Here is a 72,089-nt window from a genome sequence, read left to right on the forward strand (position 1 = left end):
CTGCATGATATGCATTCTCAATTAGGGTAATGCTAATTAACAGACAGTAGCGGAGAGAAGCGCTTATGATCTGCTTCAGTTGTCGCCCATCGTGTCTAATCTTCTGGGTAAGCCAGGCTTAAATAATCAACTGTTGAAAAGAGAATCTTTACGTAGGACAATGATTTGATACGGTGAATCTAGGTTTATTAAACGATGAAACGGAAAATTGTTTATCAGAATATTTGTAACGATGTTTCCAAATAACAGAGAAAATGACCCGAAGGCAGGTAAATCACAATTACATTCTAGATACGCTTACGAGTGTGAACAATGCCACCAAAAGAGACAGAATAGAGATGCATAGCTTACAGAAATCAAGGATAAATAGAAATAAAAAATAAGCAAGGTGAAGGGACAAACACCCTATAAAAAGCGTAAAATATAATTGTTGCAGACATGCAAATCATTTGCCTGAGATAATTAGGAGTTATCTGACTAGATTCTGCATGTTACCTACCAAACGCAACCCAAAGTGTTTGCTAAAGTTTAGAAATGATTAAACTACATTCAAATGCCAACTGCATTCCTCTTGTTAATTTAAACATAGGTTACAGTAGAATTGGTTTGCTTGGTGATTTTAAGATCCTGTGTCAGAGTTTAAAACTATAACAAGACGAATTAGTGCGTCTTAAATGAATTTGCTCTGGGGGTTAATTGGATGTTGTATATTACAACCGTAAAAGAAGACATTTTGTTGTAAATATTTCAACAAGCCCATTTTTCTCTACTTCCACCCAAAATGCCAGGACGATAAATCCAAGTTGTTTCTTTTAAAGCCCATTCGCAACGCCCGTAAAGTGATAAGTTCATTTTTATGAATTAATTGCTACAATTAAAGTTTCCGTTAGATTTCGCTGGATTCAAAATTTACAACATCGGAAGGATAATATTGACACGTGCAAATGTTCTGACTATATACCTGAACAGACCCAAAGAGATAGTTGCTTTTTGAACATCGTAGCAGAACAGTTTTAACAGGCATTGAACAAGGCTTAAAGAAGAAATATTTCTCTTCTTCAGAAATGTAATAACATTTACCATCCCTCATAGCTCCCTGACATTTTAATTTACTTTGGGTGAAAGCAGCTGACATTTTCGCTCATTCTGTGTTCAAACTCGCGGTGTATGTATGTAAATATCATTTCACAAATGGAACAACATTTAGTTTTAACGATGCGAATCCATTGGAATGTTTTTCGCTTATGTAAAATGCAGGGTTAATCGGGCGTTTAGCTATTTGGTGTTTGGTCCCTGTCTTTGTAAATGAAGCGCTTGTATACTCTCTGATCACCTTAGAATAATAAAACACATGTATAAACAATCAAAAAAGGTTTATCGAAAGATCAAAAATTAAGGGGAAAAGTTAAGAGGAGTCTTAAAGAGGCTGGGCAGCCAACTTATTACCCAAAAGATCCATCTAGAAATTCGAAATATGATTTTTTTTTCCCCTAGCCATTAACTTCCAGCTATAATATTTAATGAAATATCCCATATTTTTGAGAGTTCTTTTTCCAGGAGATTTAGATATGCTAAAAATGGCCGTGACCACCCAGCCCTCTTAAAACACACTCTTTCCATGGCCCTATTTCTCTGCATGGACTCAATGTTCACATTGCAGATTCGATTTAAAATGTTGTTATGAATTGTTCACATCACTAGATTTCTCTGCATGAATCAGTCATCCCGATTAGATGTAAGACCACCCTACAAAAAATATCGGAAATTGTCCTTAGATTTTTTTTAAAAGGTCAATGAATGCCCGTTGGCTTTCTGTGAGAAAATCTTGAAAAATTACGTCAATAAAAAGAACGCACAAGAAACATGAACAACAAAGATATAATGAAGTTCCAATTATAATGCATCTTTCCAGATATAGGCTTGTTTATTTTATTTTATACTGGTTATGGACAAAATTGAAAACTTTCTGACAATATGAATTACATATAACATTAAAGACAAAAATAGGGAATAAGATAAGGAAATATATGCACCAAAATAAAGTAATGTTTTCTTTTTTAAAGCATAATGTTTGTTACAGTGATGTTTTACTATATGATATAATAAAATACCACAATTTTGCATTTTTTAGGTCATGGTTTATCACAGGGCTGAATATTGCTTGTTATATAGATGTACCCAATCGGAATTTTCTGGGTTGGGCAGTCGACTAACATAGTAAACTAACATCTTATCTTTTCTCTTTATTATATTTCGAAGTTTTCTCTTGACAGCATAATATCATTTACTACAAGTAAAGAATAAGAGGAGGTGATTACAATTATTAGTCGGAAGTCCTAATAAGTAAAAGCGTTCTGAATTGTCAAAATCAAGAGAGTATGAAATAAAATAGACAATAAACACAAACAAAGATGCAAATATGTAATGAGTACAATGTAACCAGTATCATAAATTTAATTATATCCTACACACTATTATTTTATTGTTTAATTTGTTTCAATGGCATTATAATGCATTCGTGTTAAATTCTTTTAAATATGAAATCTCTAATATGTTAGTCTTCATAAGGATGGTATCGCATGTAATTTTCTTAACATAATTTTAGATAGATTTTAAATTACAAAAAAATCTCTGTGTGGGAATTTTTACAGCTAAAGGGAGTAAAAATCATTGGGAGAAAGTAGATTAATTACCATAATCAAATATGTCTTAATATTGAAAGCTCTCATTTTAAAAGAAAAAAGTTTTGCTCGTTAGAAAAAAAAATCATAATCGAACATTTTAAAACCATAAAGCAATGCAACATAAATGAAAAAATAAAAATAAATAAATAAAAATATGCTTATGAGAAAAATACTGACTGAAGTTTAAAATATCTGTATATGACATCTGGCGAAAGATAACTCCTGAACAGTATTTCTCCATCGATAAAGGCGAAACTCCTGAACATTTTCGATATAAAAATTCTGTAAAGCGCAAATACACATTTATGAAATAAGAATTTTGATACCTGGATTGAGTTACCTTTTCCGACTCAAAAAACAGCACTTTTTATAGGTGGAAAACATCAACCACGATTTGTACAGCAGACTATACAATCTACTAAATGATAAGTTCTGTAAATTGCAATTTATTTATTTTTATCTAAAAATTCATGCTCAATATATATCTACTTTTATGTATGCATGTTATACAGAGTATAAGGAATTTTATGAAATAATTAAAAAAAAGTTTGACAGTAAATGTATAAATTATTTGCTCAACATTCAATTTGCTGATTGAATGTTTATTGAAAATCTATCAATTTTTTTAATTCACTTAATTAATCTTTATTAAATGTTAACTGATTCACTTTAAATATAGTTAAAATCCCGAAGTATTTTATTATATGTGAGAAATTACTTCGTTTAATTTATGGAAAATTGAAGAGAATTTCAATAACTTAATTAATCACCAATCTTTATATACATAATATATATTCTCCATACGCTACACATTTATTTCCCTTTTAATTATTTGATAATTTGTACAAGAGTATTCTAATGCATACCGAAGACTAAAACATAATTTGTTGAAAACTGGACAGTAATTGTTAAAAATTATTCAATTTTAAAGAATATCAAAAAAAGAATATTCTTTAAAAAATACACATTCAGGTTTGGAGTAATAGAAATAGCTTTCAAGTATATAAAAAATAAACAAAATTTAAATTTCAAAAGGAGTTCCCTTTTTAGGTCACCTGAGCCATTACTGTTTTCGTCCAGTCGTTCATTAACATTTAGACATTTTCAGCTTCTTCTCTGAAACCGCTCGGCCAATTTCAACTAATTTTGGTATATAGCATTTATAGATGAAAGGGAACAAAAATTGTGATGTTTTTGGTCCCTGGGGTGGGGGTGAGGGGGCTTAGCAATCAAAATCAATGTAATCTTCAAGTTAAAATATTCTTCTTTACCCCTGGACATAAAGCATCAAACTGTTGGCATGATTATAATAAACATTGAGTCCTTTACCAAAATTGTGAATTTCATGACCCGCTGGGTCAGGGTTTCTTAAGTAAAGGAAGGGTTGTATATCATGTAGTAAAAATACATAATTTAAAAAAACTCTTCTTCCCCCCTCCCATGTATGTTTAGCTGACAAACTAAGTAGATGGTTATGATGAGTAATTGTGCCCCTTTTACAGTTGTGAAATTCGTGACCCTTGGGTCAGAGCATTTGGTGTTAGGCTGGGGCTTTATTGATTGTAAAGTGAAAATTATAAATTCTTTGAAAATCTTCTTCTTTGTTTTTAGATTGTTTGATTGGTTGTATGTTGTTTTACGTCCCATTCGAGAATTTTTCACTCATATAGAGACGGCACCATATACCGGTGAAGGGCTTCAAATTTTGACCTCTACTCGGCACTCAGGGCCATTGAGCAGTGAAGGGTCTTTATCGTGCCAACGCCCGCCGTGACACGGGGCCTGGTTTTTAAGGCCTCATCCGAAGGACCCGCAACTTCCACTTCAAACTGCCGAGCGCATGGCGACGGAACAGTTGCTACCCATTTTTTATCGACTTCGGTCAGTCGCGGCCGCGATTCGAACACACGACATACCGAACACGGAGCGAGCGCTCTACCGACTGAGCTACCGTGACTGTCGGTGACAAAATGAAGATACGTGTATGTTTAAATAAAAACTTCAATGAAAATAATATGTGTATACATGCTCGTAGGAAGCAATTTCACTTTGAGGGGGCACAACCATACAATTTCAGTTGGGGGGGGGCACTATCAACTACCAAAATTCCTTGACAAGCAAACAAACAAAAAAAGGTCATCAGACGTTTTTATTGAAGGGGCACAAGCATATAGTAATTTGTTTTCTATAGTATTCTATATATCGGCAAAATTAATGCGGGGGCACACCCCCCCCCCCCCGGTTCCTACGGCCATAAATGTAGTTAATAAAGCTTTGCTACAAGAAATAATAAAAGGATGAGTATCAATTTGGCGAGTTGGTTACCCGTTGTCAGGAGGCTGACGTCACCTAACAAACGAGCAGATCCAGATGCTTTTGGCTCATATGGAGTGGGTTCATCAAACCAACATACCGCGGCTCATTCGCTAATTTAAACCTGAATTTACATATTTAAATGTGAACGTCTGGAGTGATGCAATATGCTGAAGTAAAACTGTTGCATCACTGCTTTCTATTAGTAAGTATTAAAAAAAATAATGATACTTCATTTGAATATGGTAGCCTAATTACACATGTAGCGTGTCACACTATTCTTTCTCAGGGCCTCAGAATGCACCAAGAGATGCTGAAGGTCTCTGTATATTTCATATATGCATGTACATGTACATTTTCAGTAAAGAGATTGAACTTGAAATAAAAATTTCACGTACATGTATGCAATTATTCTTTGTAAGGTCAATATGTTCAATAATCTCTCTTTGTACTATACTCAAGATTTTCTTTACTTAATTATGTAGTTTAACACTTTTAAACCTGAAATTTTTCTTCCAGAATTTTTCATAAAACGGTGTTTACAAAATATTTGAGTTAGGACTTTATATTCGAAATATGTAAAGACTCTTGAATCAACACTGTAATATTGAAAGTGAAGATGTCTGATGAAAAATATCAGACTACAAGGAGATAAAAGACGAAAAATACTATTTGACTATTTAATTTGAATTTTTCATTGAAAAAGGTGAGTATCGAGTTAGCCCGGTGGATACCCCACATCCATGAACAGAAGCTCAAAGACATGGAGTAGATCTAGCTGCTTTAGTCTCAGTAGAAGAATCAATCTTAACCCACCAAGCCACGGCTCACCCAAAGTCTAGTACAAGTATATTATCTATATAAATATTGCACAACTACCCGTGAAAGAGGATATAACTCTTATCTAGTTAAGGTGAAACAATTGTCTATTGATTTGTCCTTGAGAAGCAATAAAAGAAAAATATCAATCTTCTTTTTCCCATTAAAAATTTTAAAGCTTTATATTGTGAAATTGGGGCGATCGTTCAATTCTATGAAAAAGCATTTTTAGTGAGGATACAATTCTTCTATGTGAATTAAGAAGGATTTAGATATGAAAAATTTTGGTAATAAAATGAACTATGGGCAAAGTTAAAAAAAATCCAAACATTTATGAAAACAAATTTTACAATAAGACAAATATAAGTTAATTGAATTTTTCTACTAAAAAAGATTAAAGGATGAGTATCAATTTGGCGAGTTGGTTACCCGTTGTCAGGAGGCTGACGTCACCTAACAAACGAGCAGATCCAGATGCTTTTGGCTCATTTGGAGTGAGTTCATCAAACCAACACGCCGCGGCTCATGCGCTAATTTAAACTTGAATTTACATATTTGAATGTGAAAGTATAAAGTGGTGCAATATCCGGATGTATACAATTGTTGCCTCATAAATTCTGCTCCTGGAAGAATAAAAGAAGGCATATTCAAAATGAATGAATGCACCCATACATCCTTATGATTTTATATTTTCCCATAGTAGACTTTGCGATTTAGAAAATGATCGTAAAATAAATTGATCACGAATGTAACGTACTTTTTATTGTAAGTTCTATATATTGAATAATCGCCCAATCTTCTATTCAAGATTTTTTTCAGTCACTATAGTTTAACAATTTTAACCTGGATTTTTCTCTTCCAAGTATCATTTCCTTGTTTTCGCTGATTAAAACAATATTTAATTTAGTGTTTTAGACTTTTATATCGGAAATGTAATATTGAGATGGGAAATATCTGAAAAATTATAAGAAATACAATGAATGAGAAATCAATTTCTTTTGGTAAATCCGAACTAAACTATTACAAAGGAATTACTTGCAAGGAGAAAAAAGACGAAAATTCAAAGAAGAAAATACTATTGGACGATTTATTTTGAATTTTTCATTGAAAAAGGTGAGTATCGAGTTAGCACGGTGGATACCCCACATCCCTGAACAAAAGCTGAAAGACATAAAGTAGATCTAGCTGCTTTAGTCTCAGTAGAAGAATCAATCTTAACCCACCAAGCCACGGCTCACCCAACGTCTAGCATGTGTATAATATCTACAAAAACCTGTGAAAGCGGAGATAACTCTTGTGTAAATTTAACTAAAGTGAAATATTTCTATCTTCATTTGACCTTGAGAAGCAATCAAAGAGATTGAGCAATCTTCAGTTTTCTTTAAATATTTTAAAGCTACATTTTGTGAAATTAAAGCACAATAAAATACCAAAAGCAATTTTTATGAGCATGAATATCTATGAGAATTAACAAAACAGTTTGAGATATGAAATATTTTGATATATAATTACATGTTTTTGGTGGTATTAAAATAAATAAATAAAATTATGGTCAAAATAAGAAAAAACCCAAAGGTTTATGAAAACAGTTCTTACAATGAGATAAATTTTATTAGTTTAAAAGTTTTGCTACTAGAAAAAAATAAAAGGATGAGTATCAATTTGGTGAGTTGGATACCCGTTGTCAGATGACTGACGTCAGCTGACAGACGAGCTGATGCAGATGCTTTCGGCTCATTTGCAGTGAGTTGCTCAAACCAACACACCACGGCTCATCCACTTACTGAACTGTAATGAAGATATATAACTGTAAGCGTATGGAGTGGTGCAATATCCGGAAGTACAATTGTTGCATCATTGTTTTCTTCTATAGATGGAAGGAATATTTGTAATAAATAAATGCAAAGGAAAAATTGATTGCATATTTTATCTAAAATTTGTAGTAAAGGATTCTTCATGTTTAGTGCGATTTGAAAAGTTTTTTTAAATGTATGTTTTTAAAAAAAGCTCTATAACTAAAGAGAGTCATTTTAAAGCTGATGTTCCTTTTGTTGTATAATTTTTATTAGAATATTTGTTTAAAGAATATTTAAGCGAAACGCACTGTTTTGAAATTATTATAGGTGAGAAAAGGTTAATATATTTTAATTAAAATTGAAAAAAAGTTTAAATGAAAAAAGAGTTCACAATGGAGCAGATGCAATCAGCTGAAAACTCTTTGCTAGAAAAAATGAAAAAAGGATGAGTATCAATTTGGTGAGTTGGATACCCGTTGTCAGGAGACTGACGTCACCTAACAAACGAGCAGATCCAGATGCTTTTGGCTCATTTGGAGTGAGTTCATCAAACCAACACGCCGCGGCTCATGCGCTAATTTAAACTTGAATTTACATATTTGAATGTGAAAGTATGAAGTGGTGCAATATCCGGAAGTATACAATTGTTGCCTCATAAATTCTGCTCCTGGAAGAATAAAAGAAGGCATATTCAAAATGAATGAATGCACCCATACATCCTTATGATTTTATATTTTCCCATAGTAGACTTTGCGATTTAGAAAATGATCGTAAAATAAATTGATCACGAATGTAACGTACTTTTTATTGTAAGTTCTATATATTGAATAATCGCCCAATCTTTTATTCAAGATTTTCTAAGTCACTATAGTTTAACAATATAAACCTGGATTTTTTCTCTTCCAAGTAGTTAAACCTGGATTTTTCCTCTTCCAATTACCATTTGTTTGTCTTCGCTGATCAAAACAATATTTAATTTAGGACTTCTTTAAGAAATGTGTATAGACTTTTATGTCGGAAATGTAATATTGAGAGATGAGATATCTGATAAATGAAAATTATCAGAATGACAATGAATGAGAAATCAATTTCTTTTGGTAAATCCGAACTAAACTATTACAAAGGAATTACTTGCAAGGAGAAAAAAGACGAAAAATCCAAAATGAAAATACTATTTGACTATTAATTTTGAATTTTTCATTGAAAGAGGTGAGTATCAAGTTAGCCCGGTGGAAGAGAAGCTCGTGGACATAGAATAGATCTAGCTACTTTTAGGCTCAGTAGAAGAATCATTCTTAACCCACCAGGCCACGGCTCACCCAACGTCTAGTATGTGTATATTATCTATTAGGGATGTCAGATCGGTCAATTTTTGATAATCGGTTACTCGGACGTTTTTCCGATCGAGTACCCGGGTACTCGGTAAGAACGTAAAATTTATTAATACAAGTGTGTTAATTTTCTTGAGCCACGTTAAGCTCGGTCAAACCCCAAAGCTGTTTTTATCACGTTTATAAACGTATATAAATATAGATTCCAACGGAAATGATTTTGTGGTACTAAATTTATTTATCAAATGAACACAAAAGACACAGTTAATACATCAAAATTACAATTGGTTTACAGTTCTTGTTTGATCAACGCAAAAGGAGGACAACCTGTTACGCAGGTTTGTGATGATTAAACTAGGGAAAGAGAAGGAAGGACGTTGTTGGGATCGCTAGTCTAATTTTTTTTTTTTTTCATATGATGGTCGTTTCCACGGTATACACTAAACCTACTACGCATACTGATTTTCAACATTTTTTTTCAATCTTGCGTTATTTCTAAATATTTTTTCACTTTTAATGTGGGTAGCGGAATTTCTATGCATGTCCATTTTCGCTGCCGTATATAAACTAAATAATTTAAAAATGAAGATAATAGACCATACTTTAACGATGTACAATGAAAACAATCATTGAAGCCATTCAAAAATTAAGGACAACAATAGGTGAGAACAGCTGTGTACCAGGTGATTGGACACTAATAATTGTATAAACACAGCCACAGGCGATAACGGGTGTTTACAGGTGTAGATGACGACACATTATTTACCGTATGCATAATTAAGTTATTTTTTGATAAAAATATTAACTTTGAAATAAGAAATATATATACTTTGAAATAAGAAAAATATATATATAAATTTGGTGAGTTGGATACACGTTGTCAGGAGACTGACGTCACCTAACAAACGAGCAGATCCAGATGCTTTTGGCTCATTTGGAGTGAGTTCATCAAACCAACACACCGCGGCTGATCCGCTAATTTAAACTTGAATTTACATATTTGAATGTGAACGTATGGAGTGGTGCAATATCCGGAAGCACAACTGTTGCATCAATGTTTTCATTATTACTTTCTTGTTTTACATAGGAATATTGATACAAGTGTATTTGAAATAAATCAATGTTACAGTAGTATAGCAGAAAGAATTTATATGTAATTTTGCAGGAAAGAAATTGATCGTTCTATTAAAGTATCAGATAATTATGCAATTAAATCATTTGTGCTACTTCATCTACAATAATATCTAAATGTTTAATTCCACAGAAGTGTTATGATGATATGTACATTTATTTACAATGAGTAACTAGTGTGACATACATTATATAGTTTTTAAAAAGGTATAAAATCAAACAATGTCTGAAAGGAAGATCAAAATAATGAAATTTAAACAAGAGTGAATCTTTTCCCACTTAGCACGACTCGTGTGTTATATATATGTTCACATATACTCAGTTGTGCTGTTTTTATAATACAATGTTTACCTTCTAAGTTTATTTTAAAAATTACATCAGAGAGAAGATGAATGTGTCTTTCATTGTTATAACTACCTACTACAATACATGGTTACTTACAGACAATAATGCATAGCAGAAAATGAAAAGGTTTGAAAACATTCAACTCATCAATATAATGTTACAAAATATTGAAACAACAAAATGATTAGAATAATGAGCATGTCTCTTGTATTTCCAGTGCCTGAGTTTTCAATAACAAATTGCACAGGTTCAACCCTATCAGATTGCAACAGATTGACCCCTGACTGAGGTTCTTCTTTCCTTGTGTTCGTGCTGTTGTTTCGGTAATACTCTAAAGCTAAATTTCGGCATTCAGGGCACTCTGAGAAATTCTGCACATGCGCCAATAATCGTTCTCGTAATTCTCCTTTGAAAGGTAACGGAGGTGGAGGAGGCATATCGAACAGTAATTGATCAAAAGTGCCTCCATTTGTAGTCTCTTCAAAACTTTCTTTGCTTGACAGTGATCCCGATTTTCTTCCATCCTTTTCCTTTAAATCAAATCGTTCTCCAATTAAGCCGAATTCTGTTTTATTTATTTTTGGCGCAGGCGCATCAGCATCTTCACCTGTGTTTGTTACTTCCTCTCCAAAAATTTCAAACACCAATGTGTTTTCCGGAAAGATTTCTGGAAACGAGTACTTGTGTTTATTAAACATTTATTTCAGAAAAAATTAATGCTACCGATTGTGTTGATCCGTTTTTAAGTGATAATAAAAAAAGAGTATGCAATCATATTCATATTTTAAAATTGCATTCAAAATGTTCTTGCAGGTAATCGAAGAAAATGTATCTCTGTTATCTTAGGGGGCTGTCTTAATACATGTAATACGTCAGATGAACAAGAGATTCCGTTTAACTATATATATATATATATATATATATATATATATATATATATATATATATATATATATATATATATATATATATATATATATATATATAAAATTATAGATAGATAGATAGATAGATAGATAATGCTTTTGTCGATTTTATAGTGCAGTGTTTCCTTTGCATATATTTTTTTTCAATGTGCATATACTTTTTTTTAATTAACAAAACAATATCACACATTTACATGAAGATAGGTTTATTAGCATTTCATTACTATTAGTATCAAGTATAAATAATTACAGATGACAGTAGGCATAGATATTTTCGTGAATAAAGTAATCACATGGCATTCGGAATACTAGTAAATAAAAATATTACATGTTTTCTTTTTTGTTTTTTGTTTTTTGGTAACATGTAAAATTGTTACCTTTCGAAACCACTGTTGATCGAGGCGGAGCCGATGTCATCAACACTTTAAAAACACTTATATGTAAATTTTTTTTAAAGAATGCATTAATATAGAATGCATCTGTCTAACTGTTCGCGTAAACATTCTGCGCATTTAACAATTTTCATACCGTTACCCGTCGTCATGCATTTTATTATGTACTGTTACCTGGAGGGCGTGGTTTATGCACGTGGTAGGGTAATAGTACTTTTGAACAATTGCTTTTTTGCTTTTAAACCAATCAAATTTTCTTATTAAACATGAAAATATAACAATACTTTTTAGTAAATCATATACATGTACTATTCGATATATACATTCTTTTGCTAAACTGACAATTTGTAAATAATCCATAAAACACAACGTCGCGGTTAAAATAAATGGTGTGTTACACAAATAAACTTTTTATATTGCAGATTCGAAATTTATTTATTGTAAGACGTAGAGATACTTATTCTTCAAATATTTTTCAAATAATACTCCATTAATTTATACCCGTAGATTTTCTGGTCAAATGTCAAAATAAATGAAGGAAAAAATATATTGAAACATCTAAACACTGAAAATATTTCATTGAGAATATTTATGTTTTATTGTTCATTTAAATAAGACAAAGCATTATCATATTCACTATTTTGAAATGACCTACGGTACATATGTAGAGGCAGATTATAATATCTAAGAAAGGAAAATTAGAGCGAAATGAAACCAGATTCTTGAAAAATTATTTAGAAAATAATATTGCATTTAAATTGTAAATAGAAGATGCAAATGAAAATTCAATGTAAATGAACATTGCTTTCCTTTTTTTTTTCTTTTATCAAATAATATTTAAAGACAGTTGTACAGCTTCGTACAGTTCTTAAATTCGGACTTCTGGTGAATAGATTCGTGAAACAAAGCGCAAGATTTTGCAAAGGGCTAAGTGCTCACCTACATAAAAGTAATTACCTGAAAGATGTTTAGCTATAAATTATCTATTGTATAAAATTTTGTAAGCAACTAAATAGAGTTTTAATCTTTACATTAGTTCATATTGTTCGTTTTAATTTCTTGTATACATGAAAAATGTTTTCATAATAAACTGTTAGATACAAAAATCTGAGGAAAGTACCTATCAACAAAGTTCTAAAAGTTTAAGAACAAACATATCCGTCCATTCATGCAATCTTGATATGACTTACATTTTATTTCGATCAGAATAAATATTCGATTTGGTTATACTTTGCACAAATTTGAAAAAAAAAATTAATTCATGCATCCAGTGAAGTGAAATTACCAACTATGGAGCTACAACTATGGTGATCAAAAACTATGAAAGTTTAACATGATGGTCACATAATACATGTATAGTGCTTTTACAATGCTAAAGCTAGTCACTATTCTTCAGTATTTTTTTATATGCCCCTGGGATCGATAGGTTGACACATAAAATAATGTAAAAATATACTAGAACTATTACAATTTTATTGTGTTTAATTTATAAATATAATATTTTCTTAAAAATCGTTAAATTACACAAAGTAAAAAATAATCCTGTTAAAAATCCAATAATATGTTACATGTAAACTAGTCTTAACACATTGAAATAAATACGCATACATTGTATAATTTAATTAAGGTAATTTAAAAAAGTAAAATATCAACAAAAAGTGTCAGTTTATCTCCATAGTTGGCAGTGATGTGCAGAACTCTCACTGAGAAACAACAACCGTGGAGTGCGGCAAGGTGAAGTGATAAACCCTCGTGGATTATTATTATTTAGGTATGTCACCTCTGTTTACGTTATCCCCACTTATTTCAATGTCATCATCTGAAATAAAGAATAATGTAAAATTGATTGAGGATCTGACAAAAATGTTATTACAAATAAAAAAAATAATAAAGTGAATGAAAGTCATCAAGAATGAGTTGATGTATCAACGAGCTACGAATAGCCAAATGAATGCAACTTCGATATGTCAGTTTTATATTTAAAAAGAAACTGTAATGCCAACATTAAGATGACAAAATTATATTATACGAAATGGTATCCTGTGAAACTGAGGATAAGCTGCCTTGGTAAATAGAAGCAGCAAAGCTTAACGTTCGTGTATTTTGCACACATGTATAGGCATTTGAGTCCTCATTTCTTCCTTACCGCAGTCTGCCTCGTCACTAAGATCTGCACATTCCGGTGTCCCGTTGCATTTGGCGTCTGATCTCACACATTGACCGCTGTTACAAGCAAACAATCCTTCTGGGCAAGTTGGTCGAGTTTTACCTGAATTAAAATGCATGGACAAGTTGCAATTTGACTTAAAAAAATCATTATGTTTAGGTCTTCAAAGAGTTAGAGCAAGCACTACATTTCGAGCAGCACATTTATGAACGTTTAATTTAGTGCGTAAGGTGATGTGACGGTACAATGATGACTGCAAATACTATGCCACCTCACCGTCGGTAACCCAAGGGTGATTCACATCGATTCTATCTATCAAAACCGTGGTTTGCGACAATGATGCCATCTTTGTGCACCAAATTTTCTATTGTCCTTTCTGATATTTCATTTGTCACAATAAACATCCGAAACCTGAATTTTTATAAATCAAGTTACAAATTCTTTTTTTATGTAACAAATTAAAATTTAGGCTGATTTTTCTAGCAATTTTGATTATGTAATTAATTTATTCATACTTGCAATGTGATTTTCTCGTTAGCTCACCTGAGCCGAAGGCTCAAGTGGGCTTTTCTGATCACATTTTGTCTGTAGTCCGTCGGTCTGTCCGTCTGTAAACTTTTCACATTTTCGACTTCTTCTCCAGAACCACTGGGCCAATTTCAACCAAACTTGCCACAAAGTATCCTTGGGTAAAGGGGATTTAAGTTTGTTCAAATGAAGGGCCACACCTTCTTCCAAGGGGAGATATTTAAGAATTCGTGAAAAATTAATGGCATCATTAAAAAATCTTCTTCTCAAGAACCACTGTGCTTGAAAACATGAAACTTATGTGGAAGCATCCTCAGGTAGTGTAGATTAAAGTTTGTTCAAATCATGACCCCCGGGGGTCGGGTGGGGCCACAATGGGCGATCAAAGTTTTACATAGGAAATATATAGGAAAAATCTTTAAAAATCTTCTTCTCAAGAACAGCAAAGCCATGATTGGTCATATTTACTTAGAAGCATCCTCAGATAGTGTAGATTCAATTTAGTTCAAATCATGACCCCCGGGGGTCGGGTGGGGCCACAACGGGCGATCAAAGTTTTACATAGGAACACATAGTAAAAATCTTTTTAAAAAACTATTTCTTAAGAACAGCAAAGCCATGATTGGTCATATTTATATGGAAGCATTCTTAGATAGTGTAAATTCAAGTTTGTTCAAATCATGACCCCCAGGGGGTCGGGTGGGGCCACAATGGGCAATCAAAGTTTTACATAGGAATATATAGGAAAAATCTTTAAAAATCTTTTTCACAAGAACAGCAAAGCCATGATTGATCATATTTATATGGTAGCATCCTCAGATAGTGTACATTCAAATTTGTTCAAATCATGCATCCGGGGGTCGGGTGGGGCCACAACGGGCGATCAAAGTTTTACATAGGAACACATAGTAAAAATCTTTAAAAAAAACTATTTCTTAAGAACAGCAAAGCCATGATTGGTCATATTTATATGGAAGCATTCTTAGATAGTGTACATTCAAGTTTGTTCAAACATGACCCCTGGGGGTCGGGTGGGGCCACAATGGGTGATCAAAGTTTTAAATAGGAATACATAGGTTAAATCTTTAAAAATCTTCTACTCAAGAACAGCAAAGCCATGATTGGTCATATTTAAATGAAAGCATCCTCAGATAATGTAGATTCAAATTTGTTCAATTCATGACACCCCCCCCCCCCAAACCACTTTTATATTTAAACTTTTCAACCTTTCAAGATTGAAGTGATTTCTGCTTTTTCCTAGCCATAGTGCTCAGGTGAGCGATGTGGCCCCTGGGCCTCTTGTTTTTTTTTTTTTTACTCTCTGTACAGTCAACAGACTTAAGTATCTTTATAAGTAAGAACAAACATATATATGACGGCATATTTCTGCCACTACATTACTTGTCACAGTGGTTGGAGAAATGTATACCGAATTTCAAATTGTTATGTTACTGGTCGCTGTTTATTCATTATTTCCAGTTTATTTTAAAAGTCGCCCAGTCGTTGAGCGGCACAAGCAGGGAAGATGAAATATCATTTTTAAAAAGCGAGTAATTCTCTATCTCCAAGTATATAAAACAGAAAGATCCCATCAAAACAAAACATCCTTTTTGTACAAAAGGTTTAATTTTAGAGTAAGTCATTTGCTCTGTCACAGGATGGAGACAAGGCAAATGAATGTGCGCAAACACTTTTGCTCAAATAGCGCCATTTACCACATCATACGGTCGTTCAGTTTTTCTTTGCATACTCTCAAGAGAGTATTCGTACTTAGAGTGTGCTAAAGCTCTAAGCTTTATAAATTTAAAAAAAAAAAACGTACTTAATGCAACATTAACTTAATACATCGGCGGACACCATTGAAATTTTAATACAAAGCAGAAAATTATTTCATTCATACTGACACTATTGATGATACAAAAATGATGAACATGGTCATCACGTTTATGTATTGATATATATATTTCGAACTCCAAAAACATTTTTTCATCAGCAATCAAGGTAATTTTACAATATTTGAGGTGGAAAAACTGACCACAGAGATCTGACGATTCGTCTGACTGATCATCACAGTCTGCCAATCCGTCACAAACGAATTGCGAGGGTATACATCTAGGATTAGTGCCTCCGCATAAATGCTGGTCTGCTGCACACTCTGCAAGAAGTAAATTAACACTATTAAGGTAATAATTATTTTTTATTCTTAATATAATGGCAAGACCTTTTGTTCATATAACTCGAAATAGGCCTTCAAGAAAGGCTTTCAAAATGCTTTTCATAAAAACAATCTATTTCCTTATTGATCAAAATTCAGAAACATAGAACATGTAGAATGTACTTCTCTTTTAATATAGCCAGTGTCGAGTAAACCATCGATAAACGGATTTAATTTGTTTAATAATTAAATATAAGAGTTGACATTTACTTCAAAAGTTACACTGCAGGTAATGGTGCGGGATATGTACTTACGGAACTGTGTTGTAGTGATTAAAGGAGTGGTTGACGGAGCACAACATATGGCTACTGTTTTCTCTAGTTCCTGAAAATCGAGAGAAAAAAAAAAGAATTGTTCAATTATCTCCGTAAATGTTTTTCTTCATGTAAGTTATCTTTTATTTATGTACAAAACGTTAATTATCAATCCTTTCAATGAACCTTCTACTTTGCATGTATCTTGGGATTAAAGCGTCAACGATTATTTTTCTTTCCGTAGGAAAGATTTTCGGCATATATTGGGCAATTAATTTCGTTTATATGCATTTACAACATCTGTAGCAAAGAATACAGAAATTACGAATAGATCTACATGTATCTTTAGCTCTATATGGTCAGAGTAAACAGTTGTTTCAAATTAAAATTTTCAAAGGAATACTTAGTATCGCGATTACCTCGCAGTTATCTAACTTACTGCCGCTCTTTTGTGATATCAAGAAAGAGAATATCGCGTCATTTTCAGGGCATAACACATTGTTTACGCATGATTCGTACAATGAGTACAATGGTTGTGCTTCAGAAAGCAAGTCATATTATTCGGAATATTAGACTTCCAAAAGTGACGTTAATCCGAAAGAAAGGGTTGAGTTCATGGTTAGAAGAGAGAGCTCAGGCAGCGGAAAATATTGGGTAGACTTTACTTTACCGGTACCCAGATCCGCAAGATCCGCGCTCATTGCACTATGACGTAAGATTTACGTCACTCAACTGATAAATTATAAGGATTATTCTTGAACACTACTCGACTGGTTAGGGTTAACCTTACACCCACCTGAGAGATTAAGGCTAGACCTTGCACAAATATTCGACTGATTAGGGTTTAACTTAGTTTCGTATCCATCCGAGAGTTTATGGTTAGTCCTTGTAAAAGTATTCGACTGATTAGGGTTAGTCTAGCGTCCGGAAGATATGGGGTAGTCCTCGCATACCATCCGAGGGATAAGGGTTAGTGACTCGTTTTTTTTTTTTGATTAAGAAATTCAGTTGCATCTGTACTTTTTGCAAGATCTTAATTCAGCTTCAACGACATCTCGTTGGTTTGTTTACATGAAAAAAATGGCAAGTACGAAAGAAAGGCACTAAGCATGCGCCGCACACTCTTCGTTGACAATCATTTTTGTCGATTTTTCAATGAATAAACAATATCTATTAATTTTTTTTTTCAGAGAACGAAGTAAAACACTTCGTTTAAAAACAAAGTTTTAAAGTAAACCTTTAACCGGAGAATTCCATTTTTGGGTCAAAAAGGCCGAATCCCTTGCACTTTCTCTTTTTTTCGATCGCTCACGCGACCTCATATATACTGAAGTCGCCTATGGCGACACTATATTTTTGCGCGTTTTCTGGGGACCGGTAAAGTAAAGTCGTTCCAAAATATCTTCCAAAATGGAACACAAGAGAACTAACATCTCCTAAATCTTATCAGCGCGGTGCACCGAACGTTTAGCGAGATATTTCATCAGGACATCTTTCTTCTATGTCCTTTAAAAATCTACAGTGATCTATCTCATAGTATTCAACTGCACATTGCCCCCAGCTACATGTAATTGACGTTTCCTGCCTCCACCACGAAAGAGTTTCGCTAAGTTAAGTAACTGAGATATCAAGTATTTTACTCACTCATAAAATGGCTTACCTCTACACGGTTGACCAAAAGTTTATATTCAGCAACTGAAAAAAAATATCCATTGTATATCAATTAATGTCTATATGTTTGGAATTTATCCGATATCGATATAAAAAAAAAGAAGTCTGTGAGCCAGTGCTCACTAATAATACCCCCACTCTGATGTGAATACACAAGTTCAGTTATGGACAGACACAGTGATAATCAGGAAATTGACATCGGATTTGTACAAAAATGAATCCCAACATATAGCAAGCCTAAACAAAGAGTGTGTGAAAATTTCAAGCATCTGCGATGAGTAGTTGCTGAGAAAACTGCCACCCAAATTTGTTAAGGATAGTAAGGACAGATGCACGGATAAACAGGAAGTTGACATCGGATTCATACAAAAATGATTCCCACCATATGACATGCCTAAACAAAGGTTGTGCTAAAATTTCAAGCAACTGCGATGAGTAGTTGCTGAGAAAACTGCGACCAAAATTTGTTATGTTTGGTACGGACAGACGCACGAATGAACAGGAAGTTGACATCAGATTTGTACAAAAATGAATCCCACCATATGACATGCCTAAACAAAGAGTGTGCTAAAATTTCAAGCATCTGCGATGAGTAGTTGCTGAGAAAACTGCGACCAAAATTTGTTACGGACAGACAGACAAATAGACACACAGGACAGACAGGGTAAAATAGTATACCCCCTCTCCTTCGGAGCGATGGTATAAAAATCACTGAGGTGAAATAAATTACAATTAAATTCATTTAGGTGATACCCTTGGCTCTTTCACAATGTTCAATAGAGTTTTCAGTCTTGCTTCGAAAGTTTTAAAATGATTGCCGTTTTGAAACATGGTTTTGGCAAGAGGCAAGAAATCACCGAAACAAAGTCTGAACAGAGTTAAAGTGGTTGCAGATTTATGTATATTAGATATGGTTGTAGATTTTGTGTTCACAGACCAGTAAGTTATACATGTATAGTCAAGTATTGTATTTAATTATTCGAATGCAGCGAGTTGCAGTTGCCTTATTCCAATTACGAATCACAATTTTAGAATAACATTGTTTGCAGGTAAAACCAATACAATTGAATTATGTTTCTATCTGTAACAGTTTGCTTGGAAAGTAAAAATTGACTACACACCTGAAATAGGAAATTGTGAAATCTCCCCTTTCTCGCCCGGGGGGCCGGGTAATCCTGGGCTGCCTGGTGAGCCGGGTTCACCCGTAAGTCCTGCCTTTCCTGCAGGACCCATGGGTCCTGGAGCTCCATGCAAACCTGAATCCCCTCGCTCGCCTTTGGGGCCAGGTCTTCCATTTCTTCCGGGTTCTCCAGGAAGTCCAACAGATCCTATAAAAATGGACTAGTCATGGAAACGATATGAAATGAAATTAAGAGTAAATAATTATGTTCGTTGATTATTTAAGACTATACCTTGTGGGCCTCTCTCTCCTGGTAATCCTATGTCCCCTGGGACTCCTTTCGCTCCAGGAATTCCCGGTCTGCCTTGTGACCCCTCAGGCCCTGGGGGTCCAGGTGGACCCGGTGGACCATCTCTACCGGGTAATCCATTCTTGTTTTCTAAATTCTAAAATCAAAAAGTTGAATTATAAGAAATATTTATGACAGAAAAAATATACCCTACTTAGATTCAGAATTGCTATACATGTTTATTGACAACAACAATCAAAAATATGTTGTAAGTTAACTTACATCAATTTTTTCAACTAGGAACGTATATTGGTCAACTGAAAGAAATTAAAATGCATGAAAATGAATGGAATTTAATTTGCCACTGGTAAATAATGTTTAAATGAAAAAAAATCCATATAAGTAAAAAACATGTGAATAGCATCACAGAACAAAACTGAAACGTAAATTACAAATCAAGCACAACATGTACTGTTACTGAAAGGACAGGATCATGAAATGTTTTAAAGACACAAGAACTTTCATGCAATTACAAAAATAACTGTATTATGAATATCTATATTGGGAAATTTTTAATCACATAATGACTTAAATAATATAGTCATGTTTGTGACAATGGCAAAAGTCCATATTTAGATCTTTATAAAAGATCCATTGAAAATGAAAAAAAGTACATTTGTTGTATTAATAGTAGATGCGGGCTGTATATTTATATATAAGGAAAAAATCAAAACACACCAGTAATCCCATCACCAGCTGGGTCCCCCTTAGCACCCTTTTGTCCTGGCACCCCTGGAGGGCCCCTAGTACCATCCAGACCTGGCAGTCCTGGGGGACCGCTAGGACCTATGGGACCGGGGTCTCCTTTTCTTCCCGGTCTCCCGGGATCTCCCGGTAATCCATCACTTCCTCTTTCACCAGTAAACCCCGGTGGACCTGACATAAACATGATCATATTAAGTGTTGTATTTCTTAATTAAGTAAAGAAATTGTATTTCAGAAGCCTTCGTTATGCAATTTGCCCGTCTACATATTGCACTGGAAAATGAAAAGATTGCGAGACCACCAGATTGTACACCTACACCTGCCAGCTGGGCTGTAATGTGTAACTTAATTGAAACATACAGAGCTACGAAAATTGCAAATGCTTTGAGTATAGAGTTTAGTATAAAGTTTATAAGGGCATTCGATCGCGAATAAATTTAAGGTAATGATATCATTCTCATTTCATTTAATGTTCAATTAGTTTGAATTATGTTCACAACGTTAAACGATCAATTAATAAAGCTAATTTATGCTTTTTTTCTCCAGTTATCTAAAATCTATTGGTCTCACAAATATATGGACATCATTTAAAACCTTAGAAAAATCTTTTTCTTAAAAAGTACATGTAGCTCTAATAATAATGACGTGCTCCCTTCTTTCAGAAATGTACCAGTTACACCTTGTTTTCAGCCTTAAAAATAAACCTTTTCTTTGAGTCTAATTCCAAGGCCAAGTTTACTGCTTTAGAATAAACTGTCTGAGGCTTTGAAAAATTTAATTTTCATGGAATTATGTCTATTTTACATCCAGACTGCGTAGAAGAGGTATACATTCAATACAAACCTGCCACCCCAGGATCACCTTTCTGGCCTGGTAATCCAACCAATCCTGGTTCACCTTGTGGACCACGTGGTCCAGGGGGTCCTGTTAATCCACGCTCACCCTTTTCCCCTCTCCCGGTTATTATAGTCTACAAGCAATCAATTTTGTTTAACTTAACATTTATACATTCAAGTTTTCTAGTTTTCTTACTATGTGAAATTTTCGAATTTTCCTATGGACAAATTGAAACTTACAGTTGTGTTGCCTCGATTTCGTATTTCTCGTTCTAACACTGATACTTGATTGGTTAATTTGTGATATTGATCACATGTAAAACAAACTGAAAAAAAAGATAAACATTTAAAATCTGTCAGGGGAAAATTACTATTCAGACTGTTCATATAAAAATCATCACACTAATTAAAGGATAAACTTTTTTTTTTATCTTCAACTCACGGATAAGCATATATGATGATCATAATTCTGAAATCATATTAAATGTATTACTTTATTTCCCCATATTTTTTTTAAAAAGTGAGATACTTGCGTTTTTCACAGTTTCTGCCCTCATATCCCGGACAACATTCTTTAACTGTCTGTGTTATAGGTTGTTTTTTGAGTATCCATTGACGCTGTAATCTGTGGAAAAAGCCATGGTTTTTAGTGTAAAAAACCCACGTGTTACATTCAATATACATGTAGTTATCAAAAATAATTACCATATATCTAGTTTTCTAGAGAGATTGTTGAGAGAACCGAACTACAAACCATGCAAATATTATCCTAGGAAAAACACCAGGCTACGTCGAATGCTACATTTTTTTTTTATACTTCTACGAAATTTACAACATACATGTACATAACGTTATATCTTAAGTACCTAGATCTATTCTTTTGGTAAAATACAACATTCAAAGTCTTAGTATATAATGTATATTGTTTATCTGAGTTCTGTGTATAGCAATCCGAAATTCTATTCAGCAAAGATGTTGCAAAAGTCGAGGAAATTTAATTAGAATAACATATCATGCTTCATTAATCTTGTTTAGAGGATGATAAGAAATCGTTCTTTTTGAGTAGTAGCCATGCCCATCATCGTATGAAATGACGTCATCTTTCTATACAAAGAAAGCATAAGTTTGCGCAGTTGCCTTGACAATGGGAATTCAAGCCGCCATACTTACTGGTCCCAACACCATTTGGATTGATATGTGACAATAGATTTACTGCAATAGTTACTGTTGCTGAAAGAATTACCGTTGCTGAAAGAAACATTATCAATAAACAAAAATTGCAACAAGTTGTATGTAAACTTATGTATCTTTGTACAAGAAGAAAAAAAAATCGTGGGAAATCTGTATTGAAATATGTTGTAAATTGTAACGTACTTGAAATCAACATGCATGAATACTTGATAAAGTACTAATTGTGTGATTTATATTGGTCTACTGCGGACATTGTTCATTATAATATAAGAATGAGTAATATAAGAATGAGAAAAATCTTGATAGAGGCCATAGGGGTCGTCTCAGCGTACTTTGGCCACTTCAGTAGTATTAAAAAAAAAAAAAAAAAAAAAAAAAAAAAACCTAACTAAGCTGTCCATGAACCATGTTCACGAATAAAAAAAGGAGCTTGCTTTATATATCATCACTATCATCGAACAAGGCTTTGATAAAGTGATGAAGTTTTCCTGAGCTTGAACACATGTAGCACAAAATTACCCTCCAAATGATTCTGAAGAGCGCGATTGTGAGAGAAGATGATTCACCAGTTTTATATTTAATTGAAATCTTCCAGAAATCGAATTTACGGCTCAACGTGGACCTTGTTCCATTTTTCAGACAGAAATACTCAAATTGTTAAGATAATTCGAAAAGTTAAGGAAAAAGCTGCTTCTACAGAAATTTGTAGAGTAAGAAGCGGGGAAAAGGTTAATTAGAATTCATTTGAAAAATTACAGTGTGTGAAGCTTTTTAAATGATTTATCGTCGTTATAGAAACCGAAGAATGTGAGTAATGATCCCTGCTTTTCCATTGCAGTGTTATCGGAAATGAGTTCTCAGCACGATATGTATGTTTTTACTTTCTGTTTCCTAGATACACTACATAACAATATATCCTAAAGGCTAAAGATTCTTTGATTATCTTTCCTTTGTCTATCTCAGCAAAAATCAGATTTCCTCCCGGAATTCAGTACAGCTAAATATAAATCTTAACATCAAAACCGAATAAAACAGACAGAGAAAATTTGCGGGAAAAATTCAAGTCTGCGAGAAATCATAGCAGGATCAAGTAAACATTGGGCTCTTTATAGAAATTGGGAATTTATATATATAATTCTTCCAATATGTGTTCCAAATTAAATTGAGCAGCCTTAGAGTGCTTGTTCATGTTCAATTACGTTTGTATTTGTGTTGTCTGCTGGAATAGAAGAAACTTGCACATAAATTTTCGTCAATGGCGCACAAATTGGTTAATGTTCGATACTAGGTCAATGGTTCCCTAACGGTTTTCTTTGATGCTTGCTAAACACCGGTAAATATTCGTAAGAAACATCATTAAACCGCTCCATACCCGGTGGTACCAGGTATAATTCCAGTTCAGGACACCATTTCAAGTTTAAGAACGACACGTGCAGAATTTCGGGGTTTTAAAACGAAGATAGACTGTCTTTTCATATTTACAATTTGATCACCCTTAATGTTGGAATCACACGATATCGATGATACAACGCTATAAAATGTCCTCATCGCCATTAAAACAAAACTGCTTACTTCAGGTTTAAAAGACTTATCAGAGAGACGTTTAAAGAAATACGATTACACTTAAGAACAAAGACAGTATAATGCAAAATTGCAAAGCAACTTCAAAGAGGGTCTTATGAGTGACATTTAAGATCTAACATTTGTTGTACAATTGTTTGGGTTACATCGAATTCAAAGCATACGTATTTTGCTAAACTGGATCAGTTATAAATTGTCAACGTTCTGTGTGAAAAATATTGATGAATTTTGCATGATTTAATAAATTTGAAATAAGAGTTTGCAAGCCTTCAAAACATGACTGAGAGTTCGGTTACGTAAGAAAGCGAAAACAATTCTTTGTGAAGATAAGGAATTCCTTAGGATTTAGGGCAATAAAAAGGTTCTAGCTTGAGATAAGAGACTGGGTTTCATTCGACATGCTTAATTTATCTATTCTTAAGGCCAGATTCGCTAAGCTAATTTTGTTTAATTAAACGATAAGCAGTATTGGCTTTCTTTGCTTTTCACACAGTAAATCTATAAAATTCAAATTGAGCGATAGGAATCCTCGGATTTATAACAGAACACATCAGGTGGGATAGAAACTGCTCGATATAAACAAATAAGCTTCAGAATTTCAGACTCGCAAATTTTTGTGATAAGGCATAAGCTCACACAGTGCGAAAAAAAATATGAGTGGTGCTCAGTATACATTTATAATGAAAATCACATACAATTGTCAAATCAATGAATACAAAGTGATAAATATTACCTGTTTGCTGAAATCGTTCTGTAAGGATAATAAACTGGTCTATTTCGTAAAGCTTGTAGTTGTGTTTTGTAATAAGTTGCTTTAACAACAGTTAAAATTGTCACTATGAAGACACAAAAGTAAGAATATTCCATAGTTTTCATTATATCCAAGAATTAAGTAAAAAGCACCTCGTTCCGCCCGTAAAATGAGCAATTAAATAAATTAAGTCGAGATGAGGAATGATTTTGTGTCCTACTTCATTTCTTCCAACGAGAGGAAATTCAATTTGAGTACATCCACCTTAACTGCACCAAGTTCGTTTTGTTAACTTCAATTTTAAAATCCTTACCCAACAGCAAGCGACAATTTCATGACTTAAGAATTTAGAATTAAAAAAATAACAACGTCCGTTGGAACAAATAGACCTCAAGCCGACTCACTCGGGTTAAAATATGAGTAACGCAATACGACTGTACACTGTGTAGATTTTTGTAAAGTTCAAAGGTTACCGTAACGGCAAACTACCTACTTTCAGATCTAGCTTCCGTATCTACCTAAATCTTATCTCGAGTTAAATTGGCCTGCACTACATCGTAATTTCATCATTGCTCTGTATAAACCAAGGGTTTATTTTAGAAATTCATTTTTAAGGAAAATGCATTCCTGCTCGAAAGAAATTTTGTGATGTTGAATGTAATTCTTGATGCAATTTACAGACTAGATAAGACATGTTAATTTTTTTAACTAAGGAGATTAATTTGGGAAGATAATCTTTAACCCTCGGCAAGATATGGAGATGAGGTAAACGTGCATACCTGTCTAGGTATTTAACACAAAACGGTTCGATAATTTAATTTTCATTGCAGAAAAATAGCAACTTTCTTTTAACACAAGCCTTGGGAATTACTGATGCTGCATTTGGCATTCATCTCATATTTCAACGGCGGTGAAAACATCAAAGCTCTCTACCTTTGCACAAACAGGTATTTCTTGTTAAGGTTCAGTGCAGCGTGAAGATCGTTAATCTTACAAACCTATCAGGATTTGTGTTTTACTGCTTAATCTCGTGCGTGGAGTTAATTTCCCTGCCCCAGACTCTTTAATGGGCCGAGGATATGAAAATGTCAAGTGGAATCTCGTTTACTTTAAACTTGATCATCTATTTATCGTTTGGGCTAATCAAAAGAAAAAAAAATGTCAGGGGATTCTTGCACCTGTTACATGTATACATGTATTTAGTAATCAAATGTTGAGAGCTTTCAGCTTTCTAAAGGTTTTCCTTTTGCTTCCTTCAAATGCATTTTCAGCGGTAGACTGAAAAGGGACACACTCCATTACAATGCTCTTGATTGCAAAGTTTTTAGCAATATTCACTTCATCCCATAAATTAAAAACAAGCTTACATATATCATTCATCAAATAAAATGATTAATTTGAGTATAAAGAGCTCAATCCGTCCGTTTGTCTGCCTATGTATAGATTTAATTATAGCTGAGTTATAACACAAAATGTTATACCGATATGCAATGTTATACATGTCTATAAGCTGCAATTACGTTTTGCTTTATTACATTTTGCATGAATATCAAAGCAAAATATAACAAAGTAAATAAATCTGAAATATTTGGTTGCGGCGTTACCTTGTCAAATACTGTGAAACTTATTTTTAATTCGCGAGACCATCTGTTCGCATAGACTTCATTCTCGCGTATATATGTTTTATTAAAAATTGCCTACGACAATAACAAAATTCGTCGAAGTTTTGTCTCGGATATCTATGTAGTTTTTGGAGATCAGGTCTTCCAACAATCTGTCGGGATTTCCATGGCTACCAATAAGGCCCCAGTATTTTCAGACTTATTTTTTATTCTTATGAAGCAGAATTTATTCAAAAACTTCTACATAAGAAAAAGACAACTATTGCTGTGGCCTTCAACTCGACGTTTAGAAAAACTCGACTACGTATTATCAATCAACAATAGTTACTTCCATTCATATGTCGACTTTATATATCCCAGTGAACTTGAAATAAAAGATACCACAGAGTCTGACACATTCTGTTTCATATTTGGAGATTTTACTAAATGATAAAGTTAATGGTAATCTAACACAAAATATTTATGATAAACCTGATGACTTTAATTTTTCTATCGTCAACTTCCCTTATTCATGTAGCAAAATACCCTTATCACCTGCATATGAGATTCACATCTCCTAGTTTATTCGACACGCGAGAGCATGCTCCACGTACGAACAAATTCTAAAACGGGGCAAGCTATTGACAAACAAGTTGATAAAACAAGGATATCAACAGTCTCGTTTAAAGTCATCATTTCGCAAGCTCTATGGTCGATTGTACCATGACCTTGTCAGCAAATACAATCTATCATTAAGTCGCATGCTGACTGACGTTTTTCATACTAACTTTTTGGCCATTATTTAAACACTGAATTTTTCCGTTTGCCCGATCAAGACAATGAGCACACGGCGGGTGTGACTGGTCGACAGGGGATGCTTACTCCTCCATGTCACCTCTGATATTTTTCAGAAGTCCGTGTTTGCTCTGCTCCCGATTTGTATTGTTTCTATGGACTTTTGAGCTTGATTACTGTTCGTTATCTCCATATTACATATAATTTTCGACATCAAAACCAACTCTTGTTCAAAGGGTTAAAAACATTGATCCGCCTTTAAATAAAATAAAATACTCGTTGAAGATACAGCGACTGTATATATCACGAATCGTGTAAATATTTATTCATCGATCTCCAAACTCCCTTAGATCCATCATACCATGTCTGATTTTTATTTATGACCGCCAAACAAAATATCAGCCCTGCAGAGCTAGTATATTGGAAAGTAGGTCCCTTTTGTGATCAATGCAATGATTCTTAGCATTTATCAAACCCAGTAGAGATTTCAGGATGTTTGTACAGCGGAGCCGTCACAATTTACCGACTTTTTGGAAGTCTTACAGTGTTGATAAGCAAGAGGCCAATGACCAAAATATTTCTGCACAAAGAACAATTCTGAAGAATATTACATTGGTATATTTGAAATATGTGCATGTACTGGGAGATATAACATCCGTGTAGTTTCTGAAATTATATATTTCATATATTTCCTGATAGCTTGATAGAGAAATCGTGTACATGTACATTAATAAACGAAGAGGAATTTCTCTTCACGTGTCAGTCTGAGTGTTATCATGTCAAGTTTAATTCACCCATGCACAAAGAACGACCTGGACAAATATATTCATGGAATATATGGAAATTTAAATAAATTTCCATCAAAGGACTTTTTTAACCTTAGACACATAATTTTATAAGGTACATGTAGTATGAATTTCAGTCTTTGAATTATCATGAAATCTACAGAAATTATCCGAGTTGAAATATGCTTCAATTTGCAGTCATGTCAACTGTACGAGGTCCTGAAAGAATAATGTTACTAGTATAACATTTCTTATTTACCCCGCTTTCTGATATCTTATTTATGGTACGAATTTGAAGCAAAATAACTATACGTAGCAAAAGCAAAAATGCTATACGTAGTTTTCATGAATAACTTTTTCTTAAGCCCATTCACATGCGCTGATTTACTTACCGGGTGCAAATTTTGCATGCGTGCAAAATCTGCACCCAGGTGTAAAAGTATATTTGCTAAGGGTTCACATGGAACTTAACAATTTAGATTAAATTTCAATGATTCATGAAGTTTAACAAAAAAGATGGCAAATTATTTTAGGTTCAGACTGTGTAGGTTTAGGTTTTTATGCTGGGCTAGGTCGTTTGAGGGATCAATTATGGGCTAGGGAAAGATCAACGGACTGGTACGAGAAAATTGTGTTACAAAGGATTGACGACTCTCAATGGATTGAGGACTTTCAAATGGGAAGACCCTCATTCAAAATGCTTTGTAATTATTATGATCTGGACAATTACTTAGCTCCCAAGGAAAAATGTGTTCGCCAGCCACTAAAGGCCCAAAAGCAAGTTGCTATTACATTGTATTGGCTGTAAAATTTGCTGTGCGTTCACATGCCGAAAAATACACTTGGAGTACATTTACACATATGCAAAAGTATACTTGCACCTGGTCTCAGTAGATGCAAATTTACACCAGGGTGTATATTTGCACATATGTATATTTACTTTTGCATATATGCAATTGCGTTCACATGCTCAAATTTATACCCGGGCGCACATTTTGCATGCGTGCAAAATTTGCACCCAGTGAGTAAATCAGCGCATGTGAACGGGGCTTTATAATTAGTATACTTTCAGTCGATTACTAATGTTCAAAATGAGTGCTTTTGAAAAAAGAAAGCCTATTGTAGATGTTTATTATCAAAGAATTGCTAAACTAGCGATACTTCTGAAACACCGAGTATTCTCCTGTCTACTATTGACTCACATGGGACAAAATATTGAAAAATGGAAAGGGATTCGGCAGAGGGAAAGAGCTGGTAGGGCTAGGAATAACCCCCCATTTTTCTACACTTCGTCTTGTTCTTGCCGAGCTTCTTCGATATGTGAATGCTAGTTTACTTGGCCTACAAACTCTTTTCCTTAACTGAATTCCTCCTCTTTTTTTTAATTTTGTACCACACAGTGAAATACTCGGTGATTCAGAAATATCATCAGATTTAACAATCCCTTACTTATACATTTCAGGCTTTCTATTTTCAATAGCAGTAATTTTGAACATCAGCAGACAACAGGAAGTATATTAAATAAATGGGATTCTATCCATTAAAACTGCATGTGTCATTAGAAAGTACGGGGTATTGTCATTTATTAAAATAGTAACATTAAATTATATTGTAATAAATTGATCGAACATTTTAAATAAATGTATCATATAAAAATAGTCTTAATAATTTCTGGGAACACTATATTTTATACTGAATTTCTAGAGAAAGTTTGGGTATATTGTTGATATTCTGGTCCGTCCGTCCGTCTGTCACACTTTATTCTTCCTCCAACTCCTCTTACATTTTAAGTACATGTAGTGGTCAATTCATTTTCTGGTATATGATTAGTGGAGTGCGGTAGATGTGCAAAAAGGTTTCGGAATTTTCCTTTTCATTCTGGGTAAAGAAACGACTTTTTTTCCTACAAAACCCTGGTTCCCAGAACTCCTCTTATACATTTTAAGCAGTAGCCAATACACCTTTAATAAGTATTATTTGCAGTGTCCTGTAGATGTGCAAAAAAGGTTTTGGAATTTTCTTTGTCATTCTAGGGGCAACTGGGGTGAAAACGACGGTTTTGCTACAAATACCTGGTTGCCAGAACTCCTCTAACATTATTTACACAGTAGCAGAATCATCTTTTGATATATATGATGGTGGTATCCTGTAGATCGGAATAAGGTGTTGGAATTCTATTTGTATCCTGGGGGTCAATTTTGGGCGAAATCTAAAAAAAAAACCCCTTTTTTTCTTTTACAATATACCCCATTTCCAGCATTCCTATGGCTGATGTACAGCTGAAATACTGCCGACTTAGTTTTAAACAATAATCAATCAATCCAAGATTCTTTTTTAAACAGAAGTTATGCTACAATAAATACTTTAATTTCAGACTAGAAATAATATTTATTATTAAAAAAAAAAAAGCCCATTTTTTTTTATGTTTGCCCACTAAGGACATCTTCTTAACAATTTGAGATGAGTGCTTAGAAACAAATAAATCACACTGATTTTTTTATGCACATAAAAACCTTTAATCAGTGTTCACAGAACATTTAATTTCGTATCACAACTCTGTGATAAACCATGATCTAATTTACCACATCACAGAATTCTGTTAGCAAGGGTGTTACATGGTTGTTCGAATGTCTGGTGATTTTTATTTCTCTTGGAGATGATTAATGGATGGTTTTCAAAAGTTTATGCCTTCGATTCTTAGAAATAGTCATTCCAAATAGTTTTTACCATCATATTACATGTAGTTTAATTCATCCTATCTCATTTAAGTTTTTTATGACGATTAAATAAACTCTAATTTATTTTTACAGCAAATTAAACTTTTAATTGCATAAAAAAGATACTGATTTATGCTCGAGTATCCTATATAAAAATTGAAAAATATATCAATCGCCATTGAGATGGTAACCGTGCAAGTCGTGATAAATGGCGTCAAATCGTCTTACCCTCCATTTTAATTTGATTTCCAAAAAAAAAAAAAAAAAAAGACTAAGGATTCGTCATATTGGAGAATTTAAGTACGTATCCCCCATGTCTCATAACGCCTTTTCCTTTCTTTAATTTTTTTTGGTACCTACTCTTTCTAAAGAAAGTTGTTTTCCGGTCCGTCCATCTGTTACTCTGTCTTCTTCATGCCCATATATATACTTTTTAAGCAGTAGCCGATATGATTTATGATTGGTGGTATCCTGTAGACATGCAATGGGGTTTTTGGAATTTCCATTATTTTCTGGGGGCCAATATAGGATAAAAAAAAGACATTTTTTCTACAAAAAAATCCGTTTCTCAGAATTCTTCTTACATCAAATTCTATGCATTTTATGCAATTTTTTCCCTTAAAATTTGACTGGAGAGATAACTATAATTGTGCATTTTGATCAAAGGAGAACAGCTGCGCAATAAAACTACATGTACTTCTATGTGAAGAGACGTAACTCCAACGTAGATTACGCACAAGTTTCATGTATTTTTCAAATCGCAGTCATTTACAGTAAAAAAAAAAATCAAAATTGTCAGATTGATAAAAAAATAAGAGCGGAGATCTACAAGAAGATGAACCAATAAGGAAATTCCTAGGTTCGATGACTAGGAAAGACTTAAAGAATATTAAATCTCAATTATAACAAATTTTTTTTATTATTTCAGTTAACATTTATATATATATATATATATATATATATATATATATATATATATATATATATAAAGTAAAATCTCCTGAAGTTACAACAATTTTAAAAGTATAAGCGTATCTATAGTGGCGACTTTTGAAGGGGTCACGGGGTTGTAACCCACTCTTTAATTTACTAGTAGCCTATAGGACAAAAAATCCCTTCTGGCCATATACGTCTTTCCTATAAACAAATTAAGCTTTCTTGCTGTCTGAAACGAGGTTTAAAAAATATAAAAGGGTTTTCAGGATAAAAGTGAAAAGAAATCGTTTCTTTTCACCGAAAATCCTCTTATAAGGATTTTATTTACATAATGCATATGTGCATTGTAATGCAGGTTGTTTTTAATGAATTTACAAATGTTATCTCTTTAACGTTACATGAGTTGAGGAGGGCGGTATGCGCGACAGAGGAAATGTTGTAACAATTTTTAAGCACACATTTTGCATGGCTCTCTTTTTTTTATTGAATGACTTTACTGCTTAATGGAATGATTGTAATTTTCCCAGAAGGCATGGCTAAGGCCTGTTATAAGGTGAACATTTACTCAAATTACACTGATGGCCCAACGGTAAATCATTTAACACTATCCTTTCGAAAGCTATGGTCTGTAGAGTAGAACCATGCAACAAATCAAGGTTACATGTAGGTTTTATTAACAGTGCGCATTTGAATAAAGCAGCCAACGAACATTCATATGCAATGAGAAAATATGACATACCGGGTAATGCGTAGAACAACGAGGGAGTCATGATGCAAATGCATTTTGCTAACGTTCAACGCAACGACACGATATCTGAACTGGACAAAAATTATAAAAATATATAATATAAGTAAACTGAATGAATGCAAGGGAAACGGATAGTACATGTCAAACCCATATTACACACTTGATCAAATAAAGAATAATTCATAGACCTCCTCTCAACATGTGGATAATTTAGATACTTTTCACAACGGTACAACAAATAATATCCAACTGGGATTTCAAGCTGAAATATCATTTTCCTTGCATGTTAGTAAACATATAAGTATCGTTCTTCAAGCATATAAAATTCATCTTCATTAAATACGCAAACAAACAACGCAATGATCTAATTGTGAACTGTCTGTTGTGTGAAGTTATCGCCCGTATAATTTTAAATCGCTTTCATATTTTGCATAAATAAACATTTCTGCTAAATCCATTTTAAAGTAAAAAGATCAAGAATAAACATTTTATAATTTATTTTAAAATTACGATAAAAATTTTCTCTTTGTTATAGAAAAAGTATTTTCCCCGTTATTTTTTTAATGTAAAGAACTATGAAACATCAATGTATCAGGCATATATATAATTTATTTTACAAGGTCTAAGTGTTACTGAGACAAACGGACAAGAAATAAATAAAGAGAGAGTGAGAGAGTGGGGAAGGAGTCAGGGAGAGAGAGAGTGAGTGAGGGGAGAGAGAGAGAGTGAGTGGGGAGAGAGGGAGAGTGAGTGGGGAGAGAGAGAGTTGACAGAGAGTGAGTGGGGAGAGAGAGTGAGTGGGGGACAGAGAGTGAGTGGGGAGAGACTGAGTGGAGACAGAGAGAGTGAACGCAGAGAGAGAGAGAGAGAGAGTTAGTGGGGAGAGAGGGGGAGCGACTCGGGAGAGAGAGTTGGGGGAGAGGGAGGAGAGAGAGTGTGTGGCGAGAGAGTAAGTGGGGAGGAGAGGGTGAGTGAATGAGTGGGTGGAGAGAGAAAAGGAAGAGGGAGAGTGAGTGAAAAAGGAGGAGGGGAGAGTAATTGCAGGTTGAGGGGTGAGAGAGAGGGGTGAGAGAGAGTAGTGTTTCAGTTTCATGTTAAAGTTATGACAGTAGTTTTTGCAGATACAACTGAGCTAACTCTTGCATTTTTGATGTTGAAAATTTTGCTTTTCTGGTATGGGTACTTCAAAATTTACTTTTATTTAACCCGCTTGATATCATACTTGTATATTTCTTCTACTTGTATAAAACAAGATATTTAACGTGAATTTGTCGCAAGTTAACTTGAATCTGTTCTACCAATCAGTTCTCTACATGTTTTCCAGTATCTATATATAAAGCCGCGCAATTCACAAGTTCATATTTTATTTAAAATTATTTTACGATTAGGGGGTTCCAGTAAAAGTTCTTCCAAACCTCTTTCTTTACTCTTCACTAAAATATAAACAGCAGTGAAGGAGAAACTCCAGGAGTACTGTGCAACAATATATTTGAGAAGTTGTGTAAATCAGATGTGGATACTTAAAAACTGCAAGGAACTTTTGGAAAAATTTAAAATCACAATTTTTTTCAAAATAACATAAAAACGTACGATTTTTCAACTCTATATACAACCATTCCCAGCGATAAATTAAAGTCCAGGCTTCTTGACATCATTGACAGCTGCTTGTTCAATAAAAATGGAACTCGAAAATTTATTTACCTTGTCATTGGTCATTTACAAAATTAGTTTGTTAGAAACATTCTAATTGTAAACATAAGTACTCTGAAGTTGATATAAAAAAGATACTTGAGTTTCTGATTGACTATATCTATGTGGTTTTTGGAGACCAGGGGCCCGTTTTACAAAAGAACTTACGACTAAGACCAAAATTTAATTCTGCTTATTACTTTCTAATTTACATTGATTTGAAAATGGTTTTAATCTTTTTAAAAAGAATTTAACAAGATATTTTAAGGCTAGCAATTTCAAACAGAATAATTAATTTGGCAAAATTTTACAATCAACTAAAGTTTTGGGTCTTAGTCGTAAGTTCTTTTGTAAAACGGGCCCCTGGTCTTCCAACAATCTGTCGGAATTCCCATGTGTACCAATTGCACCCCGTTATTAGCAAACTTATTTTTGTATTCATATGAGGCAGAATTTATTAAAAATCTTATACACGAGAAGAAAACACTTGCTGTGGCCTTTAACTTTTCAATCGTCGACTTCCCTTACTTATCTTGTCAGCTGCATACGAGGTTTATATCTCTCAGTTGATTCGTTACGCAAGAGCATGCGCTACTTATGAACAATTTCTAAAACGAGGTAAGTTATTGACAAAACAACTTGATGAAACAAGAATATCAACAGTCTCGTTTAAAGTCATTATTTCGTAAGTTCTACAGTCGATACAATGACCTTGTCAGCAAAAAAAAAAAAAAAAAAAAAAAAAAAAAAAAAAAAAACATTAAGTCAAATGCTGACTGACATTTTTCATACTAATTGTTAGGCCATTATTTACACACTGATTTGTCGGTTGAATTTTCTGTTATTTCTCTGTGTGTGTGTGACCGGTCAGCAGGGATACTCCCTTCTCCATGCAACCTGACCCAACCTCTGATGTTTAAGAGGTCCTTGTTTGCTCTGCTCCTGATTTTTATTGTTTGAATGGACTTCTGAGCTTGAATACTGTTCTTTTTCACCATTTTTCATTATATGAATTATTTTCCGCTTATGCATGACATGCGGGGATCTAGATGGGCTTCTGTTTTTAAGGTCCCAGCCGAAAGACTATTGACTTTCAATGCCAAAGAAATAGTCACTTTCTACATGTATTTGAAATATCTCAGTTTGGCACGGCACCAGAAAGATTGGACAATCAAACGCTGAGCTCCCACATACGAAGCTCCCACGTACGAAGCTATCTCCCATAGACACTAGGCTACTGTGATCAGTACCGCAGTTATTAAGAACTAATTTAAGTGCAATGATATCAAATTTTTAAAAATAGCCATCCAATAAATGCGGGTTCGTGACAACGTTTTAGGGGGAGGGGGGTATTGATATTTGGAAAAACAGGATGTTAGAATACAGCTAGAAAATAAAACATTAAAAAATATGGGGCTGATGCTCCTCCATACTTTCTCATAACATTTGTAGACTTGTGAATTGTCTTTGTGTTCTCGGCAATATAGATAGGAGAAAACATGTAGAGGAATGAAAGGATAACTCACAACACATGCAAGTTTAATGTCTTGTGTACAACAAGTACGCGAAATGTACAAGTATGATATCAAGCGGGGCAAAATTACAGTAAATTCTGAAGTTGTGTGTTCGGAACTACATGCTAAAATTAATCGAAATTACCTACTTACATGTGCAGACTATGAACCTGCTCGGATTTACAAACTTACAAGACTGGATATTTGAACACGATTACTCTCCATACTTAAGCACCCTTTTCTCGTGACGACTGCCTATTTACTTCTTTTGTTCAGAAGAGGATCGAGCGTGGGAGGGGGATCTGTAGTAAATGAAATAGTACCCTCCAAGGTAACACGGATCCCTTGTTAGATTTTAAGTTTATGTTATGGAGGTAATCGGCTAGTCCTTCGGAAATTTCGTTACCCCCTACCCCCTTAATATCCGTTTTTGTTTCTTTTTGTTGTTTTGTTTTTGTGTGTTTGTGGTTGTGTTTTGTTTTGTCCTTTTTTGCAAACCTTTCCAGTAAAGAAACTAAAATATATACCGGTGTATTGCGATTTTGACAAACTAGAAATGTTCCAAGGAACTCATGTGTCGCCTGCTTTGTAGTTTCCTTAAAGATGTAAATAAATCTTAAAGTGGTCAGCTATATTTTACTATTAGCATGATAGTTTATGCATTCGCTTGCAAAGAAAAAATGGCATCCATGGATTAGTATAAGACTGCAATAGAATCTGACAAGATAATGTTGTTCCCTAACTCTCAAATGAATAATTAAATAGAAATTATTAGAAATGACTAGCATCTATCATTTATTAATACGTGTTTCTAACAATCCTCCAAAGGGAGTTCTGTCTGTATTTGCTGCAATATTGTCAGTCTACATGATCCACGTGGAATACCAATTCCAATCTATTTTTTATAGTATTAAAATACAAGCTTATATGGTAAGCGAATCCGATACAGTTTCAAAGCACTGTATCATAAGCTCAACGTATTTTCAACAATTCTCCAAAAGAGATCAGTTAGTCTTTACTGCAATTGTCAGTCTACATGATCCATATGAGTGGATTGTAATGATGGTATTTTGACAATATCTTATGACAACTAGTAGACTAATTGTTCACAGAACAATTAGAGGTCTTTCCACCTTTCTAAGTGTTTCCATGTAATTTGGGTTGTAAAAAAAGAAGAAAAATGCAAAAAAGAAAAAAATAAAAATTGTGTTTCCAGCAGGGCTCGAACTCAAAACCTTTAGCACGAAAGGCAGGCGCGCTAACCACTACGCCACGGATTGCGATGAAGACGTACATAGTAAAATAATGCTTTAGGAATACTTGCATTTGTTAGACAAGAAAGTAATCAGTATTAAATAGTTTTGAGAAACATGTTTCCATATCATTTGGCTTTTAAAAGAAAAAAAAAAGAAAGAAAGAAGAAGAAAAAGAAGAAAAATACAAGAAAATAAATAAAACTCAAAAAATTCGTCTTTTGCTATAGATTTATTGTCGGGCTCGTTTCTCTGTAGAGTTCAAGAGGTCTTTGCGCATCTCCAAAAAAAGATGTTATTTTTTGGGGTTTTTTTTGCGATTTAGGGGCCAATTTTTCTCTCCTTCCCCTTCTCTCTTCCCTTCTCTGTGCCTCTCTTTTTTTCTCTCTCCTTTTCTCTTTTTTGTTTCTGTGTTCGTGTAGCGCTGACTTTAGCCAATGTTTACATAGTTACCATGGAAGTACAATACATGACATGTGTTTTAGTGTGCATATCGTAGTTCTATTTTTGTGCATTATGCATTCGAAGGTTTAATTTGAGGTGGTAAATGTTCTGATTTACTTAAACTACTTAGAAAAGTTGCCGATGAAATAAATCGGACTCAAGGCTAATGGTATGTACTATGTAGGTCGTCATATAGGAAAACATGGACTGGACTCAAAGCGACCTGACTGCGGATCCTAAGATTGTTGCAGGTTCAGTAAGAAGAATCCTGAATGAAACAAGCTTCCATGTGGGTTATATTAAATGCAGCTATGATTAATAAAATGTTCTACACGCATTTTAAGAAGAAAACAAGATAATGAAAGCGTGGAATAGTTTATTTCATACATTTATATCGGTTTAACCCCCCCCCCCTTCATATATTCTATATTTCTCATATTTTGGATGACCTTGACCTTTGACCTTGACCTTAATATCAAGAACAAAAATGCAAGAATCCATTTCAGTTGGTCCCATGTCTCTACGTCTAAGCATTGAAATTTTTTTCAAGTTTACGTAAACAGCCAAAAAACTTCAGGGGCAATAACTTGTATAAGGCTTCGATGAATCCTTTCGCAATGAGAGATTGAAAAGCCCTCTCAATTAGTGAAAAGCATTGGTGATGGTTCTGTATCTCTACGGTTTGTGGTTTCAGAGGAGTAGCGATAACAAGCTTTTCTTGCGAAAGGGGCAATAACTTCATTAAATGTCATCGCTCGAAGTCGTTGGGTCAAATCTGAAAATCATTTAAGTAGTCGACTTATATGAAAGATGAGTCTCTTCGATAAGTTGCGAAACAAAAAATCAGCGGAAGAAAGATAATAATAATAATAAACAGAAGAAAATCAATAGGACTTTCCACAGAAAGGTGGAAAGCCCTAAATAGCGCACAAGCTAAATAACATAGACTTACCTCTTAAATGTCAAAAATATTCCGTATATCGGCACTATGATCTATTTTTGAAAAGTAGGTCAAAGGTCAAGGGTCACGAGGTCAGTAACCATGGTACTTTACAAAAGTCATAGTACCAAGCAGTATATACTGTATATGTGCAAAATATCAAATCCGTACCTCTTACAGTTCTCGAGATAAAGGGTGTGACATACGGACAGACAGACCGGGTAAATTGATCCCTTAGTGCAGCTCTGCTCTGCTGGTGACACAAAAATGTTGTATTGTGATACTTTTCTTAAGACCGATAATACCACCAAAGTGCTTGGACTTCTGATTTCTTTAAAAAAGTTTTGAAATTTACGATGTCAGAAGTTAACGTTGTCAATCTTTCCAAACAGTAAGGTTGCTGTTGTATGGTTGCATTTCGTTGCAAAACTGTAATCAAATCAACAAGAACGTTTTTGTTACAACGTATTTATAATAGCTTTATACGCTCTGTTTATAAATGGAGGTTAATAAAACAAGAAAAAAAGTCCATTCTAACTGTTTTTGAAAATATTATAATACATATTGAAATACATTTAAAGTATCGCAGTATATCGCAATATGAAATTCTCAACCGATACCTAGTCCTATTGTTGAATTATCACAACACCCGTATTGACCAAACATGTCGTGTGTTTATCTGATGATAATCTGATTGGCTATTCATAGGAAACCTCTTTTTTAGATTAATTGATTGATTGATTGTATCTAGTTTTACGTCCCGTTCGAGAATTTTCACCCATAGAGACGTCACAGTATACCGGTGAAGGGCTTCAAATTTAGACCTTTACTCGGCACTCAGGGCCATTGAGCAGTGAGAGTTCTTTATCGTGCCAACGCCTACCGTGACACGCGGCCTCGGTTTTTAAGGTCTCATCCGAATGACCCGCAACTTTCACTTCAAAGTGCCGAGTGCTTGGCAAAGGAACAGTTGTTATCTATTTTTTATCGACTTAGGTCAGTCGCGTACGTGATTCGAGCACACGACCTTCCGACCACGGAGCGAACGCTCTACCGAAAGAGCTACCGTGACAATAACCTCTTATGGAATAAGAACAAAAAAGCGTTGATGTTCGCTTCGTGATAGGGAGGCCGGGTTCGATTCTCGTTCGCTGTGCCGCGTCAAACGTAAAACGTTTTCATAGTTAGTATTCTAACTGTTCTTTCGCCAAGCGCCCTGCAATAGAAATCAGGGTTCTTTCGGTTAAACTTAATAAACCGAGGTCCCGTGCCACGGTAGGCGTTTGTACGATAAAGAAACATTACTGCTCAACGGCCCTAGGCGCCGCGTTTAGGTTTAGGCGTCTTTACTCATCACTACCACGCACCTAGTTTATCTAAAGGGAAGAGAAAACATATGTGATCATTAGAGTCACACTCTTACATCGGAACCCCTAATCTGGGACCAAAAATATCACAATTTAGGAAAAGCCATTATTTCTCATTCCCACGCACCTAGTTTATCTTATATATATATATATATATATATATATATATATATATATATATATATATATATATATATATATATATATATATATATATATATATATATATATATATATATATAGGGAAGAGAGGACATTTTCACAATATGATCATAAGAGACCCACTTTAGAACCTCTGACACTGGGACCATGAATTTTACAATCTTGGTAGAGGGCTCAATGCTTAATGCTTGATGTCCAGGGGTAAAGAGGATTTTTTTTTTTGAAATTGCACTAATTTTGATGGTTTTAGACTCTCCCCTCATGTTCAGGGGAGCAGGGACCATGCAATTAGCAGTTTTGTACCCCTTCTCTCATTAATAGTACAGGCTAAAATTGGTTAAAATTCATTCAACGGTTCAAGAGAAGAAGCTGAAAAAGTTTGAAAGTTTATGATCAATGCACGTTGCACGAAAGACGTTGGAAGACGACAGACAAAAAAAGATAGAAATATATATATAGAGAGAGAGAGAGAAAGCACTACAAAAACCAACAACACTGTATATCCTAACTGTCGGATCTACTAAATAGATACAAGGTCAAGGATGGAAATTTATATAAAGCACTAAAAATGACCAATGACACGAACAATAGAAATTGTCAAATTTTTCGGGACGCCCTGTCCCTTCCTCAGGACAAAGAAAAAAGTTAAGAAGTCATAAAAACAAAGGAAATAGAAAAACAGAAACGGCTAGCACTACTACTAAACTACCAAACACTATTTATTTACAATGTTACATGTTGAATTTGAATTTTATAATCAGTTGTAAAGAAATAAATCCGGACCGCTATGAAATACTCCGGTCTATCGGGTGTACTCTGGTGAAGTGCGATTTACATAATTGAACGAATTAATTATCGCTAATTAATTACTGCCAAGCAGTAAATCATAAACTGTCTTATTCTCTCAAAATAGCTTAACTTTACATAATAAAAAGAAACCAAAGAAAGATCACTTTTCGTCGTTACAACGGCCTCCACGTCCCGCAGTGGATTCGAACCCGCGACGTAAGGATCTACTCCTTACATCGCGACTCTAGAGCGAAGGCTCTAACCACTGCGCCAATGTTGTAAAACTTCCTTTGATATTCAAATCTACATGTCAATATTGAAAGTTCAAATATTGTTAGCTTAAACATTACTTAGCCATAATTTGTTCGCTTATTGAAAAGATCCCTAACAAAAAATGCTACAGTAAACTATAGTTAACTATAGTTTACTATAGTAAATCAAAGTTTCAAAGTTTTACTATAGTAAATCAAAGTTTCAAAGTTTTTACTATAGTTTATCAAAGTTCCAAAGTTTTTACTATAGTAAATCAAAGTTTCAAAGTTTTAACTATAGTAAATCAAAGTTCCAAAGTTTTCACTATAGTAAATCAAAGTTCTAAAGTTTTTACTACAGTTAATCAAAGTTTTCGCAATACAATATTAAAGTTTCAAAGTTTTCACATTAGTTTTTCAACTTATTAAAGTATTTTAATAATTTTATGCTTATTTTGCCGTTTTTTGAGGGGTGGAGTTGGGGTTTGGTGGGGCTGTTGTTCATCTTAGTTTAAGTTTATAAATTACTTAATTTAAATACAATATTTACATTTATAAATTTTAAAAAAAAAAATAGATGTTAACTGAAGTTAATGGAGTATTTTGGTTCTAAATGATTCAAATTTTATTTTATATTTTATTATTTTCCTTTCTCCATAAAAAAAACTTACACTATATTTGCACTAAATTAAATACATTTAAATAAATGCTGCTTATCTATCGGTGCGAGAGACAACCTTACATTAAAATTCATTTCTTGTACATTTTTAGGGAAGGATTTGGGTTTATAAAAAGTTCTCTGAAGCTTTTATGAATTTTGACCATGGAATATCATAAAATGTCATAAATGGGAACCAAAAATATAATTCCATGGGTTTAGCTATAGTAAATCAAATATCAAAGTTTTTACTATAGTAAATCAAAGTATCAAAGTTTTTGCTATAGTAAATTAAAGTTTCAAAGTTTTTACTACAGTTAATCAAAGGTTTTACTATAGTAAAACAAAGTTTCAAAGTTTTTACTATAGTTAAAGTACCAAAGTTTTCACCGTAGTAAATCAAAAGTTTTCGCTATAGTAAATCAAAGTTCAAAAGTTTTTACGACAGTAAATCAAAGTTCAAAAGTTTTTACTATAGTAAATCAAAGTTCAAAAGTTTTTACTTTGATACTATAGGTAACTATAGTAAACTATAGTTAACTATAGTTTTCTATAGTATTTTGTCGTTAGGGCGAAAGCTATGGCCAATCACCGCTGATTTCAACCAAATACACTGTACATGTACATGAATCCAGTGCGCCCACATCACGCAAAGGACTCCTTTTTTGCTATGATTTTCATGACTTAGAAAGCGTTTATAGAATAATTTTATGTGGTGACAGAACTAACTTTCCATAAGACTAGTTTGCAAGAATTTTTTTTCCCTTTGAAAATTATGAATTTGTATACATACATACATGTACATGACTACTACATAGGAAAATTTCATTCTTTCATGATGGTTTCCACTTTTGATATTTCTGTCCTATTTCTAACATACGAGGGTTGATCCGAATGTAATGTCACAGCTGCTTTAAAATATTAAAGAATCAATGTTTTTAACAAAACTTTATATGCTTATACTTCTATCTATTTCGACCTTTGTCTGAAAAAATCATTAAGTTTTACGCAGTATACGTTTTAAAATATTAAAATAAACACAACGTTGGGTCTCGTCTATCAATACACAATATTAAAAGGAAGCACGTGAGATGTTTAAGAAGATATGCGGATGAACCAAAAACAAGTACCGAAAAGTAAAGTCATAACGACGTCGGTGACATTTTTGCCGTGCGGCGACAGACAACTTTGTGTTTATCTTAATATTTTAAAAAAGTGTTTTATGTAACTGAATGCAATTTTAAGGCAAAAATCTAAATAGATAGGGGAATTGGTATGTAAAAATTTGTTGAATAACATTCGATTATTGAACATTTTATAGCAGTCGTGTGACATTACTTTTGGATAAACCTTTGTATCAGTTTCCGATCACCCTGTTCTTGCAAAGAAAAAAAAAATTAGATAATAGAAAACCTTTCATTTCTCACGAACTTAGGGATTGTCTTATCAGTGTGGAAGTCCTCAATTCTTAAAGTACATGTATTTCGAACTATCTTATAGGAACAACTACAGTGCAATATGCATTCTGAAATAACAGTTTTAAAGCTTCTAATTCTATTTGGAACTGTTGTTGTTTTTGGTGACTGCCAAGGTGAGAGAAGGAAGGAGAAGCAATTGAAGAACGACAAATTGGAAGATTGGAAGATTATCTGAAGGAAATTGTAGAGAAAGAAGTAAAAGCTCAGTTAAAAGACATTCAAAAAGTGCAGAAATTGCAAGAGGAAAAGATTCGATCGATGGAAGTCCAAATTCAGAGAGAAAGATTATACAGGCTTTATTTAGAGAAGAACATAATTGCTCTAAAAGAAAAGCATGATGTCCAAGTCTCCAAAGACGTTGCTGGGGCTCATGAAATGGCAAGGCATTTTTCTGGTTCTGACAGCACTAACCACATGAATGAAAACCACGAAGGAGATGATGAGGCACCAAACCAACAAGACAGTTCTAGCAAAATAATAAGGCTCATAGGTTAGCCAAACCAGACTTTGTTTTTTGTTCTAAAGATGTAGTGTACAACTTTTAAGAAAATTAGCAAATAATACATTCTTCTTTCGGATGCAAATAAAAGAGGGTCGTCTGAGCCTAAAAATCTAAAAATCAATTAATCAATAGATTCAGTATTGTCCGCGCACGATTAGTTGAACGGTCCTGACCAGGAAAACTTTTTCGCTAAGTACGGTTCCAACCTTATCTTGCACAGACATTAATATGCTTTAATGGGGAAATGAAAGTAAGGTTTAAAAAAACTATAAAATATTTCATACTTTATCGTTGCATTTGAAATAAGATCGTAAGCTTTTATTTTGCACTTTTATTTTGTTTATAGGAGGACAGGAGAATAGTGCTCCAAGTACTGTAGCATTTTATGCATACATGAGCAAAAACCTTGACAATCCAAGTGCAGGTCACGTTCTGGTGTTTGATGTTGTTAAGACCAATATTGCTTCCGGCTACAACCATCATGATGGAATATTTACCGCACCTTCCCAAGGCTTTTATGTATTCTCGTGGACTATTCATTCTTGGTATCATTCTTTTGTATATTCAGAAGTAGTGGTCAATTCGGACTCTGTCGGAAGAATTATCACAAATAGTGAGGATATACAAGATGAACATGTTGGAAGTAGTATAGTTGTTGTTGCGTTGAATCCTGGGGATGTGGTGTACATTCGAATACGTGCGGCAAGTGGTAGGCTTGCTAGTTATGCCAGTATATTTTCTTCCTTCAGTGGATGGAAGTTAAACTGAATAAAAAGCAAATTATATGTGGTTAACGTTGGTTTCTTTTATTTATCGATCTATCTGAAAACATATTGCTATGGAACGATTGTCATTCATTGAACCATTCTTCGTGGATTACTAACACATGCACGTTTTAATAGAATGTTTCGTAATGAAAGGTATAATTATTAGACCAATCAATATTCGTTGATTTTGTTGAGTCATGAGTAAAGGGTGTCCATAAAATCCAAGGAAATTGACCCCCTCCCCACGAAACAAATCGATTCCACAATAATATCTGTCATATGAGATTTGATGATCTAATAGATCAAATATAGTTTCATAATAATACTAGAGGAACACACTGTCTTAAAATATACTGAAGAAACCTTGGCATCTATCATATTGAACGTCACGGTCAATGGATTAACAAGGTTTTGCGCAAGAAAAAAAGCATCAGTTCTTTTTAACGTATTTTATCTGATATTTATCACTCACCATTTCAACGTCTCAGTTATACATTCTGACAATAAAGGCCATTCTAATTTTTTTCTATGTTTAGCGTCCTCGTGCGCCTAGGTTTTTGACACCCAATATCAGAAAAAAAAATCAGGAGTCCTGAAACTGATTATTCTGGTCAAAATCTTTGAATTCTGACAATTACTCTAAATATTTGTCTACAATACAGTATGTCATGTTAAGTAAACTTTAAGCATTTAATATCCTGATTTTGCTTAAGAATATCTTTCTATGAGAAAAATAGATTAATGAAATCAATTCCTTTGATTGACCTCATTTTTATGATTAGAAATTCTTTGTTTTATTTTTTGGCTTGTGTGGTTTTTTGCGAATAGATAGGTAGGTTTTTGAAAGATGGGTGGACGCTAAACAGGGAAAAAAAACTTGGAATGGCCTAATTCATTTAAACACTAATTATTCACAAGACTTTTCACGAAATAGAAAGATACGTTTGAAGTGTAGATTCGATTATCATTTTCTAAATAAATATACTTTACAGTGGTTCTTTTGTTAAGCCCCTTTCTTTCAAACCATGCAGAAAAAAACTATATACCCCCCGAATCTTCGATTGGGTGGCATAACAACATATTTATCAAAGAAGTATATTTGCTAAAACTTCTTGAAACAGTGAGGAAAGTTATATAAAATTATCTCATGCCTGTCATTTGTTGAATTATTCTGGGGTTGATCTCGAATATCTGTCTAAAAAACTGTTTATGGATTAATGGGGTTTAACAATACAAAGATAATCTTATCGACAGATATAAACAGTCATGTAATAGTATTTTTTCATTAGGCATTACTGTAAGATATTTCGTCTTTATATTCTTTTATAGTTTACCACATTTAATCAAAGTATGCTATAGTAATTCGAAGTATAAAAGTTTTTACCATCGTACATTTTTTTGATATAGTAAATCAAAGTATTTTCACGGTGATTTTCAAATTGTTACATTTCATTTATCTGAATTCTATTTTTTTTTTTAATTGAAAGGAAATATTACTTTCATTTATCTTCTAAAGTTATCATCATTGATATGGTGTTTTGGAGATGTTTCTAAATGCTCTAAATTACAAAAAAAAATCTATAGAACAAAGTTTCATAGTGTATCAAAGTGCCATAGTTAAGTTTCAATGTATTAGATGAGAGGATGTCGAACATTAATCATTCTCAAACATTCGGGCATCAACTGCACAATACAACTTATAAGCAAAGCGAATGCGAACCTCTAAAAAGATCAGATGTGGGATCAGGTGTCATGAAGGATTAAGTATACCCTGTCAACTGGTCACACCCACCATGTGCCCCTTGTCATGATATTAAACAGATAAATCCGTGGACAATTTAGCATAAAAATAATGGCCTATCAATTTGTATAAAATACTAATTCAGTACTCGACCTAATGACAGATTGCACTCGCAAACAAGGTAATTATAACGGCCATAGAAATTTGCAAAAATATTGACTTTAAACGAGATTGTTGATGCCATTGTATCATCAAATTATTCACCAGTAGCCTTCCTTTTTAGACATTGTTCGAACGTAGAACATGCTCTTGCGTATCGATTCAACTGAGAGACCCATTAATGCAGATGATAATGCTAAATTGCTCTTTACATAAAAAGGGCAGTTAAAGATAGAAAAGTGTAAATCATCACGTTTGTCTTAAAGATTAATTTTTAGCATGTCATCAATGCCTTTCTCTAGTGAATCACATATTATGAAACAGATGTTCCAGTATTAAGTATCATATTAAATCAAAATATTTACATTTGCAAATGTTTTTCTTTATATAACACTATTGAAAGCAATGTATATCTATATCCGTATAAACACGGGTTCTCCACGTCATAAACGTTCGACGTAATTTCTCAGTGACGTCATAAAGGGTCGACGCGCAATCAATGGATTTGACACGTACCGTTGAGTTTGAAAAATTAAACACTTCACACGTTATAATCAGGCAAATATAAAATATTAATAAGTCACAAATGTAAATTTAAGTAATAAAGTATCATTTTTAAACATCTATCGGGATATAAATACGGGTTGGTACGAAATATAATTACGGTACTTCGGGCTTTATGAAATTTGATCTCGTGACCAACCCGTATTTATATCCCGATAGATGTTTAAAAATGATACCTTATTTTTAAATATCAAAGTAAGGTCTCAAAGTGTTTACGTATGTACTATAGTAAGCTATAGTTATCTGTAGTTTATTGTTATTGTATTCTCATAAGTCTATCTATTTAACGGTATTTTAATATCGAAAATTATTGAAAAAGTATATGAGGACTCTAATATCATAATCTTTTTGATGGGAAAAGTTTTGGGTAGTTGGAAAATGGCGCTGAGTTTGATTATGATAAAAAATGTAGATTTTTCTTCATTTGAAAGAGTTGACCAATTACTTCTTTCCTTCAGAGTACGTTGACTGTAGCCTTATAAGGAGATTTTTAAAATTAAGATAAAACATACCTTAATGATCATCTTAGATAGAAAAACTAAATGAGCTAAATGAAACTATTCCCCAGTTTCATATTTGGTTTTTTTTTTTTTATCATACAATCTATAAAAGTCAATTTACAAATAAAGTTACGTTTCTTATGTTGATGAAATATATGGAGATAATTCAAGCTCAAGGTCAATTTAACCAATACAAATCAGGAGCAGAGTGATATAATGGTTCAACTAATGAACAAAAAAGAGTAATTGTAAATTATCCATTTCATCATTATTTGTACTCTTGTGTTGAAGACCTTTTTTGCATCTCTGTGAATCTTTCAGCTGCCAGACTAAATAACTTGAGTGTAGGCATTTGTTTTGAGAGAGTTTTACTGAAATTAATAAAATATTACGCTTAAACGTGTTAGCAATATGCATTATTTGTTTCCTGTATGTGGCCAAAAGATTTTTTTTTCTTGTTCACGGTTTTAAAGTTATTGTCAGCCTAAATATGTTTATTTTAAAAATGTGTAATTTAAAGAAACTTTAAGAAGGAAGGCGCCTTTACAAGATTTTAAAATCCACAGAAACTTGAAAGAGGAAAAATCCAACTGATGGAAAACCAAATTTATTCGATTAGAAAGATTGATTTGATTGATTGTATGTTTTTAACGTCCCATTCGAAAATTTTTCACTCATATAGAGACGTCACCATATACCGGTGAATTCAAAAGGCTTCAAATTTGGACCTTTACTCGGCACTCTGGGCCATTGAGCAGTGAAGTGTCTTTATCGTGCCAACGCCTATCGTGACACGGGGCCTTGGTTTTTAAGGTCCGCAACTTTCACTTCAAAGCGCCGAGTGCTTGGCGAAGGAACAATTGTTACCTTTTTTTTATCGTCTTAGGTTATTACGTGATTCGAACACACGACCTTCCGATCACAGAGCGAGCGCTCTACCGACTGAGCTATGTATCGTGAAGATTTTCCAGGGATTATTAAGACAACATTTAATTGCTCTGAAAGTTGATCTCAAACTTAAAAGACGTTACTGGTAATAAAATAGCAAAATGTCAGTCAGTTTATAGTGTCAACCGTCGACCAGTAACTCAATAAAAAGACAAAATAGAAGACATGCAGACGATCCAATCCGATACGACAGCCCTTGTAAATCCCGAATGTAAAAATTAATAGATCATTTGAAAATTAAAGACTTTTAATAAATACCAACTATTCTTGAAACCGATTTTCTTGAGATGGTATTAAATATCTCTACATGCACACACACATTAAATGTGTGTGTGCAAGGTTTAGCCTCATTTTATGCGTACATCAGTACACCCCTCGCTTCTCTAATTTACTCGTATGCTTGTATTTTTGTGTCTCTTATCGTTTATACCATTAATGGTTTGGGCTGATTTATGACCTATTCCCAAGGTTCTTTTTTATTCTCATTGACCATGGCTTTATTGTATTATTTTTGTGTATACAGAATTATTAGACAATTTAGATGCTTAGAGATAGATTATCATAAACACTTGAAACATTTATTGTCAGTCATGTCATAATCAGTATTGTTGTTGCTTTATTGAAATATGGTATACGGTATGGTTGCTGATGCAGTTGAGATGAAACAATTTTCAGTGAATGGAAATTAAATTGAATACAAATGGTTTGTGTGACCAAATTACATTATCATTTTTTAAATTTTCAAATTATATTATGTTTTCGATAAATAAGTGACGAAAAAATGATATGCATATTCAGTATCATGCAAGGGAAATATCAAGAGCTTTATGTAAAATGATATAATTACGATCTGCCAGGAGGAGGTCCATTTACTTGACATGTAAGTTTTAACGACTTGTGTATTTCTGCGGAACTGTACTTTTGTTCAACCTATGTATATGTTAACAACTTGCATTGCGTTTTCAATGGTGATGTAAATTTTCCCAAATGATTTTTGAAAATGTCCAAAAATCTTTTTTTAAGAATTGGAACCAGATTTAATAATTGTATTGGGTTGTTTCCAACATGATACAAAATGTTGATTTGCAGTTTCCTTTGTTACGTTTTCGTATATTTCACACCAAATCATAATAAAGTATACAAATATCACCAGAGGTGTGGTTTTTATTATTGTTTTTCTTTAATTTAAATTGTCTCGTATGTTATGTATTTTACAGCAAATGGGGTTCGCAGGCAAATTTTGACAACTGCATTAATGATTCTTGTTTGTTAATTAATGATCAAGTTATGAGGACTCTGTAAGTTTTGAGAAAAAGGAAACTAGGTGAATGATTTGTTTTTAAAATTTCAAATACATTCTGCAAAGTCACTTATGAAATGATAATGATGGCATAGTTTTTAATTTCACGATCCTAGTTCTTCCGGGATAATGGAATCTTATTACATGGTTCTCATTTAAATATACCATAGCAGAAAGTGATAAAAACTGTTATTATTTCTGCCTTTGGTAAAAATCCAAAGAAAGTTAAGAGTTAATTTCAGTGAATTATAGAATTTCCCAAATTTGAAAAAAAAAATTACATTTTTAAGAGGTGACTGGCAGATGAAAGATGGAATATTCCAAGACGTAGAAATTGACAGATTCAAAAATGGCTGTTGAATGATTAAAAACCTTCTCACCAAACCATTTTTTAAAAGGTATGTCTTTGACATGTTTATCTGAAGTGTATAGTGGCACTGTCCTATTTGTAGTATAACTTCACATTTGTTTTATTTTTCATCAATTCGCTGAATAACGTGATTATGTATCTTTGATAACCGTTTTGCTGAAGACGTTGAAATATGTGATTCTTTGGTCACATTCTTTAGAATCCAGCAGTGAGACGCTCTCTGCCAAAAGTGTAATTATTAGAAGTATTCAAGCGCGTAAACGCTAAGGCGATTTCTTGTCATTTGTCCTTAGTATTAGGATGAATCTGTCGTTTATCAGTCATAAGTCAACGATCGCTTATTTAGCAAACCAAAACATTCTTTAAAAGGCTAAAAATATGAGCTACAAGTGCTATTAGGCTCATAGTTTTAAAAAGGTAGTGGCTTCCCGGAGGAGAGAGATGTCTCATGTTTTTCTAATTTCAATTGAATAAATCATTTTAATTTCATTCCATGTATATAAAAGTACTGATCAGTGAAAAGGAATGTCAATGAGATACAATTATTTATATGTAATACAATTAGAAGATAAGAAATTTGTATATTAATTTATGTGGATCATTGTCAGACTTTGTCTAAAAACAGACTTCTCTCGAAGATGTAAGATTCAAAACCAAAATCAATTTCTTTTTTTTTTCTGTAATCTTTTTACATTACAAAACATCTAGCATACTTCACAGTAATCGTGTTAATTGAGACTTTTACGTAAACATATAGATCCATTACTTGCAATTAATAAAACAAAAGTTAAAACACAATACAGTGAATAGTAGTGTACTGTATTTTACAATCATAAAAAAATCCGTTAAACTTTGTTCTCGTAATGAAAATTTAAAAGTCTGAAAAAAAAATTACAGTTTTTAACAATGCTATGAATAGACAAATTTTTCTGATTATCTTATTTTAGAAAAATATATATTTGAGAATTTCTTTAACAGTTTCATTTTTAATTAAGTCTGGATCTAATTATCTTTTCGTATACATTGAGTCCCCCGTCTCTCTCTCTCTCTCTCTCAGTATTGTTATGCAAAAGAAAAACCATTCCAGCATTTTTTACTTTATACACCTCCCAAAAAATCAAATTGATTTTTTCCTTAGACTTGAGCACATCGTATCTCCAATTCCATTCAACCTACATATACATCACCAACAATATATGTGAAATTTAATAATTGATTAAATTTTATATTTACTCGATTTTCGGTTGAAATAAACCCAGTAAAAACATTCATGCAATTAACAACTTAAAACTGGTTCTTCGATCTTAATTGATTCTTGGTGTTGCCTGCGAATCGAATCCAATGACAAGAGACATTTGAGAAGATACGATATAGAAGGAAGTATATGGCAGTGACTGCTTTCTTAGAATTTTATGATGTCACACAATAGAAAAGCTGTACTATCATTAGATGCTTATTCTTTGTGTAATGTAATTTTTTTTCTCTGCATTTATACGTTTACGTAGGAGTGATTTCGAAAAACATCCAGTTTTCAATGTGAACTTTCATCAAGGATTTTTAGCCGCCAGAAAATTATGTAGATTTTAACCAGAAATAGGAGTATATCTTAACCATACATGTTCAATTTTATTGCTACTTCAACAATGTTAAAGATGAAGATCATGGATTGTGATCAACCTCATAAATACAGTAGAAACGAATTGTTAACAGGGCACAAAAACGGACCCCTTAAAACATGAGAGGTGGGATCAGGTACATGTACCTAGGAGTAGTAAGCATCAAATGCCCCGTGAGCCCAATGTATTGATTAGGTAGACAGAGAACTCCGTAGTCAGATATAGTATATTGATTGAATGAATGAATTTGTATGTTGTTTTACGTCCCATTCGAGAATTTTTCACTCTACAGACGAAGAGCTTCAAATTTAGACCTATACTCGGTACTCAGGGTCATTGGGCAGTAAGTGTTCTTTATCGCGGTAACGCCTACCATGACACGAGACCTCTATTTTTAAGGTCTCATCCTGTCATTTTCCTCTATAGTCAGCCGTCACGGTAGCTCAGTCGGTAGAGCGCGCTCGCTCGGTGATCGGAAGGTCGTGTGTTCGAATCACGGCCGCGACTGATCTAAGTCGATAAAAAGAATAGACCCTTTTGCCAATTAAGCGCTCGATACTTTGAAGTGAAAGTTGCGGGTTCTTAAAAACCGAGTTCCCGTGTTACTGTAGGCGTTGGCACGATCAAGAACCCTCACTGCTCAATGGCCCTGAGTGCCGAGTAAAGGTGTATATTTGAAGCCCTTCACCGGTATATGGTGACGTCTCTATATGAGTGAAAAATTCTCGAACGGGACGTAAAACAACATACAATCAATCAATCTTCTATAGTCTGTAAAACATCCAAATATGAAATTAATGTGACAGACTCTGTGGTGTTTGTCATTTCAAGTTCACTGGGATATATCGAGTCGACATGTAAATGAAAGTAACTACAAATATTGTTAATTGATAAAACTGCCGTCGATATATCTAAATATTGATCATGAGTTGGGGGCCATAGCAAGAGTTTTCTTCTTCTCTTGTAGAAGTTATTGAATAAATTCTCTTCTTATGTACATGTATATAAAAACAGGTCTGCTTATAAAGGAGTACAGTCACTGCCATCAAAATTCCAACACATTATTTGAAGTCCTGATCTCCAAAGATGCGTAGATATTGTCAATGAGAAACTCCAGTATTTTTAATATCAAGTACAGAGTACTTGTATGAATCAGACTTTTGAACAGGGTAATTTTGCAGATAAACAATAAAGTCGCCCGCGTGGCGCATTGGTTAGAGCGTCTGCTCTAGAGTCGCGGAGTGAGGAGTTGATCCTTACGTCGCGGGTTCGAATCCCACTGTGGGACGTGGAGACCGGTCCTTCGGATGAGACCGTATAAACCGAGGTCCTGTGTCGCAGTAGGTGCTGGCACGAAAAAGATCCCTCACTGCTCAATGGCCGTAAGTGCCGGGTATAGGACAAAATTTGCAGCTCTCCACCGGCAAGTGGTGGTGTCTCCATATGAGTGAAAAATTCTCGAGAGGGACGTTAAATAACATACAAACAAACAAACAGATAAACAATAAAAAGATATAAAAAATTTACGAGTTCGATTTTTATTGAGGAAGCAGTTGTCTATGATGTCAAATAGCCTGCTCTTTAATTTTAATAAGGAATGATTGTATAAGGCGTAGAAAGTCATATTTTTAATGTTATTCTCGATTGAAAAGTTTTGAAATTTTAAATTTTCCAAAATTTCTTTAGATTTTTTTTTACAATACACATATGATTTACACAACGAGCATTCTGAAAGTGTTGCATTTTAGAAATACCGAGTACCCTACCTGTATGACCCTTAACTCCGTCATCAAAGGGAAATGCGAATTTGATCGTAGCTTATTAAGAAAGACTCATATTCTCAAAATCAGCAAAATGTATGCAGGCGTCTAGAAAACAAATGGGATAGACTAGACGGACAAACGAATGAAATTTAATGCCCCCTCGCTTTTGTGAAAGCGGGGTGAGGGGAGGGGGAGGGACAACTTATGTTAATTATTAAATACTTTCTCCAAAAAAAATTTATTGCCATATTTGAAGCAGGCATAAATGTTGGCTACGAAATTTTTGTCAGTTCATAATTATTCCACTTTCGTTTTCGATTATTTTATTGATTAAAATAGTTACAAAAAAAATTACGGGATGTCTTTGTTAATTGTCTGTTTTTCAAATCGGATAATCTACGGTATTTATAGTTCTACTGGATTCAAGTTTGTTAAGAATCATTATTTCCTAATTTACATACATTAACCTAAATTATCAATGCGTGTTCGTGTAACTAAACATTATTTTTCAAAGAAATCTCAAAACTATGCCACAAAAGCAATTCAAAACCTATATTAATGCACTGACTGTATAATGTTCCCTTCCACTTTCTCAGGGGAGATATTCTTTTGGCTTCTTTCTCAATCTCTTGAGTGTATCGCTCAAAGGCAGATTCACTTTTTTCAATAAATCAAAAAGAAATAAGAACATAAAAAAACAACTCCTCTCTTTTTAATCCTTGTTCGTAATATTGCATGTACTCCTGGGATATTTTCCCTTGAACCTCACAGAACCTCCATACCCAGAGCTCTATCAATTGTAAAACAAATGAGCTATTTACTTAAGGCTACACAAAGAACTATTTACTTTAAGGTTATTACCTGAAAACATTTAATGGTTGAGAATAGTACACGCTTTAACCTCATTTTAGTCCGTTGACAATCATTAATATAACATATTAAGTCTTCAGTTAAGTAGTCCCCTACCGATAAAACCAGAGGGATTATAGTTTTCCTCTCCGTATGTCTGTTTGTTTAGCTGCGTGTCTTTCTGTCTGTCTTTCTGTCAGTCTGTCACAAAACTTTAACCTTGGTGATAACTTTTGAATAAGAAAAGATACACGTAAGGCCTAATAACATTACCTGTGACAAGACCTTTTCAAATATACCATGATATTCGACCCTGTACCCTTAATCTTGAAGTTTAGTGTACTTTTAAAAATTTTAACATTGATCATAATTTTTGAATGTGAAAAAATAGAGCATATATATTTCACATGTGCATTTCCTGTGACAAGACTTTTTTTTTTTTTTTTTTTTTTTTTTTTTTTTTTTTTTTTTTTTACAATTTTACAATGTACATTGCAGGGCTCTAATTGGCGACTAATTTAATCGCCATGGCGCCTAAAAATTATGAGTGGCGCCTAAAATTTTGTCGATAAGTTGCCAAATTGGCGGCCATTTTAAATTGAGTTGGTGATCGCCAAATTACTGGACTATAAATATTTTCATTTTTTTTATAAAGAGCAGAAAAGAAGTTTAAAAATTAGCAATGGACATGTCTCTATATACTAAAATCAGTTTTTATTTTGGTGCCCTCCCCCCCCCCAAAAAAAAATTACCTGGCGACTAAAAATTTGCATTGGCGACTAAATTTGTTTGATTAGGAGCCAGTTGGCGCCTAAATTTTAGAGGTCACATAGAGTCCTGCATTGGTAATGACTATTGAATGAAAGAAGTATTTTAATTGTATCATAACTTTCAGAAAGTAATATTTTTTCACCTCATGACCTTGATCTATAAGTTTGTCCTACTTTTCAAACGTTTAACATTTGCCATAACTTTTGTTCCAAAGAGACAAGGCTGTAATATTTTTTTCACATGTGCATTACTTGTTTGAGGAAAACTTGTCAGAAAAAACAGTTTTTAGAAACTTTACATCTGGCTCTAACTTTTATAAATTCAAAATTAAAACCTTTTTAACTTTTTGGGTAGGAGGGATACACAAGACAGGAAAGACAGATAAAAGTTACAGTATGCCAAAAAATAATTGCATCCCAATCAATAAAACCCTGAAAACGGGGAACCGCTATTCTCTGAGTTTGGTTGTTAATTTTGCATGGTATGCATGTAATTTACTAACCTTTTACCAACCTTCAAATTGAATTTTTAAGTGCATAGGCAGTAAAATATTGGGCACATGAAACAAAGGTGCAACATTAGAAAAAAAATATGATTATAACACCAATACTAGAGGTTTTGATGTGTACACTTTTAGTCAAGTCTGATTTAAGTCCCATTTTTGCAATCTTGATATTTGCATACTAACAGTTCACTCTTGGTAGAAAATATAGTGCAATCTTCTGAATGATAAAAACAAGAAACTTATCTCTAATTGCAAATAAAGATCAATCCATCTGAACTGAGTAAATACAACTATTCGCATTTGCCCCTCAACAGATACCCGATATTAATGATATTAATATGAACCAATAATTAATTAAAGAAACGAGGGAAATAACCGCAAAAGTTTGGTCAATGCTACAGATTAGTAAGGTTTATTATCATATTTGTTTATCTAAGATTTGTTTGAGAAAGTAAATTAGCTTTGAAAGTCTTTGATCGAAAATAACGCTAAGAAAAATTAACTGCAAATGAAGTATACAATTTTCAGATTAAATTTTATATCTTTATTTGAAACTGCTAACAAGTGGTAGGAGAAGCTTATAAATCCCTGTCTTATATGTGTTCCGTGTTTGTTGGGTGAATAGTATTTTCGGACATCAAATTATCGTTCACCTCCATTTCTGGTTCATTGGTGTCTCTGCTCGATGATTTTCGATGACGTAAGCTTCTTCTGATGATTGCCACTGTTTCACTTCCATAACTATGGATACTTGACAAACTGCGTATTAATGTCGACTTTAACCTCTTTGTACGTTTTACAAAACATATGATGTTTTCTCGTCTTAATAAAATGTAAACCCATGGATCCAAAATTTGATTAAAAGACGCTAGTCTTATTGCAAGAAGGTCACAAGAGTTACATTTTGACGTCCATCTTGACTGATTTAAAACAACCCGCACCTGCAAATGTACATAAAATAATACATTATTTAACTGCATAATAAAGTAAGAAAGAGTGTTTGTAACTCCAAACTTTCCTATTTATTTTTCAATCCTTTAGAAAGTTCAAATAAAGTATATAACAGTCATATTGAAATGTACTTATTAAACACGGAGAATTATAAAGTAACACAATTTTTGCATATCAAAGAAAGTAACATCTATATGTAGCTAGTCAATTTCGTGTCAGTGTCAAATTGGTGTTTCAATTTCCGTTATTTTTGCTTTCATCAGCGCATATGATGTAGAACTCATTAGAGCATCAAAACTGTCATTTAAAATCACAGAGGGACGACGATTGATTAATTTATAAATCTTTGAACGTCTATATTGTATGTTTACGAGGAAAAGAGATAAAATTAGTCTAAAACAAACAGGAGTATACATCATTATCTTATAGATGATTAAAATGTTTAAGCAAGTACAAAACTACTGCGTAGAAATTATCGCATGACATTAAAAAGGGGGAAAACAGTAAATGATCTAAGATGTAACAAAATCAGAAGTTTGTTTTGAAACGAACCAAAAACTTTATAAAAATTTGATAGATGATTATTTTACACTCCCCCATGAAAAACCCTTAGACGTTTATTAGCTCTTCTATCGAAAGACAGATGATGGAATGTCAGACATGAATTTGAGCGACAGTTAAAATTCTTTCATTTGAAAGTAAAGTCAGGTGGCAGAACATTTTTTTTGGCAATCAAAACGTTTGACTGACGGTTTCCTTAATATTGAGCTGCTTTTAAAATGTGCGTTGGGAAATTTTAAATTCTCTCTACATGTAATAATTGTATGGTCTTGTCCCTTGAGGAATTTGAAGCTTTTAGGAATAAAACATGTACAACTTACACAATGAGCCCTAGTGATGGCACAGGGACAATCTCAAAATTTCATGTAAATTAAGCCTGTTTTCACTATTTCGCCGGATCCGCAACTGCTTCCAGGCCCGTGCTAATGCCCTAAGCTACCACACAAATTGCAGACCGACACTTGTACATACCATTGAACAGCAAGAGATAATGGCTCAACCACATCGTTTTCAAGCTACAATTCATCCTATGAACCCAACCAGCTTTTCTGGTGAAATACCGGAAAAGTGATTTTTTATCTTAGTTTCGTATTTTTAGTCCATATTCCATAAACAGTAGTAGTGACACTAAAGTGTCATATATCAATAAAATATACAAGGCCACCAATTCCCTCCAAATGCACACATAAAATATTCTGGCAATAAAATTACCTATAATATACATTCAAACCTTAGGTTCCTCTATTTTTTCTAATTTTTGACGGTACTTAATCCGAAACTATCCTCTGCCACCTCAGGATATGTAATCTGTTTTCAATTTTTCACGCACACTCTACAACTTAATATGATTTACTCCAAACAGGACAGAAATGTAATTATGAAGCAAGTTTTGAATGGAAACAGTGTTAACTATTAAAGGAATATTTTGTTGTTTATACAAAGTGGAACAATGCAATGATGATGGAAGCAATTTTATTAGACGTTATTTCACTGAAAATGTTAGCATTTTCAACGTGTCCTGTAGTTAAACAGTATGATTTATGTCTCCTTTCTAATTTTAGGAAAAGAAAAGTAAGAGAAGTATTAATAGCGCATTCAAACTGTCTTTAAGAAATTAGGTACTAGTATTATTCGACAATCTTTCACTAATGAATAGTAAAATACAAGTGCATTATCTACTAATGAACCTGTACCCATCTGATTACTTTTCATTGAATGTCATCCGTGAACGAAAAAGGCAAAGAAGAATGAACAAAATAACTGTTCAAAATGAATCAATATTTTTTTCTTTAGAAAGAAATCTAAAACCTTGTCACTTACGATTTTTAATACTTTATTTTAAAAGTATCAGACAGTTCTTTGATAATCGCTGAATCCTGGTTATTTTTTATTCCCATGTATGATGCTTACATTTTCATTCTGTTCTTTTTTTCTGATAGCGTCATATGTCTTTAATGAAAACTAATCGGTAGAGGTGAAACTTGAAGTCATTATTTGAAGCGTCTTTAAAAGTTAATTCTTTGAAAAGATAATTCTAACAGAGACAAATTAAGATTTAATAAATTACTTATGTAATCAGTAAGTAGAGAAAAGAAGCGAGTTCATGAAATGAAATGAAATGTAAAGATAACTGAAGTAATCATGCTAAAATGATTTTATTATCAATAAAACATAGAGCAGAGCGAACATGGACTCCTGAAAACATATGGGATGGGATCCGTTGTCGACCGGTCACATCTGCCGTGAGCATTTTGACTTGATCGGGTAAATGATGTTATCTATGGACAATTCAGTATGAAAATAATGGCCTTTCAAAAAACGTCAGTAAACATTTCGACATAACGACATATTGTACGAGGGTTGTCCCAAAATTCCGTAGACAAGCGTAGTTTTGTAGGAACCCGGTGTCATAAATCAATGAAAGTTTGTACATATATAAAACTGATAATATCTAATACATTTATGGTCAAAAATTGAGAAATTACACATTTGAACCCTATTTAAATACAATTTTCCAGTGTCTTATGTAAGAAGGCGGCGCAATACCCAAAAACTGCAATTAAAAATTGGTATGTGATATTTAAAATTTTAAGAAAAAGTATTTAATACTCAGAATTTCGAAAATTAATATTATTCAAATTGCAATGTAAACTACCTTTCCTCCAATTTTATTGTATATGCCTTGATAAATATGAATTTTATAACGTTTTATATGCACCAATTTGAAATCTGACCAGCTGAAAATGGCGCCTGTGTCGACACAGGCGGCGCACTGGACTGTGATCAAATGTTCTGAACTCTAGTTCACTCCTACAGAAGCGCAGAAATCATAAATGTTTGGTACGCATGGAAATGTCTTTCGGTCCTTAGTGTATCAAAATTGTCCAAGTTTGTGAAAAAGCGAAACTGAATAAGAGACCGCCCAAAGAAAAGGGCACGGAATCGTGGTCAAAGTGACGTTTTGCAACTCCATTTGAGAAGACACTGAAATCAAAACCCTTAGAGACATGAGGTTTTTAAAATCGTTATTATTGGATACATACATGTATATACATATGCATGTGCATACTTTGTTTGTATTTTCTAATGTCAAATCGTATCACAGCAATTAAGATATTTTTAATTTATTTCTATAATGTTTATGATAAATTAAAACAAAAAGATTCCTTTTATTAGTGAAACCACTTCAATCAAAATTGGTGACGTTAAGTGCATCTTTTTGACGTCGGAGATTGCTCCGGGTGTTAAGGAACGGTAATACTGAAATTGTAATTACCCGAATTGGTTTTAAGCAATCATGTTAAAACTTAGTAATTTACCAACCAATAACACACTTCATCCACCCAGAAAATTTTAAAGAGATACGTTTAATTTTTTTAAAGATATGAGCTCTGTCTTCGGAATTTTGGGACAACCCTCGTATTTGTTTCGTGCAAACCAGGTAACTGTATCGTCCTTCAACCGTAGAAATTTCGAAATGTTGACTTTAAACGAGATTATTGATAATCTTGTATCAACAACTTATTTATGAATAGCCTGCCTCGGTTTAGAAATTGTTGGTACGTAGAAAATGATTTGCGTATCGAAACAACTGGGAGATATACGCAGGTAATATTTTTTTTCTAGAAAAATCAGGGAATTTGACGATCGAAAAAAGTCATCACATTTATCTTAAAGTTTAGTTTTTTTTTTTTTTTTTTCTTTGTTTGTTTGTTTGTTTTTGTTTTTGCAATCGATGTCTTTCTCTAGTAAAATATCCAAATATGAAATTGATGTGTCAGACTTTGTGGTGTCTCTAATGTGGAGGTCAGTGAAATATATCGAATCAAAGTATGAATGAAAATTAATTTTGTTAATTGATAAAATAATATCGTATACATGTATTTTATATCATCAGTATATCTGAATGTTGAATTGAAGGCCAAAGCTAAACACATCGTGTTTTCATGTTGATTTTTTTTAACATAAAAATCTTCACAAGGAAACAAAAACATATCTGCTAATAGAGGGACACAATTAATACTCAAGGAAATTCAGATTGTTTGGGAGTACAGTAGATAAAAAGTGAACCAAGCTAAGGTTTAGTTGTGCAGAAAAAAAGATGGAGTAGGAAAATATGAAGAGAACAAATATCTGTAAGTAAGGTGCAGGCAAAAGACAAGAACAATCTGTTTAAGCCAGAAAGGATTTATGTAGAAAATCACTGCTTAAAAAATATAACACTTCCTGCTTCTCTACTATTAACAAAAACCCAGATCAAAGAAGGCTAATACAGGTTGGTAATGCATTGACTTTTTTTTCATTCATGAAACTAATTGTGAAAAAATTTTATTGTAGGGCTTAACAAATACTTTTAGTATAGAATTTTTATACCATGAATGCAAAAGCAAAGTGACATGAAGAGTACCTTATTTTGACAGGATACACTTTATTTAAGTCTCTCTTTAAACCACTAACTCAATATATAACTCCTTCTTTACAACTATTTGATGACAACTACCTACGCAGTTTCGTGAAACAGATGCTTGATCGATATTTCTGGACGCACTTTTAATGACGGCGAATCAGGTCACCAGAAACAAAGTAATTTCTCCTAGAAAATATATTGATTGTTAAATATAAATAAACTATAAGGTTATAGTTGGTTTATTTTATGCGGTGGCTAAATTTCTTTCTTTCTGCGTGTATTTTGTACCAATTGTATATTTTTTACAGTATTTAGAAAAAAAATATATGTTTTGATGATGAAAGAAAAAAATTGACTTAATATCTTGCTATGATCTAGGTGGATAAGGTCAATTCTGCAAACTTTTTCTAAATATTAAATAAGAACAGTGGCATAAAAGTAACGTAATTTCAAAAATATTCAGAAACTGAGATTTAAATACAGAATAATAAAGGTTCTTCCATTTGTATCAAATGGGATTCAACATTTTTTAAATAGTCAGAATTATTCGTATGTTTGATTTCTGCAAAAGTCAGAAGATAGTTGTTACATAAGATGTATTTGAAATTAAAGAGGTAGGGTCAGAAGTTTATAAGTCTGTGTTTATTTATGTACTAGAACTCAAATATTTCTGTGATCACAACAACAAAATCTACAATTATTTAATTTATGAAACTTGCGCCTACACTACTTCATTTATTTCTTCTTCCCGTCTGTAACATAAAACGATAGCAGTCTGCTAACTGTTTGACAAGCTAGAGATAACATACATCGAGACGTAACTCCACAGGATGTCATTTTCATTTTCTCTTTGCTCTTGTTGCTGTTTAAATATATCAGAAGTGTCGTATTTGTTTTCAACCACTGAAATCAGGGTCAATAAACCCAAAGGATTGTTACATATAGAACATGCCCCATAAATCCGCAGGTGTTTATTAACGGGTAATTAAGATAATAAACGAGTATCCTGTTCCTCATCAATCCAGCGGAATATCTATAAATGTTTATTGTGTCTTTACATTTGAGGGTATTTAGAGGGATTATAACGTATTTCTATAAAGTCGAAAAACCTTGAACTTTTGAACGAATGGTTCTTCGAGCGTGTTCTCATGGATTTCTGATTTAGTCTGGGGAGGGTGTTCCAATGGATATCTAACTCTGCTTGGGGCAAATGAGTTTTAAGAAGTGCGGAAGTAATAACAGAAATTGTATCGTTGGAGTGATCGCGTACATTGCTTTCTTAATTTTTATGAAATCAATTTCCAACTTATGTTCGGAAATTAGTAAAAGACATTATGAATTCATGGTTTTTGAAGGAACTATATTGTGCATAACATGTAACTGGATGTTTTCACAAATTTGGTTTTCACTTATTTTCGCTTGTGTATTTTATTCATACCTACATCTGATAAACATACAACACACAAGAAAATGTAACAGCCATAAATTCATAAACATGGAAGGTCAGCTCCATGTACTTCTTCATCCAAACGTTGCATAATGACGTAACAATGTATGTTCACAATTTAAAGTCATCTAAATTCTAAACAAAACACAATCCTCATTTTGGAAAACAAAACACAATCCTCATTTTGGAAAAAAATTAAGTTTCCTATCAATATATAAATATTTTGAGAATTTGATACAAAATATTGAAGAAATGATGAGGAAGCCTAGTAGATGTTTAATGATGCACGATGTAAACCTCGTGATATTATCGCGTGTGGAGTGCCTATACTAATTACCTGTCAATGATTTTTGTCAAAGGATAATAATTACTCATTTCTATACATAACTAGGAATGGCTATACCGTACACAGTTGAACTAGATATAATTACTCTTCGCGAGCATGCTTTATTGGGGATTTATATGATGTTTTTACAAAGAAGAATTTAATTTGTATCAAAGTATCCTTTTACACCCTAGCGAAATACTGGAATCTCATGTAACAAGAATCTGGAAGTGGGCATTGAAACAAAACTTTACAAATAGAGCTTTGAGATGAAGAAAATGAATAAGGCTCTGGGATAAGAAAGAAAGAAAAGATGATAGATAGATAGATAGATAGATAGATAGATAGATAGATAGAAAGATAGATTAAACACCAGGCATTTTGACACCATAAAAACCTTTTCTTCAAAGAAGAAGGGACTCGAAAATTTGCATATCTCGTGATTGATAATGTACAAAGTTACTTTGTTAATTATCACTCTGATTCTACACACAAATACTTTGAAGTTGATAATAAAAACATGTCACCACAGAGTCTGCCCATCTGTTCATATCTATGGATGTTTTGCTGAGGTTAGCGGCCAACTAACAATTGAACTTTTTGACGAACTTGACGAGTTCAACTTTTCCATCTTTAGCTTCCTATTTATTCAGTAATATTTCAACATCATCTGCGTGTGGTTCTTTTGTCTCCCAAATGATACGGCACACAAGAGCATGTTTGAGTACACATCTTTTAAACCCAGGCTACTGACAAATGAGTAAATGTTACAAGGCTTTCAAAAATTTCGCTTAAAGACAGCATTTCGCAAACACTAGGATCTATATAATGACCTTATTTTCACGTGCATGTTTCATATCAATTGTTAAGCCATTGTTTTTTTTTTTTTTTTTTTACAAACTTATTTGACTTAAGATTACTCCGTTTACCTGATAAATGAAGGAGGCATACTCCTAGGCACCTGATTCCATCTTTGGAATTTCCAGGGGTCCGTGTTTACAGGATTTATGAGACCGATCACTATTTGATACATGTATCTTCATCTACTTGATCTTATTAGATTGTACAAGTAAAGGTCCTTTTTGACATATGGTCAGAATACAATAAAACAGTTACACTTTATGTTAAGGATTGAATCGATTTGGAATAATTCATATTTTCTTTCTTTCTTTTTTATTATTTATTTATTTATTTATTTTTATTTATTTATTTATTTATTTATTTATTTATTTATTTATTTATTTATTTATTTATTTATTTATTTATTTATTTATTTATTTATTTATTTATTTATTTATTTATCTATTGCTATTTTGATCATACCAGGATTATTTTTTATGATTTGTTTAGAATCATCGTTAAGAAAACTTGCTCATATAATTTTTTAACAAGAGCATTTGAAAAAAAAAAACACAACAAAAAAATTCAACTTACTCTATACCATTTAGAGAGATAAAAAATATTATGACTCAGTAGTCGTCAAACACTGCTTATGCCCTTGGTGAATGTTAAGCAATTCACGTTCTTTTGCAAAGTTATGGACCAAAAACAAAAAAAAAAAACAAAATCTGTCTTGCACGACATACACAGATATCATATGTTTCAAATGGACAATATTAATATTTCACGAAGATGGATCTTTACAATTGAATATGTTTCCAAACAAATCAACACAAGCTGTTCATGGATAACAAATGCTGTATGTTTAATAATTACTTCAAAGACAAATGTCACTATGATAGACATGAAATCTTCAGATACAAATATCGTCAAATATTAAATATTTTAAAAAAGCTATCCCTCATTATTTTCTTACCTTACCAAAAATTAATGTTGTACTTATATATGTTGCTTTATAAAACAGCGTAAACTGACCCAAACCAGGTTATACTCGAATAATTTGGCTAAGAATTAGAGTCATTCCTTATAATTTAATTTTAAAATCATTAAATAACTAGGGTGTAAAATTTCGTTGCTTTTTATTAGTTCAAATTTGCCGCTCAATAATACAACCGTAGTAACGGAAGTAACGGAAGTGATGGGAAGCGAGGGGAGGTAAAAACTGATGCATAGGCCTAGCGGCAGCCTTGTTATTTGTTTACATGTGGTAAGATCGAATTATTGTTAAGTTAAAGGTACATTTATTAAATCTGGAATCTTCCATGAATCCCGAGGACTGGAAATGAGAGGATTGTATGGATACAAATGATTCAGCTGGTTGTCAGGGGGTGTGTCCCCATAGCAAACCAGGTTATACAGAAATAATTTGTGTTCCTTTTTGGATATTAACCAATCAGAGGCTAGAATACAAACAAAATTAAATTATTTTTGGATAATTTTGTGAATTTTACAGACAAAAAGTTTGAGAACATAAACACAATATTGATGCATTACTACCTTTACATCTCATTCTTGTAATGATATGTTAATTGTTTTTACTTTAATGAAAAAGATTTTTGATTATCATTATCAATAATTTCATTACAGTGTCATTGATAAATTAATTAATTTCATAAACAAAAACTTCAATGGTATTAAAATAGTCCAAGAAAATCAAATGATTTCAAAGGTTTGCCTAGAATTCACTTAATGATTCTATGCTTTAAACTGGATTTAGCCATGGGACCTTCTTCTTTGTGTTGTTAATGAGATTGAGATTTTAAAGAAAGCCATGCCTCAAAAGCCAGCAGGAAGCCATTTGAAAGCATGAGAAATAAAATATCGTGGGAGAAACGAATTAATCAACGAAAATTCGTGTAAGCAAAACACTTGAAAAAGCCATAAATGTTGCTTATGAGAGAAATTAAAACATGCAGAACTAATTTTCAGCTCTCCATAACTTCTTAGTTTGTTTGTTTGGTTTTTTTAAACATGATTTTGAAATTCTCACTGACGCTTGAAATCTGTAATCGCTGTGAATTTTTTAAACAATCATAATTGAAACAAGAACTTTGAGGTAAATCTAGTTTTACAGTTAATAAGTCAGTAGTTCATCAAATTAAAAAGAATACCTACCATCAATGGTGAGTAGCAAATTCCAAACACAATCAAAATAGCCATTAGAAAAACCATTAAATAGATATCATTACGTTTTCGCCGTCTTGAACTGACACTGTTAAAGCTAGATTTCCTATCTTGTAATTCTTTTCTATGAATTTCTCTAGCGAGAGTCACAACTAAAATTATATTGAAGACAGCGGTCAAAGAAATCAAGAGAATTCCTGTAGAAGCATACAAATAAGAGTATATGTTTTGTAGTGTTGATTGTCCAAAGAAGTCAAAGAAACACCATGATCCTGGAAAATGATGAACATTTTTGCCAAATCCTAGAATCGGCATCACCGCAATTGCTGCCGACAACAGACAAAGCAACACTGTAACAGTGTTTACTTTTTCTTTTGTGACTTGACGTTTATAGAAATACGGACAGCACACAGCAAGAAATCGTTCCAGTGACATGAACGAAATGAAAAAAATTGTGCTCAGACCTGCAAAAATTAGAATAAAGGAGAAATAGTCACAAGTCGGCTGCCCTCCGATCCATTTGAAATTGTTCAGATAGTTAATAAGAACAAGGGGGGTTGAGGCTAATATCCCAAAAAGGTCTGTTATGGAGAGAACACCAACAAGACGATAGAAATTTTTCCATTTGTGACGTTTTGATGTCTTCACTAATACAAATATAGCAAGTAAGTTTCCAAAAACTCCACAAACAAACATAGAAATTACAGTGGCACTAGAAGGTGTAGATAAAAACATATCGGTCGTGTTGGAGGCATTAACGCTGCTGCTTTTATTATAACAAGTCTGTAAATATTCCATACCACTATATATAAACAGCCTTATTTTTACCGTACCTCGTTTCCAATAAATCCAGTGTAATACAAGGAACACGCAAACCACTAATATCCGACTTTGTCGTCAGAGAAAGTCATTTCTATCAATTCCATGAGCATAATAGAAGGTACCAAGAAAAATTGCATAACTTGATATTTACGACTGAATGTTGTATGCATTCAATATCATATATATATCCATTCTAAGAGTCACACTAGCTGATCAGAAATGTTATGGGACTTCATTCTCATCTCGCATTGTTGATCGCTCGCTGGTAGCACGCAGTGAAAAACATATCAGAGCCGATAATTTTTCTGATGTAGCTTGGTGACTTTAATGTCACAATCATACGTTATACGACATCTAATCAATTTTAAAAGCCAATTTTACCCATGGTGTTTGTAAAGAGAAATATCAGATTTTCATATAATTTCAAATGGAAAATCAGAAAATCCAGGAAATGGGAATTGTCTCATTTGTTAATGAAAATGCACTCTATTCAATATCCATATTGTTTTTGTGCAATTTTTCAATCAACACTCCCTAGGTGTTGGATTTCAGGTCGGTATTGGTGTTGTAAATTAGCAGCAAAAACAACCGGTCTTGGAAATTGACAGGTAACCGATGTGATGATCGTTTCAAACCCACAGGTATAACAAAAAGGTGATTTCTTGTTAATAAGGCCATTCCAAGTTTTTTCTCTGTTTAGCGTCCACCCATCTTTCAAAAACCTACCTATCTATTCGCAAAAAACACACAAACCAAAAAATAAAACACAGACTTTATAGTAATAAAAATGATGTCACTCAAAGGATTTGATTTCATTAATCTATTTTTCTCGTAGAAAAAAACCTATTCTTCAGCAAAATCAAGGTATTCAATGCTTACAATATTCCTAATATGACATATTGTAGACAAATATTTTGAAAAATTGACAGAATTCAGTGATTTTGACTAGAATATTCAATTTGAGGACTCATGATTTTGTTTGTTTTTTGTGATATGGGGTGTCAAAAACCAATGCGCACGCGGACGCTAAACATAGAAAAAACTTGGAATGGCCTAATGATGGCATCTCTCATAGACTTTTTATAACCATCAGTAAAAGAAAAACTTATCTAACTCTTATTCCTTTAATGTTCACTTTAATGAGGAACAACATATTTATCAATATTAAATTCTTTTTATTATCATTATTTCTTTTTTTATTGCCAATATGTTGTATTTGACTATCCTGAAAAGTACGACTCAATCTTTTTATTACGATATTAAATCCCCTAGGATACAAAGTCTTGATACTTATATGCTTTTCTACAAGACGATAAAAATCCTGCAAAAAATTTACATTACAAAAGCAAAACAAGTATTCTTTTTTAAGAAAATGATTGGGGAGCCTAAATGTATTTAATAAAGTTGTATATAATCTTTCTCTATCATTTTATACGTACCATAACAGTCTAACACGTCATGAATGAACGTACAAATATATGCTTATATTTATAGGTACCTAAATAAACATAACATCCTTATCAATGACAAGACTTAACATTCAGTAGAATAATGGAAGGGGTCATTTATTAAGTAAAATAAATGGCAGAATAATCAAAGAAATCATATACATGTAAACACAATAAAAATAGAGATAACGAACAGTATTTCAGCTCAAAGTCCATTAAAACAATACAAATCGGGAGCAGAGCAAACACGGACCTCCAAAAACATCAGAGGTGGGATCAGGTGCCATGGAGGAGTAAGCATCCCCTGCCGACTGTTCACACCCGCCGTGTGCTCCTTGTTATGATCGGAAAAAACGGAAAAAATCCTTAGACAATTCAGTGTTTAAATAATAGCCCGACAATTAGTATGAAAAATGTCAGTCAGCATTCTGCTTAATGATAGGTTGTATTTCGCAGCTCTGTTAAGGCTGCATAAAGGGGGCGGGGTCTAATTTATACGGGAAAAGTTTACTGTGACATCACACAAATATAGCAATTCCTAACAATAACAGAAAATGAAATAATTTGTGAATCTAAACTGCATAAGAGTAATGAACTACATCAAAACTTACCACTGCATTCATTTTTGTCGCTAGTTAAATCCCACACAGCAAGATATAAACAAGTCACTGATCGCAATGCACTTGTCGACATGACGTCATCATGGTAAAGTTTGACGCATTTTATGTGCAGTGAGAGGCGGATCAAGTAATTTTTCCACAGTGATAAATGCATTTTGTTATTAAACGGAATATTATTTGAAAATCTTAGGTAGACCATTAATACAAATCTGAAACGTTTGTTTAGTGCCATTATTTAAAAAATATCGAGAGAATGTATTGAATTAATTCATCCGTGTTTTTGTCTACAGGGTGTGCATGTTTCACGCCGAGGTTCCTCATTAAATCGCCTTTTCGCAAGGGCATACACTTAATAGATCTTGACCATTTTTTGAATACACATAATGGACATATTCCTTAACTTGAAAAGTGCTGCTGCTTTCCTGAAATCGATAACATAACTTAATAACTACATAAAATATTTGGTAAAGGTCACACATATTTCAACATTAGCAAGATAACATGAAATTTAAACTAATAAAATGCGAATTCTATTTAAAGCAGCAGCACTTTCCATAAACTACATGTTATGTAGAAACAATCTATTACTTTAAATTTTAATTTTAACTAGGGTTTGCCCTTGCGATATTGAAATTTGTTTGTGACCTACATACAGTACACATTACATGCATTTATCACGTGACTATCAAATAACGTGACCAAACCAAATTCGGTCAGAGCGAGGTATACGATGTTATTTCAAAGAATGTTAAAGTCATAAGATAATATAGTACCTTTACAAAATTAAAATTCATTTTAAAAAGGTATGTATTTATGCACGTTTATATTCTGTTGATTTCTTCGAAGTACGCCTTAACAGTGCTGCGTTGCTGACAAGGTCATTGTATTGACCAACGAGACTGTTGATATCCCTGTTTCATCAACTTGTTTGTCAAGAGCTTGCCTTGTTTTAGAAATTGTTCATACATAGAGCATGCTCTTACGAATCCCTATATGCAGGTGATAAGGGTATATTGCTACATAAGTAAGGGGAGTTGACGATTGAAAAATTGAAGTCATCGCGTTTATCATATCAAGCTTGGTTGTTAGGTTTCCATTGTCTTTTTCTAGTAAAATATCCAAATATGAAACAGATATGTCAGACTCTGATATCTTTTATTTCAAGCTCACTGGGACATATAGAGTCGACATATGAATGGAAGTAACTATTGTTAACTGATAATACGTCGTTGATATATCTAAATGTCGAGTTGAAGGTCACAGCAATAAGCTTAAGACAAATCAAAACATACTAAACACGGTTCTCAAACAATTTTGCAACCTTTAGAAAAATGTGATGTACATAATAAAAGTATTTCTCTAAGGTAGACTCAATATTCTTACATAAAATACAGAAAAGGCTACATGTTCGACCCACTATGATTGAATATATATTAGTATTTACCTTATTAAACTTAAAACATATTTAAAAAAAAAAAACAAACAAACAAACTTGATTTTACAATAAGTAACAAAATATCATAAAACAAACGTGTTTCAGCATTTCTATATGACACTGAACAGGTTAATCACTTAAGTACATTTTTAAAATATCAAGTTCCCTCCTTGCTGAATTTCTGTTCAAAACAATCATATGAAATTGGACTGAATTGTCGACGGATTTTTCCCGTTATTTCCCGATCATGACAAGGAGTGACATGGCGGGTGTGACCGGTCGGCAGGGGATGCTCACTCCTCCAAGGAACCTGATCCCACCTCTGATATTTTTGGAGGTCCCTGTTTGCTCTGCTACCGATTTATATTGTTTTAATGGACTTTGAGATGGAATGATGTTTCTTATATCCATATTTCATTTGCTTAAGTTCTGTTTGTTTTCATTTGTAGATGTGGAGTTTTTCTTTTATCTTTATGATTTTTATTACTGGCCTTGACAAGGAGTCAAAAATCAGTAATCACAAAGTTTGCAATATTTTTAAGACTAAAAATGCGATTTTTTTGTGCAAATTTTCAATAAATCTAATGAAATTATGTTCGTATAGATCCTTTGAACCAGAGTAAGTGGAAATTTATATGATTTTGAAATAATGTTAGGAAATGTTTGCAAAATTTGTTTAGATTTAATTAATATACTTCTGTAAAAATGTTACTATTATAAAGCTAAAAAGAAAAATAACAATTCTTTATAGTCTGAACTTTTCACATATAGTAAAGCTGTACCCCAGGGGCACAAATTGTGCTATCCATCCCTCAGAGTATTTTCAAATTTTGACGCCATTTAAGATTTCCTGTAATATGATTGGTTCGATATCTAACCAACACTGAAGAGTTCCGAAAACCTATACCCCGGGATTTAAAATGTGTTATCTAACAGGAAATATATACGCCCGCATATTAAAACACTTGTCCGCTGGCTGTGAGTGGAATAGCTCTTTCATTAAACACTTGATTGGAACTATTTCCCTTAGGCAAGCCCTCGGGGAAAAGTTTCTGTTGCGTGTCAGATAAAGAGTCACATAAAAGAGCAAGCTATCCCACTTACAGCCAGTGGATAAGAGTTTGATAGAAAATGACGAATGTTGCATTTTTGAACACCAAAGCAAATTTACGGTTCTTTATATTTAAGGAATTCATTATTTATGTCATTTCTATTCAAAATCAGTCAAAAAAAATACATATTACTTTGTGCATCAAGTTTTTTTTTTCTGTATTATTTGTTCTTCAAAACAAATTCCATTTCTCTTGTCTTAGTGTAGATTACAGCTCGAGTGTTTAATATTGAAATATTTACCAGTCTTCTTTTTATCCAAGGATTTACGTACTCGAGGTTAAAGGTGATCTACGTTTTGAAAAGACTTTTATTTATTTCGGAAACAGAAGCAGAGTATGAATCACAAAGATAGACATATCAAGATCGAATACTAAGACAATCGTTAGGTAAAGAGTTGTGCATATTGATTCAGAATACTTTTTGCGTACTTTCACTTTGATATATGAGAATTAAGGCATCATCCAATTTTGAATTGATATTTTATTTATAAAAGCGTATGTTAACTTTAAATGATGGTTGATTAAGGTACTTTGAAGTATAGAATTAAAAAAAGGGAAAAAGAAATAAAACAAAATTTCAATCTCATGCAAGGACTTTGCGTCATACATGTATACTCTGACGTACATATAAATACCTGACATTGAGCAACATAAAAACAGGGGGGGGGGGGGGTTACCAATCAATCATGAGATGTAAATCATGTAATGCTTAATCATTTAAGTTTTCCGTCATGAATTGGACAAGGTAACCAAAAAATATTAAGACTTCAGAGATACACTATATATTGTGTGCCGAACATCGTCGCATTTCCCGTCACTGTGCTTCGGCGATGCTTAGACGAAACATGTG

The 72,089-nt window shown here is 33.1% G+C and overlaps 3 protein-coding genes across 4 annotated transcripts; 1 reads left to right on the forward strand and 2 right to left on the reverse strand.

Annotated features, from left to right (window-relative positions):
- Positions 1 to 11,534: 11,534 nt before the first annotated feature.
- On the reverse strand, positions 11,535 to 25,627 carry LOC133184257 (collagen alpha-1(VIII) chain-like). 2 transcript variants are annotated; one of them, XM_061319231.1, is made up of 14 exons: positions 25,088 to 25,627; positions 22,753 to 22,830; positions 22,116 to 22,207; positions 21,823 to 21,908; positions 21,590 to 21,716; positions 20,720 to 20,917; positions 20,264 to 20,298; positions 19,985 to 20,138; positions 19,694 to 19,900; positions 18,562 to 18,596; positions 16,902 to 16,971; positions 16,468 to 16,587; positions 13,884 to 14,006; positions 11,535 to 13,556 (listed from the first exon to the last, which is right to left on the reverse strand). In XM_061319231.1, the coding sequence occupies exons 1-14, from the start codon at positions 25,228 to 25,230 to the stop codon at positions 13,501 to 13,503; spliced, it is 1,524 nt and encodes a 507-aa protein (XP_061175215.1). In that variant the 5' UTR covers positions 25,231 to 25,627; the 3' UTR covers positions 11,535 to 13,500. The 2 variants fall into 2 exon arrangements, with proteins under 2 accessions (XP_061175215.1, XP_061175216.1); XM_061319232.1 differs by lacking the exon at positions 22,753 to 22,830.
- Positions 25,302 to 44,503, forward strand: LOC133184517 (uncharacterized). Its single transcript, XM_061319607.1, has 4 exons — positions 25,302 to 25,383; positions 28,820 to 29,063; positions 43,391 to 43,722; positions 44,081 to 44,503. The coding sequence occupies exons 1-4, from the start codon at positions 25,302 to 25,304 to the stop codon at positions 44,500 to 44,502; spliced, it is 1,080 nt and encodes a 359-aa protein (XP_061175591.1). The 3' UTR covers position 44,503.
- Positions 44,504 to 56,116: 11,613 nt separating this feature from the next.
- Positions 56,117 to 66,853, reverse strand: LOC133184647 (prostaglandin E2 receptor EP4 subtype-like). The gene is made up of 2 exons (XM_061319730.1): positions 65,794 to 66,853; positions 56,117 to 56,528 (listed from the first exon to the last, which is right to left on the reverse strand). Exons 1-2 carry the CDS (start codon positions 66,598 to 66,600, stop codon positions 56,181 to 56,183), a joined length of 1,155 nt encoding a protein of 384 aa, XP_061175714.1. The 5' UTR covers positions 66,601 to 66,853; the 3' UTR covers positions 56,117 to 56,180.
- Positions 66,854 to 72,089: the final 5,236 nt, after the last annotated feature.

This window comes from Saccostrea echinata, unplaced genomic scaffold (genome assembly GCF_033153115.1).
Source record: "Saccostrea echinata isolate AGI-Se365-2 ecotype Australia unplaced genomic scaffold, CSIRO_AGI_Sech_v1 ptg000010l, whole genome shotgun sequence".
Lineage (NCBI taxonomy): Eukaryota > Metazoa > Mollusca > Bivalvia > Ostreida > Ostreidae > Saccostrea > Saccostrea echinata.

What these genes read in the sequence shown, in the direction of transcription:
- LOC133184257 (XM_061319231.1), bottom strand. Translation starts at nt 25,230, where the DNA reads ATGAAAACTATGGAATATTCTTACTTTTGTGTCTTCATAGTGACAATT. An exon ending in TCCAAATGGTGTTGGGACCA is followed by an intron (nt 22,208 to 22,752) that starts GTAAGTATGGCG and finishes CTTTTTCCACAG; the next exon opens with ATTACAGCGTCAATGGATAC. An exon ending in TCCTAGTTGAAAAAATTGAT is followed by an intron (nt 20,139 to 20,263) that starts GTAAGTTAACTT and finishes TTTTGATTTTAG; the next exon opens with AATTTAGAAAACAAGAATGG.
- LOC133184517 (XM_061319607.1), top strand. Translation starts at nt 25,302, where the DNA reads ATGAGGAATGATTTTGTGTCCTACTTCATTTCTTCCAACGAGAGGAAA. An exon ending in CAGCCACTAAAGGCCCAAAA is followed by an intron (nt 29,064 to 43,390) that starts GCAAGTTGCTAT and finishes ACAAATTGGAAG; the next exon opens with ATTGGAAGATTATCTGAAGG. An exon ending in CAAAATAATAAGGCTCATAG is followed by an intron (nt 43,723 to 44,080) that starts GTTAGCCAAACC and finishes TTTTGTTTATAG; the next exon opens with GAGGACAGGAGAATAGTGCT.
- LOC133184647 (XM_061319730.1), bottom strand. Translation starts at nt 66,600, where the DNA reads ATGGAATATTTACAGACTTGTTATAATAAAAGCAGCAGCGTTAATGCC. An exon ending in TTTGCTACTCACCATTGATG is followed by an intron (nt 56,529 to 65,793) that starts GTAGGTATTCTT and finishes GTACATTTGCAG; the next exon opens with GTGCGGGTTGTTTTAAATCA.